This window comes from Tasmannia lanceolata, unplaced genomic scaffold (genome assembly GCF_043159265.1).
Source record: "Tasmannia lanceolata isolate RefF3 unplaced genomic scaffold, GAP_Taslan_0.1 ptg000015l, whole genome shotgun sequence".
Taxonomy (NCBI): Eukaryota; Viridiplantae; Streptophyta; class Magnoliopsida; order Canellales; family Winteraceae; genus Tasmannia; species Tasmannia lanceolata.
In genome coordinates, this window is record NW_027518692.1 from 57,491,914 (window position 1) to 57,562,847 (window position 70,934).

The 70,934-nt window shown below is 38.3% G+C and overlaps 6 protein-coding genes and 1 long non-coding RNA gene across 13 annotated transcripts; 2 read left to right on the forward strand and 5 right to left on the reverse strand.

Moving 5' to 3' along the window:
- The first annotated feature begins 1,268 nt into the window (after positions 1 to 1,268).
- LOC143892634 (uncharacterized) lies at positions 1,269 to 4,721 on the forward strand. Its single transcript, XM_077397380.1, has one exon. It carries the CDS (start codon positions 1,441 to 1,443, stop codon positions 3,592 to 3,594), a length of 2,154 nt encoding a protein of 717 aa, XP_077253495.1. The 5' UTR covers positions 1,269 to 1,440; the 3' UTR covers positions 3,595 to 4,721.
- On the reverse strand, positions 1,314 to 8,150 carry LOC143892635 (tubby-like F-box protein 5). 6 transcript variants are annotated; one of them, XR_013255563.1, is made up of 6 exons: positions 7,612 to 8,149; positions 6,763 to 7,432; positions 6,590 to 6,677; positions 4,949 to 5,081; positions 3,961 to 4,856; positions 1,314 to 3,491 (listed from the first exon to the last, which is right to left on the reverse strand). XR_013255563.1 is itself a non-coding variant. In XM_077397384.1 (6 exons), exons 3-6 carry the CDS (start codon positions 7,114 to 7,116, stop codon positions 4,184 to 4,186), a joined length of 1,248 nt encoding a protein of 415 aa, XP_077253499.1. In that variant the 5' UTR covers positions 7,117 to 7,191; positions 7,291 to 7,432; positions 7,612 to 8,150; the 3' UTR covers positions 3,807 to 4,183. The 6 variants fall into 6 exon arrangements, 5 of the variants coding, with proteins under 5 accessions (XP_077253499.1, XP_077253498.1, XP_077253497.1 ...); XM_077397384.1 differs by lacking the exon at positions 1,314 to 3,491 and having other exon boundaries at positions 3,807 to 4,856; positions 6,763 to 7,191; positions 7,291 to 7,432; positions 7,612 to 8,150; XM_077397383.1 differs by lacking the exon at positions 1,314 to 3,491 and having other exon boundaries at positions 3,807 to 4,856; positions 6,763 to 7,203; positions 7,291 to 7,432.
- Positions 8,151 to 22,654: 14,504 nt separating this feature from the next.
- On the reverse strand, positions 22,655 to 26,482 carry LOC143892636 (Tetratricopeptide repeat (TPR)-like superfamily protein). The gene has a single exon (XM_077397386.1). The coding sequence runs from the start codon at positions 25,862 to 25,864 to the stop codon at positions 24,002 to 24,004; it is 1,863 nt and encodes a 620-aa protein (XP_077253501.1). The 5' UTR covers positions 25,865 to 26,482; the 3' UTR covers positions 22,655 to 24,001.
- Positions 26,483 to 28,552: 2,070 nt separating this feature from the next.
- LOC143892637 (NmrA-like negative transcriptional regulator family protein) lies at positions 28,553 to 33,847 on the forward strand. The gene is made up of 5 exons (XM_077397387.1): positions 28,553 to 29,060; positions 29,134 to 29,268; positions 30,115 to 30,352; positions 30,557 to 30,760; positions 33,582 to 33,847. The coding sequence occupies exons 1-5, from the start codon at positions 28,887 to 28,889 to the stop codon at positions 33,743 to 33,745; spliced, it is 915 nt and encodes a 304-aa protein (XP_077253502.1). The 5' UTR covers positions 28,553 to 28,886; the 3' UTR covers positions 33,746 to 33,847.
- A 3,145-nt stretch (positions 33,848 to 36,992) lies between these two features.
- Positions 36,993 to 37,733, reverse strand: LOC143847380 (uncharacterized). Its single transcript, XR_013235031.1, has 2 exons — positions 37,409 to 37,733; positions 36,993 to 37,304 (listed from the first exon to the last, which is right to left on the reverse strand). It is a non-coding gene; the product is annotated as an uncharacterized LOC143847380 (long non-coding RNA).
- Positions 37,734 to 39,819: 2,086 nt separating this feature from the next.
- LOC143892638 (protein RER1B-like) lies at positions 39,820 to 50,927 on the reverse strand. Its single transcript, XM_077397388.1, has 3 exons — positions 50,056 to 50,927; positions 41,628 to 41,808; positions 39,820 to 40,133 (listed from the first exon to the last, which is right to left on the reverse strand). Exons 1-3 carry the CDS (start codon positions 50,409 to 50,411, stop codon positions 40,086 to 40,088), a joined length of 585 nt encoding a protein of 194 aa, XP_077253503.1. The 5' UTR covers positions 50,412 to 50,927; the 3' UTR covers positions 39,820 to 40,085.
- Positions 50,928 to 57,642: 6,715 nt separating this feature from the next.
- Positions 57,643 to 66,957, reverse strand: LOC143892639 (glucose-1-phosphate adenylyltransferase large subunit 1-like). Of its 2 annotated transcripts, XM_077397389.1 has the most exons (15): positions 66,126 to 66,945; positions 65,240 to 65,362; positions 63,908 to 64,081; positions 63,426 to 63,518; positions 63,242 to 63,325; positions 63,070 to 63,125; positions 62,663 to 62,756; positions 62,368 to 62,480; positions 62,024 to 62,096; positions 60,343 to 60,423; positions 59,995 to 60,081; positions 59,341 to 59,445; positions 58,321 to 58,427; positions 58,172 to 58,232; positions 57,643 to 58,061 (listed from the first exon to the last, which is right to left on the reverse strand). In XM_077397389.1, the coding sequence occupies exons 1-15, from the start codon at positions 66,354 to 66,356 to the stop codon at positions 57,960 to 57,962; spliced, it is 1,584 nt and encodes a 527-aa protein (XP_077253504.1). In that variant the 5' UTR covers positions 66,357 to 66,945; the 3' UTR covers positions 57,643 to 57,959. The 2 variants fall into 2 exon arrangements, with proteins under 2 accessions (XP_077253504.1, XP_077253505.1); XM_077397390.1 differs by lacking the exon at positions 60,343 to 60,423 and having other exon boundaries at positions 66,126 to 66,957.
- Between the last annotated feature and the right edge of the window lie 3,977 nt (positions 66,958 to 70,934).

The window sequence follows — 70,934 nt, forward strand, 5'->3', positions numbered from 1 at the left end:
CAAAAACGACGACCGGTTCGCTCTTCTTTTGTCTCTTAGCTACAATTTTCAAGAAATCTAAAATCCGCGTATCCAAACGGCCCCTGTCACCATGAGGGTAGTTCTTATTTAAAAACCTACACAAAGACTCGTGAGTCCAATAAAACCCCAACTCGGATCCTCAGTTTTTACATTTTTAAGGCTTTCAATTTTACTACCCAACATATCTCTAGCTCTTGATCCATCGAGTCTCTTATACGGTTGCTGCTTAGAAAAGCTAAGCTGTTAATTTTTGTAGTCCTTCAGAAGAGCTCATGGGATGTCTGTTCCAGAAGGGACCTAGATCATGTGAGTCGTATTATTATATTCTACCAGTCTTGATTTCACATACATTTCCCTCTTTGGGACCCAAACTTTGCTTGTTACCATTAATAGGCCTTTTATCTTCCTGATAGGATGTCATGAGACCCGGACTCTGTGTCTTGCCTCATGATTGGTTTATATTATCAATGGTCTTGATACGCATGCATGTTCCTGTGTGGCACTCAAAATAATGGTCTTTAGTATCGACTACACATGCGTGTTCATTTTTTCTTGTTTTTGTTCTAGCCATCTGTAAAGATGTGCTTACTATGTCTCCTTTTAGGTGGAGGTCATGGAGTTTCATAGGGACCTTGAATGTCAAAATGGGTGTGAAAGGGCCATCCTTAGGTGTACCTTACCACAAAGTCACCCTCTAAAAAGTAGACAAGAGAAAGCTCCTTCTAGCCCACGTAGATAAAGAAAGGCCTAAGAAGAAAAGCCTTCTGTAGGGTAGAAAGTGTGTATGCCTAGAGATGAATTGTTCTCTTTATCTTGGAAAATCACATCACATTGGGGCTCCTCGGCACAGGATAGCAATCACTGGATAATGTGTCTTGTTTTTGCTGTTCATTGCGTCAAGTCTCTGAGCTCAGAAAATATTACCATAACGAAATAAAGACCAAAACACTGGATGTTAAAATCTCAACTTACACTTTCCCTCACACCACAAGAACCCAAACAGATGAGCTCAGAGACTAATGCAGGTAATGCTTAAGTAGATACTTTAGAAAGCTAAGCTATAGCATGAATAGAGAGGGTCATGATGCAAGGCAACTCATTTAAGTAATTACCTGAAACTGAAACACGAAACCTATGGTCCCAGATACTAAACCTTTTAGCAAGGCAGCCCAGAAAGAATCTAGGTATTCACAACACGAAGTTTATCACCCAGAGAACAATGGTAGGAAACAGCAAAGATACCAAACTCAAAACCAACCCCAAAGTGTCAAAGAATCGGATGCAAACCTCAGTGCTAGGAAAGATGTCAATAAGAATACCAGTATATATATTACCTGCACACTAAGGCCCCCATATCTCCATTATCTACTTCTGGGGGAAAAAAAACGATCCCAACACTAAAATTTTCAAACACCAGCCATGGCAGAACAGAGGCAGCCATTCCGTTTCTGGTTCCCATCATGGACCAACCCACCACCTACTACGCAGCCCCGACCCCCAACTCAACCCACAATCCCAACTCCGAGGCCAATTTTCCTGCCTTCAGGATCAGCTGCTTTACAGCCTCCCCCTCAACCACAACCCCAGCCCAGGACTCAATCTCAGCCCACATCACCATCCAGGACAACCTCTCAGTCACAACCAGTGATTCAATCGGCCTCTCAGCCCCCATCTCCATCTCGCACAACCACTCGGTTTCAGCCACCTCGAACAGCCTCTCAGCCTTCATCACCCTCTCAGTTGCAACCCACAACTCGAACAGTGTCTCAGCCTCCATCACCATCTCGAACAGCCTCTCAGTCGCAACCCACAACACGAACAGCCTCTCAGCCTCCATCACCATCTCAGTTGCAACCCACAACTCGAACAGCATCTCAGCCACCATCTCCATCTCGCAATGCCTCCCAGTCGACTCAAACGGCATCTCAGCCTCCTTCTCCATCTCGCAATGCCTCCCAGTCGACTCGAACGGCATCTCTGCCGCCTTCTCCATCTCGCAGTGCCTCACAGTTGGCTCAAACAGCATCTCAGCCGGCCACTGCATCTCGAACAGCATCTCAGCCACCATCTCCATTAAGCACAGCCTCTCAATCAGAACAAGCAAATCAAATTGCACCTCAGCCCCAATCACCACCTCCAACAGCTTCTCTGTCACAACCAGCTAGTCAGAGAGACTCTCAACTCCCATCACCATCTAGGCCATCTGCCCCTCAACTCAAACCAGCCTCTCCTAAGGAAACTCAGCCTCAGCCTATATCATCTCAGCCAGTGTTTCAAGAACCTCAGCCTAAGGCAGAAACTTTGCCAGAGGCACAAACACGATCAGAAATGCGGGGCAATACCCCAACAGAACCAATTTCTCAGCCGGCTAAGGTGGAGACGGAGCCAATACAGTTATCAGGCTCCGAACCACTAGTTGCATCTACATCTGCCCAAGAAGCGCCGGCTATGTCAAACTCATCAGAGGCTGCCACTGTTAGTATTGATCCTATTGAGCCACAGAAATCGGAAGTAAAACCACAAATAACCAAAGATGAAAAATCCGAAACAAAACTAGAAGAAAACCAAGAAGGGAAGCCCAACATACGAGGGTATGAAGAGCCAAAGGAAAATGCGGACCCCAAGCTTCTTGCAATGGAATCAAATCCAAAAGCAAGGACCGAAGGTCAGTTGAAAATGACAACTGGATCCACGACAGAGATGCCAGTCGTAAGAACAAAAATGATGGAGAAGCAAGCAATCACCAGTGAAAACAAGTCAGCACCAACAGGTTCTTTGGGAAAAGAGAGCAAACCTACAATTTTCACCAGCCGAAAGGAAAGATATACAGACAGTGAAACGCAACCGAGAGCTTCAATGTCTCAAGAGGAAAAAGCACCCACTCTGCAGAAGGATATCAGGGAAGGTATTTCAAAGTTTGTCCACAAGGTGGGCACATGGCACCCAAAGCAGCCTCTGGACGAACAAGCAATAAGTGTTATAACTCTAACAGGTGAAAATAAAGGAGCATCCATGATTGCAGGATCTGAAGCCCTAAACAGAGAAGGCTCGGTGCATATTCATAGGGGCTACAAGCTCGACGAGGATGGAAAATCTAAGGAGACCAGCGACAAGGAGGGGAGCTCCAATAGAAGATCAAATCATCCAAAGAGTCAATCACCAGCCATTATGGCATACACTAACAGTAACATTCAGAGCATCAACAACTCAATTCTATTCAACAGTTCCTGCAGCGAAAGGAATTCTGGGGTTCACTTGGCTTTCTCCAAAAGTCCAACTGATCTCTCCAGCTCAAAAGAAAAAAAGGAATCATTTCAGGCTCACAAGGAAGAATTCAGCATAGCTCCATCTGATAAGGTTACATATAAATCCACTGTCAGAAGACGGTGCCTAAGAGGCCTTTTCATGGAATCCAGTGAGTCTGATCCAGACATCCCTCAGAAGCCTAGGCGTCATGGTTGCCGCTATAGCTGTGCGGAGACAGAAAAGAACAGAGATGATAATAGTGGGAATACTACTGCAACTAATGGCAATGGAAGGAAGCATGCCAAGGAAGGTGGAAGTAATAAATGAATAAAAATATGATGCAGCTGAGGACTGCATCAGGCATTAGATCATTATACGTATCTCTCAAATTGTGTGAATATATTATTGCATATGTAGTAGATTAAAAATAGAAAGTTGTTTTATCCTCCTATTTGGATGGTTTTTACCGGTTTTTGCTGCCACAGCTTATGTTAAAAAGGACAGAAATACTGTATATGTGGAGCTCATTCAGTCATCTGTTATTTTAATCTTTTTATTTCAATGAAACAAGTGTCAAATTAGAGAAATAAACAGCATCCCCTCAGCCTTCAGCAACTGAGATGATACTCATGTAACTCTACAAAATCAAACATCAAATAATGCGAAAATTCAAGAGAGAACATTGTAGATTACCTTTCTGACTAAATGTGAAACAAACAACACTTGTGTGCCCACCGTCAATCCAAATTACAACTAATGCCTGCACATCTAAGACACTCGGTGATGACAAATGAGCAGGGGGAGGACAAAGAGCTTCCAGTGAAGACAATATTTACAGTACCAGCTTTTGAGGAAGCAAACCATTTAAGTTGAAACCAGGGAAGTGGCTTCATTACAATTGAAGGCAATCGTGCAATCATTCACATGCCGGCTTGGTATCAAAGCTGCTCAAGCAGATAGCAAATGCCTGGAATGCTGAGAGTGGATAGCGATAGTCCATGGTGAAGATATCTTTCCCTATCTTTCCAAACTGAAGTATTACCTTTTCTTGCTCCGCAGGCGAAACCTGATGAGAAGGATCCACAGCTGCCACAAGCTGGAAGTTTTTAACAGAGGCCACGGTAACACGACCCCTGAAGTTTAAGCACCAGCACTGTAACTGCTCATGCCATCGAGGAGCTTTATTCTTTAAAATCAGTTGATCGCTTGTGCTCTGAACTGATAATGGTGGCTCAGATAGGCTCGTAGAGCTGAAATGCACAATTGGGTCCTTGGATATTGGAACAGATAAAACGGATAACTGCTCCTCAAGGGAGTTGGAGAATCCAGTAGGTGTTGGGGCTCTGCCCCCTTCTTGAATTGCAGAGACAGGGATGGAATGCATGGTGCATTGCATTCTCCTTGGGCCTCTAGTCCGGAGGACATTAAGCTCGTAAGAGATGGTAGCGATGTTGTAGTTACCAGCAGATACTCTCGGAGACACTTGCTTGGAATGGATTCTTCGACTCGATCGACTGTTAGGAAAAACAGAGCTATCAAATGGAGGCTGGCTGTCATAAAAGGTAAACTTGGTGCCCAGAAAATTTGACCTGAAAAGTTGAGCAATAGCGTCAGATATCAGGTTCAAATGTTAAGGCAAAGTACGACAGTAAGGAAACGGTGCATTATAACTAACACTTGCCTCAATTTTCCAATATATGTATTACTCGCTCGAGAGAAATCGTCTGAGACCAATGAGATCACAAAATCTGTGCTTGTAGCACGTCTGATCTTTCTGGCTGCAAACAGCAACTTGCCATTCTCCCCCAGAAGTGCTGCAATTTCATTTAAAACAACATCCATGTCAATGTCAGAAGCCCCGATGCATTTTGAGTATATTCAGTTCTTTTAGTGTGTCTTCATAGTTCATTTATATTTTATTTTTTAGATATTGAAGCTTAGTGACACGGCCATCTGTATAGGGTTTTTACATTTGGAAAAGGCCTTTAATATCCCAGGCTCCCAGTCACATGAACAAGACATGTTTTCAGCAACGATGTTTTTTTCTTCTTTTGAAATGGTATGATTTCAGCAACGATGTTAAATTATCATTTGGAACTTCTGATTTTTCAAGTGATTTTATATGATATTTTTTTTTCACTGGTTTCAGCATCTGTATAATTATATCATAGATATTTGGACAAGATACAGAATAAAAGGAAAGAAAAGGAGACGATGAAGGGTATGAAATTTTGAAAAGAAGAAAAAGTAACTAAGTCAAATCCAGGAAATCAGCAAATTTTTCTCATTGTATAAGAAGTCATTCAAAACAGGCAATTTCCACAGGGTCGTGATTTGTTAATCTGATTTCCTAAAAAAATGAATGCATTTCATCGATTAATTGAACTGGTTTTCTAAACTCAGCCAGCTATTCACTTTGGTCATCACAACAAAGATTTCGATTGCCAGGAAATATAAAATCTTCCAGGAGATTTCCATTAAAAAGGACAAAGGCCAAGAAAAGTTCAAAAAATCTTCATTGCCAGGAATCTGAAATTCATCCAACAGGTATTTTCCACTAATAGGGGGAAGTACCAAGTTTCACATGCCAAAAACTGAAAAACATCACAACATTTAAGAAATTTCAATTAATTCAGGTCTCACTAACCTGATAAATGAAAATAAGAGAAATCCAATGACATCAAGTTTCAAAATTTGAATTGCAGGAAATTGGATCATCCAACAGATTTCCACTGCCAGTAAATTGAAAATCTGCCCAAATTTTAAAAAAGTTTCCAATAAAGCCCAGTTCTTGCTGATTCATTAATCAGGTAAAAACAACTAAAGTTCAAACATTTCCATTCCCATGAAATTGAAAATCATACAAACAGAAAGAGGGGATAATTCAGTTGCAGAAACATCAGATCAGCGAGAGAATTTCACGAAATAATTTCAGTAATGCCCCTCAACTTCTTCCCTACTTTCGATCAACCAGATCAATGAACAGTCCAAGTGACCAATCTAAAATAATTCAACAACAGAAAATAGGAACATCAAACTTGAAATGGTAACCATCACTCATGGTTTTAAATTTCGACCGAAATCTGAAATTACCGACACCAAAACCACCAAAAAACCGAAACGGTCATTTATTTTTCCGAAATTTCACACAAAATACCAGTTTTTTTTTTATTAATTTAATATTATACCGAAATTTCAGCCGAAATTTAATATTGAATAAAATACCATTTTCTTTGTGGTACCGGATTTCGGTCGAAATTTCAAATTTTCAAGGTCCTAAACCGGTACCGAAACCGAAATTTTAAACCTTGCCATCACTTACCAGGACTCAGACCAAGATACAGACAGTAAGTAGAAGTCGCCCGGTCCCTTCGAATAAAGCACTGTATAGTTGAATCACGTGGCCCCGGCTACATAAGAGAACAAATTAAATCCAAATTAAATAATTAAAAAAAAATACAGCATACGAAAAACACACGGAAAATGAAAATAAACCTGCTTCAGTGAAATGGGGAAGGTGATTCTTCCACATTCTTCTGGTGTCTTGACAATCTCTTTCGTAATCTCTCGCCACGACCTGCAAACAGAGGCACAGGCAACAACATGTTTCCTTGCAGGCCATGAAATCTCACTTTCCTCAACCCGTCGGATCACATCGAAGAGCAATTCAGGTGGTAGATTCGCCCATCGGCTTTGTTGAATTGATCCAGAGAAAACTCTAGCACCATGGACAGCATTTTGTGACCGAGTTCGGCTCTGTGCAAGCTTTCCTTCTACTCCTCGCCTCGACATGCTCCCTATACCATCTCTCATCTCTCTCAACTCGCGAACAATGCCCTTAAACGACATTGAGAGGGAATGAAGTCTCCCTCTCTCAATCTAATTAAGAGGAAACGTTCTCTCCCAATTCTACCTCTATCACAACTGCAAAGCCTTCTGTAAAACTAGGTCCAAGGATAAAAAATGCAATGTTTGAACGTAATTAGGTTTTGTAAAGTCAAATGTTAGGATTTGTTCATTTACCTGAAAGATCTGTGAGTAGAATCGTTCCAGTCAGTGGGATCTGAGAGGGAATCCAACAATCTTTGAAGAAATCAGTTGCTGAATACCGTCAGATCTACAGTCCTTTGAAATGCCGGAATTTTCTGCTTTTAAGCCGGTCAATCTGGCAAAGTGATGTAAGTTAATTAATTTCTTCCAGTACCAAAGCCAAAAGGTCTCATATCCTTAGGAATCATCTCAAAAGCGCGTCCAAAAAATCACAAATTCAGAACAAAAACAACATCGACAATACAGAATCGATTCTCGAATTTGAAATCTGCACAATGTCTTAAAGAAACTTACATTAATCAACGATGGCCTGCAACGACCTAAGTGTTGGCCGGAATCTAAAAATCGAACGCCGATGTACGGAGTCCCCAAAATGCGTTCGCTTTCTTGAACAAAATACTCAGGATCCACCGGAGAAATTCAAATCACCAGAGTGTAAAACAAAAACCGACCTCTCGATACACCGATTTCCTCGAAAAAAGCTCCACAGATAGCCGGAGAACCTCGAAATGCCGGAAGGAAACAAAAAGAATCAATCTTTCTGTACCGAATGCCGAAAAGGCGCTCGATTTTTCCGAGAAAACCTCCAAAAGTCGCCGGAAAAAGTAAAAATGCCGGCAGGTAAATAAAAGATTCGATTTTTCGTGCAGCAAAGCTCTCAAAACCAGAAGATGAGATTAACAACGAAGGCCAAATGAGAAAATCCCACTCTTTTTTCTACTTTTCTCCTCTCCGGATCCCAAGCCCTCTCGTTAGACAAATTGAAATCCTTCTCTTTTATATATCGCTAAATATTAAAACCTGATTCAGAAGAAAAAGCTTAAGAATTGCCAATATTTGTTTATTTACCAAATGTATTTATTTTTCATTTTCCTATGGGACCACGCCAGCGTGGCGTTTTCCGCGAAAGATTCCCCCTCTTATTTTTCCATAAAATCCGGAGCATGACCTTAAAAGAAGTATGACCCGGATTCGACTCGGCCGACACGGAAATGTCCGTGTTCTGACTCACCTGTGATAAATCGTTGCCTTCTCCTACCTAGGTACCCTTTTTCGGGGCTACTTACCAGGGCGATACAAATCCTTGGATAAACTGTTCTAGGGATTTATTTCATGTGTAGCATTTTGATACCTGCTTAGATGGGTCCCATTTAGAATGGAATAAATTATCTTGTTATTTTAGAGAATAAGATGATCTTACTACATCTGATATATTTAGTAGCTGGATAGATTATAATTTAAGTTAGGATAATCTTTATTTAGTTATTTTTATATATTTATCATAAGATCTTTCTATGTTTATCTTGGAATGCTTTATATAAGCACATGTTACTGTAATGGAAATCAAGGAATGAAGAAACCATCTAAAAAATTGTGTCTATTTGCACGTATGAGGACTGATCATTCCCTCGAAGTGGATCAAGAGGCTGATCTTCCCTCTAAGAAGATCGAATCACGTTAAGAAGATCGAATCACATTACGAATCGATTCAGGTACGTAACACATTTTTCTTGCAAATGGGATATTAGACTTCTACTAAAGTGATTAACCATATCATTTTGCTAGGCAATTTTGCGGAAATCTGTTTTGGGACTCACTTTTGATGGAGAGAACAACCACACAGGCTCACTTTTTAGCATCTTTTGTCTTTTCCATTTAATTCATCTCAGATGGTTGCCCTCTCCTGCAAAACTGAGCCACGAAATGGCTTTCTCTAAAATTGCCCAACAAATCCCCATTTCTAAACTATTGTAACTATTATTTGCAAATTACTATATGAGAAATAATAAATGCACCCCTTTTTATCACTTGGGACACCCAGCTACAGTGTATCTATGACTGCAAAGGGGCTGATATACTTCACTTTTGATTGAATGAAGTGACCTAAATGCCACCCACAATGGAGCTGGGTGTCCCAAGTGACGAAAAGGGGCGCATTTATCATTTCCCTTATCATATGTAACTTCAAACCATTTGCATATAAGATTGTGTGTGAATTATTTTGGAGGTATCCAAATAGGCCCTTTAATTGTTCATTTGTAGGTCAATGATCGAACAACTATAATATGGCTCATTTAATTTAATTTGGGGTTCTGGGACATCCTAGTGGTGCATCATAAGATCAATGGTTGACACCATAGCACATGTGCCACATGTAAAGTGGACAATTTATTTAGGAAAATGATATAAGCACAACCATGTTTTGATATTTCCATTAACCCATCTTGTCTTTTAGTATTTAAAGTGATGTCAAAGTTATTACAGTTCCCAAAACATTCTAACAAGCCAATTAAAAAAATAAAAGACAAGCTAGGTTTGTGCAATTATTAAACATGGTCGTGCTAATATCATTTCACTTTATTTATTTATTATTTATTATTTCAACACACGTATATATTTAAATTCTATAGGTAAGCTGATTTAGGGAGACATGATTACTAAGGGTGTGTTTGGCGTACCGTTTGAAACGCTGTTTTGGTTCAAAACAACATTTTGTCAAACGGCGTTTTCATGTTTGGTTGACCAGATCAAAACGTCGTTTTAAACGGCAAACGGAGGTATTGTGTGTTTAGTTGCAAATGCCCCAAAACGGAGTTTTAGTGGTAAAATGACCAAAAATGGCATTGTTTTAGGAAAGTTGCAGAGAGAGAGAGAGGGGGGTGGTTAGGGGAAAAAAAGGTGTAAAAATGGGTTTCGTTGAGGGGCAAACACATAAAAACCCACAGCCCACAAACTTCGTTCAAAACGGCATTTTGCAAACAAACCTCCCCCTCCCCATTTGCAAACCGCCGTTTTGAGGGTTCAAAACAGTGTTTCAAACGGCGTTTCAAACGGTGGCTGCGCACCCAAACACTCCCAAACGGCCGTTTGGCCCCAAAACGGTGTTTCAAACGCCAAACGTTGTTTTAAACGGGTACGCCAAACACGCACTAAGTAAATGGGTAATGAAAGAAAAAACCAAATACTTTATCTCATCCTAAATAGTATGTTACAGTGCAAAATATTCATTTACTTCTTTCCTTCCAAATGTGATAAAAGGTGGCTGAGAATGCCGGACATCCAATTTGTTTCTTCTCGGAGATAAGATCTAAGAATTGATTATGACAATTTAGTATTATTTTAACCATGAAAACCAAATAATGTTATATTTTTCTAATGGTGACCTATGACACAAACTCTACTCATTAGGCATTAAAATTATAGACGGTTTGATCGGGATCGTTGATTTGAAATCAGCCATTACAAGGTAATTCTCATTACTTTGTAGTTACTTCATTTGGAAAAAGTTCGCCAAGCTGCTTCATTGCCTTTCGAACCCTATCTCCATGTTTTTTTTTCAATTGCTCGGAGAAGATCTCAGCAACTTGTCACAAGCCAATCTATTCTTGTCTGGGCGCATCCTCTTTTCTTTTAATTTCAGATCAAATGGGGTGGACAACTAAGTGCGTGTTGAAATAAGCCAACAATGGTGGGCCAGCGTTTCTCTGATCATAAGAAAAGGAAAATGGGGTGGAACCAAATTATGAAATTTGAGATTCCAAAAAATTTATGAATACCAACCAAATCATAGAAAACAAAAATCTAGAAAGAAAAATCCCAAAACGAAGTTTCCAAAAAAATATTATTTTCCATAATTTTCTTTTTCCCTAGGTCCAAACATGCCCGTGCATAAAATCCAGGTTTTAGCTTGTAATCCTGTATTATAAAATCCTATGTATCTAAACGGCCTCTTATTATAAATTGATCATTTAAAGTATGTGCTAAAGTGGAGGGGTTTGGGTTGACCCGAATTATATGCTGAGTCGAAGCTGGAGTTCTTTCTTACAATTTTCTTCAGTACTCGGCGAGTTTTGTCTCGTAACGCCTCTGTGCTTCCTTTCTAAACTACTTTTCTTAAAGCTGGCAGTGTTTTTTTGGGAGGACACCAGCAACCACGGACTATCAGATCAAATGAAAGTTCCAGCTCATCGACACTCGGATACGGTCCATATGGAGAAATTATATCACGAGGGACCGTATGAGCACGTACCCATCACCCATCCTTGATATTTGATCCAACAGCAGCTTACTTTTTGAGGAGCTAATGTTGGATCAAATATCAAGGGTGGTACTTCCTTCGTATTACCTTTATGTGTTTAAGGAAATTTTTACTGCCCCAAACTCGTGTCGACTTCGCCATGTACCGATGAAAATATAGTATTCGGTATTGGGATTCGCTAGCGTCCACCGCAAAAGGCATTTGGCACATGCTCTGTGCATGTCATAGAGATTTACTTTTCAGTAGATTTTGTCATCATTCATGAGGTGATTGCTCTGACATGGCTTTTGCAATGGACGCTAACAAACCCCTTCCGTACTTCTTTATATGCATATTTATTATTGGGATTTGCTATGGACCATCATAGAGGGCATTTCGTAGAACGACTGTTGCATAAGAGAGCCACCACCTAAGATGAATTAAATGTGTAATAGAAAATCCAAGCATATGCGGCTGCTCTCTTGTCCCGCACTTAAATGGGTTGGGGACACTATATATATATATATATATATATATATATATATATATATATATATATATAAAGAGAGAAAACGATTCCTACACACATGTGTAGATAAGTTATCTACACACTAGCTTAAAATACAGTAGGGGCCATATTATTTGGGTGATCCAAACCATTCATTTTTAAGGCCTTCACATAGATAGGGTGTCCACAAAAAATAAGATCCGTAGGATCATCCTAACCATTCGAACTGTGGAGGCAAAAAATGAACTAATTTGTGAAGGTCTAAAGACATCCATTTTACCTCCACAAATCGTAGGGTTGGAATAATCCTATGGATCTGATTTTTTGTAGACACTCTATCTATGTGAGGGCCTTTAAAATTGATGGCTTGGATCACCCAAACAATGTGGGCCCCCACTGTATTTTAAGCTAGTGTGTAGAGAACTCTCTACACATATGTGTAGGAACCGTTTTCTCATATATATATATATATATATATATATATATATATATATATATATATACTAGTAAAAAACCCTGTCTGATGTACAGGCCGACAAAAAACTGTACGGACCACATCATAGGTTGATCCAAACTGCCCATGTGATGGAACACAACATAAATAGGTTGTGCCCCAAAAATCATTTCCATAGGTTGATCCTAGCCCTCCAATCTATAGAGGTTTCCATAATTCCTCTTAAATCGGATGGTTAAGATCACCCTATAGATTTTTTTTATTAAAAAACCATAAAGGAGGGTGGTAAGATTGAAATTATGTGCCTTTAATGGGTGCCTCTGTTAAAAACCATATAGGAGGGGGTAAGATTGAAAATATGTGGGTTGAATGGGTGCATTTGTTAAAAAAAGTCAAAAAAAGTGATGTCTAATTCTCATAGAATTTTTAAAAAATTCAAAAAATTCTCTTCTGCTATATAGTATATAGATATATATGGCTGCTCTCTCACAACCTGTTGCATGAAATTCCTTCAATGATGGAGTATGAATATCATTAAATCCTTTAGAAAGGGAAGATGTTCTCTTCCATACGTCACTCCCTTTACCGGTTGTGAAATAGCTCACAACTTGTTACTGCTTAAAATTCCCTCTCGTACATACATCATCGAAAACCCAATTTTTCACAGATAATCTTATCTTCGTCTTCCTCCTATCCACCTTCATCGTCTTCTCAACTCTCTCCTTTCCCCTTTAAATGCAACACCGCTTCATGATCCTTCATCCCTAATGCTATCGTCACATCTCTCTACCTCCATCTTCTTAATCAACGAGCTAACCTAGATTCATATGGGATCCACCTATGTTCTAGTTATCATCCACTCTGATCTTAATTGGATTAGATTCTAGTTAACGAATTCTTTGCATTATACAGTCCATGTTTGAATCCAATTCTATTCAGATTTGGATCATACAACAAAATGGAAGACTATTTTACGACCATTAGAGAACTTATCTGATGTATGTTATTACCTGGTACTATTAGTTAATATTTACATATTTACTATGCAAAGTTTGCCTTTGTTTATCATTCCGATTGTGAGGTCAAAGGCGGTCAAAGGCGGCAAAAGTAAGGAGAAAAGGGGTTGAATCTATCTTTCTCCTTGTTACAATATATAGCCTTAGAGATACAACAAAATTTTGAGTGTGGGATTGGCAATTCCATAGATTTTTTTTTCAATTCCGCCATTTCATAGACCTTTTTTCAAATCCACCATTTCTTAGACTTATTTGTGTAGGATGAGAGATTTGTGTCTAATTTGACACAAATACCAGCTAGCGTAATGGTAAAAAATAACAAGGATACCACTATCTATAGAAAATGACTATGTATGTATCCCTATTTCCTTAAAAACTATAAAACATCCCCTCTAATAGAAAATAACCAAAATGCCCTTCTCATTCAAAATAACCAAAACACCCCTATCAGGCGGAAAATATAAAAATACCCATATCTTATTGGAAAATGAAAAATACCTATATCTCATTAAAAATAATAGAATCCTTCAATATTATGAGAAATGATAAAAATAGGGAGATGTTTTTTTTTTTTTTTTTCTCTCCCCATGGATAATGTGCCCCCATTTACCGTGAATTGTGGGCAGACTTTAACGCTTTTTGACGTAAAATCACATTAAAAGTGGGGCGCCTTATCCTGAGGGGGGGTTGAAAAAATCATCTCCCTGAAAATATCCATATCACATGAAAAATGAGCAAAGAAAAGGATGAAAATAATCATATCTCAAATACCAAAACATCCCTTCTCATAAAATGATAAAAATACCCTCTATCTAATAAAAAATGATAAAATATCCTAATCTCAAAGAAAACAACAGAAAGTATCCCCTATCTCATAGAAAATGACGAGGAGATTCTCGTATCCTAGAAAAATGACCAAAGTGCCCACCTCTCATGCATCGAAAATAAACAAAATATCTTTATCACCTGGAAAATGACAAAGGATCTATATCAGAGAAAATGATAAAATATCCTTATCTCATTGAAAATGACAAAAATACTCTTATCTCATGGAAAATGTGAAGGGTCGGTCGGTCATTTTCTATGAGATATGGGTGCTTTTTGTTATTTTCCATTAGATACGATTCTTGTTGTCACTATTCATGAGAAAGTTGTATTTTTAAAAATTTTCAAGAGATGAGGGTATTTCATTATTTTCTATGAAATATAGGTATTTTGGTTTTCTTCATGAGATATGTTTTTGAATGGTCTATCAAACAAAGGAAATATTCATTTAGCCCCATTATTTGAACTTCGTTCCGTTCAATTTCTAATTGATTGGCAATTTCATAGAATTGAACTTTCTAGTTAACTTGTTATGGTTTTGAGCTCACAACCGGTAGAAGGGGCCTGAAATGTATATGCAAGTGATTTATTTATCTTCATTCTTTCAAGAAAGGGAATTGTATTCGAACTCTGTCTTCTATTAATGCTTCTCCTCTATTTATTTTGAGAGAACGGTTTCTACACACTAGCTTAAAATACAGTGGAGGCCCACATTGTTTGGGTGATCCAAACCATTCATTTGATTGGCCCTCATATGGATAGGGTGTCCACAAAAAACCAGCTCCATAGGATCATCCTAATCCTTCGAACCGTGGAGGCAAAAAATGGACAGATTTGTGAAGGTTTATACACGTTCATTTTACCTCCACAAATCGTAGAGTTGGGATGATCCTATGGGGCTGATTTTTTGTGGACACCCTATCTATGTGAGGGCCATTCACATGAATAGTTTGGATCACCCAAACAATATGCCCTCCACTGTCTTTTAAGCTAGTGTGTAGAGAACTTATCTACACTTGTGTGTAGAAACCGTTTTCCCATTTATTGTATGCACTTCTCTAATTTGTTATTAAAACTCATTATAATTCCTCAAAACTATTGATAGATAATTTAAAAAGTATATTTAATAAGGTGAAAAGTAGGGCTTGAGGCGTTATTTTATTGAAAGGTACCTTCCAATATAAGATGGGACGTAGGGTTTGTGGGTTCAGACCAACATACCAACCTAAGCTAAAAAAATAAAGAATGAAATGAGGAGTGTGAGTATCAAAACGAGAGAGTGGGACATCATTTCCCTTTCAGAAAAAATCAGTTTATCTCGCATATAATCTTATTTTTTCTTATTATTATTGGTCCACATAGTAAGGTCCATAGCCGCTCCTCTTCCATGCGAATGGATTGACTGCATTTTTACTTATTGGATCCAGCAAGTGTCCACACATGCGCACGTGTTGTCTCCTCATTGGATATATGGAAATATTTTTCTAAGAATTTTTGAATTTTTCAAGCAATCAATAAACTCATTTTTTATGGAATTTTTCCAAAATCAAAATTTTCTACGTTTTTCAAGGAAAATTGCAAAGGTACTGGATCTAGGTTTTTTTTCTAATCATAAAATGTTCCTTTTATTGAATTTCTTTTCATAACTTTTCTCTAAACCCAAACACCTTATTATTGTGATACAAGATCTTTGAAACTATAGAGTTGATGTTATTTAATCATTTACACTTCAATAAGGTCATGCATAATTTGATTGAGAAAATTGCACAAAAGCGTCGGTTCTGGATCTTCAGAACTGATTTTACGTTTAATTTTGAGTCCAATAATCAGTTCTCGAACCAGAATTGGTTCTCGAAATACAAAATCAAAAGGGACTAAGCAGTTGTTAGTGTGTTGGTGAGAAATCAATGTCACCAAAGAAAAGGTGCTTGATTCCTTTCCCTTTCGATTGAAAACAAGCAACTCTTATATGTAGCAAAATCTAAAACGAAAGGGAAAGGAATCAAGTACTAGTGAAATTAGGTAAGAGCTTTTGTAGCTTCTTTGGTCTTATCACTTTATGACGACGGAACACTTGGGCATGGGAACAAGGAGATAATAATAAGATTACTTGAACGTTAAGAGTTATGGATTTTGTTCTTACTTCTTTGGTTCTTACATGTGGAGCCCACATCTGTTCTTGCTTTTTTTCTGGCTCTTGTTGTTGGTTCTATTTCTAGTGTTCTTGTGAGGTCGAGATGTGACCCATAATTCGAATGGCATCCCGAAATAGGTAAATTTCCTTCAGAGCTCTCATGTCTTCAAAACTTCCAATCATAAAACTTCGATGCTATCCGTGTATATTGGATAAAGCCAGCTGCTACTGCTACTGTCCTGTCCTACCCAATAATGTTGATGAAATGATATATTCACCCCTCTTCACCCCCTTCAATTGTAAATAGAAGAGTCATAAATACACTAAAGGGGGTGGCCCAGGGATGAAAAGCGGGTGAATAAATCACTTCACATAATGTGATCACAATTCAATTCCAACCCTTTGCTGCTAGTCCAAATAGATTACCCATGTACCTGCAAAAACTCAGGATGCCTAGATCAATGTGGATTGATGCACATAAGGAATGAAGGGAAAGAGTTTAGGGTATGGTAATCTAGAGGACACGTTGATGCTTATGAAGGTATGGGCTTGTCAATTCTTTTCAGCGCGAATGACTTTTCTTGATTTGTCGAGAGATATTTATACTCCCTAACGGCAGTGATTGCTTATTTTCCAACAACTTTCCTAGAGAGACTTTTCCATCTCCGGCATAGCCTGTCATTTAGGTCCATTCACAATCAGATCAATAGGCTAGATTAACACCCTTGGAAGACTTTTCATCTCCAAACCTAGAGAGACTTTTCATTCCCACAATGACCCCACCACCACCAATCAAACACACACCAAAGACAACTACACTCTCACTAGGTGGGATATTGTCAATCACCTGATAAGCCACCCACACCAAGCTGGTTCACTAACTGATGTGACAGGCTAATCCTCTTACAATGTCCCAAAGTATATATGCCATGAGATTGATAAAGACACTCAGTTGGAAATCAGTTTTCACTACAAAATAGTAAAAATAAGACCACGTTTGGATACCCACAAGATTTAGATTTAGATTTCTCATATTTGCAGTTGAGATTTGGAGCTGGATCAGATCCTTAGATTTCCAAATAAGCTACAACAGTGAAAAAAAAATTGATTTTCAAATATGTTCTACAAGACATTAATTGGAAATCAATATTTGTGGTAATTACCTTCACCCTCACTGCTCCTCGACCTTGATGCAGGAGCAGCCAGACATCCCTCCCTCTCTCTCTCTCAACAAAAGCATTAGGATGATTGATGCATTTTGTATCCAAAACTCAAATCCAAATCCAAACACAAACCATGAGGTATCCAAATGTGGCTTAGTATAATTTATAAATCAATGCATGTATGCGTGCAATACATGTATGAGGATTGTCATGTGATGATCATCACCATCACAGATCTCCAGTCAAGGGCTGATGGCCCACACGATCCAACATGATAAGCACGATTCAAAAGATGCCCTTAAGATGTATTTAAGCTATTGATTTTTGCACTCGTCAATCTTGGAAATCAAAGATGTGTGTGTTGTTCATTCGGAATCATACTTCGATCCTCTGGATAGTCCTCAGATATCACATCAAACCGACGGTCCTAATCACCAAGCACACATACTGTGTCACCGTCATTTTCGGTTCATCAAGACGAGATTGTCTTGCTAGTCGTTCTCATAATCTTATACGCACAGTTGCACACAGCCTTGGATAAATTATTGTTGCACCACGTTGTCTAGAATTTTCACCTCTGTAAACGACTTTATTTAGCGGACAAGTGAGAGGAAAGGGTATAAATAAATATAGTCATTTTCAAGCAAAGACAAACAAAAGGGAGTGGAAATGTCATTTCCCATAGTCTTATTTGCATAAACTTATATGAAATACGTTTAGATCTAGATTTAACGGTTATCAAAGACACATTAATGTCACATTTGCGAATAAGATTAATATAACACAACATTGATAAAAATAAAATAAAAAAGGACCCATTTTGGTGGTATCCAAAAGTTAGATTTTAGAGATCTATTAAAAGCATAATAGATAGCATAATGCAACACTAATAAAGGTGTGATTCAAAATCAGACAATGAGATCTAAGGTGTGATTCAAAATCAGACAATGAGATCTAAGGTACCATGATCTTGCCTACTACCTTTCTCCTAAATTTCACTACTTCTGGCCCAACCCCACTCTCCTGGAACTGAAACTTTGGCACATTGTGAACATGAAACGTCTGATCTTAGAATAAAAAAATAGTACAAAATTGATCGAGTTTCGATCATGTTAAACCTTCATTACTAATAATTCGAAAAGACTCTAAACTGCTCCAAATACTGCAACCAAGTTTTCCAGGGCTACATGACATTCACTATGGAACATGATCTTTGGGCCAAGAGCGCGACACATTGACCGGAAAAAAAAAAATTATTAGAAGAAGGTTTACACCCTTCGAATCAATCAATCTTAAATTGATACGATCAAGATTGGACGTTTTCAAAATATTTTATTTTATTTAAAATATAACAATGAATTTTTTCAAAGAGAAACTTCTGTTTTTTTTTGTTTTTTTTTTTTTTGTGAAATTGTATTTCCATTCAAAAGACACTTTTATTATGAAAATGCATTTTGATTATTCAAAAGGGTGCCTTCGTGTCTTTTTTATCTTCCATTAGGTCTATTTATTTTTAAAATACCTCTTTTTTCTCTAAATAAAGGAATACCGGCGGGCTTTAAACTTGGGGTGAATGAAGCCCTTATTCTTAGGATAGGCATTGTACCCTCGGGACGTATTTCCTAGTAGTCACCTACCTAGTTTGGGAAATTGAAGTCCTTATAAGATAAAGCCTTAACTTGGCTTGCCTTCCTCTATATTTCTATACCTCTTTCTATTTTCTGTATCTATTTCTTACTTTGATTGTTTGCATCTCTACCAAAAATGATTTAGGAATGTTACCTTTTTCTATATTTAGTATATTAAGGTTGTGCAGCCACCTTGCTTAGTTTATTCACATCTTTCCTAATATTAGAATTGTCACGTTTGCGGTTAAAAAGCCTTTTCTACTTTCCGTCATGTGTCTCTTCAACTTGTCAATCAAGAGTCTTTCAAGGAATTGATGTTTTTTTTTCCCGGGATTTGCTAGGCGTCCATCGCATAAGGCATTTTGCAGATGGGCTGTTGCACGTGAGAGCAGCCACATCATTAATGAAGACAAAATCTGATGAAAAGTGAGCCGGTGTGGCTGCTCTCACATGCATAACCCATCGACGAATTGCCTTCTGCGATGGATGCTAGCAAATCCCTTTTTGCCCTTTTTAAAGCTGCTTAACCTGGATCATCAAATAGGTAAAGGATCATGAATAGCAAGATCCCCTTCGGATACACCACCATGGGCCATGTTGTTGGCTTCCCCAGCCCCATGGCGGACTCGTAGGTCAGCTGAAACTGCCCTTCGATATGATCCTTAATTTCTTCTATTGCATTAGCAAATCTTCAGAGGTCTTAATGGGCGTCTACCTAACGATATGAGCAAGTTGTCCTCAACAATAAAGGTCCTCAGGGCAGCACGATCAACCAATAAGAAGCCCTCTATGAGTGTCATCAGTCATCACCTTCACCTTATTAGAGTCGGTAACTCCAACATGACAAAAAATGCCCATCTATACTATCGTAAACCTCAGTAATCCTGCCTATATTGATGGGGCCTGAATTACGCAAACCCTACGCATCAAAATTAAGCTCAAGATGACTCGGGAGTGGGGAAAAACAATGTGGGGCTGGATGGTCAGTCATAAAGGTCCTGAATCGCATCCCATCTAAGACCTCCACTTGTCATGCCGAAATGTGATCACTCAACCAGAAACTGAGTAGGTGAAAGAAAATGCACTGTACTTTCACGCTCGGGCACCATATAAAAACTGCTTTCCAAATACCTTTTTCCCTTAATCCTGTTAAAAGAATCTCACACTTGAACATGGTTGAAGACACTATGAACAGGCCGGGAGGGTCCTCCCTCAAGGGTCTATACCACGATACCACACTAACTATATATCCACCCATATATGAACACGGTCTCTGACCCCTTCATGAAATTAATCTGTACTTTCTTTCAAACTCTAGACTACGCCTTATGACGTCTCTCCAAACTGTTGTGATATGGCACTCGTCATTATCTTACACTTTTCTACTTAATTAAAAGGCTATTATTAAGTCCCACAACCATCAACAACAATGGAGTGTACAAGTGTTTAATAAAGTGAAGAGTGCCATCTGAAAAAAAAAAGAAGAGACCGGATATCATTTCCCTTTTTTACTGCCTTAATTTAAAATTTATCATAAATTATCTTTATGAAAGGATGTGAAGTTCGGTTCCGAAACGTTTGGCACCGTACAATCCAAAAGACTTTTTTGTTTTTCATTTACACCACCGCCGACGACCAGCATTGCAACTCGGAAGAGGAAACGGAAGAGGAAGATTAAGAAAAGAGAAATAAGAAAGAAAAAGAAGAATCGACGCGGGAAAAACGAAAGGCACTGGAAAATGAAAAAGGAGAGGAAGAAAAAGGAAAAAAAAGAAAAGAATTGACGTCAGAGAAAATGAAAAGAGTTAGAAAAGTTAGGGTTGTGTCGGGAAAAGTTCGAGTCATGTCAATGTTTTCATTTTTTTCGGTGTCTTTCATTTTTTCAGCTTCCATTCTTCTTTTTTCCATCTTGTTCTTCCCCTTCTTTTCCATTTTTCTGGTGCCTTATATATATTTTTTGCATCGTTTCTCCATTTTTTCCTTCTTCCTCTTTTATTTCATTTTCCAAGTGGCTTCCACTTTTTCCCACATCGATTCTTCTTCTTCCTCCTCTTCTCAGGTGCAACTATGGTCGTCGCGGTGCTGGAGATAAAAAACAGAATTAGAAAGGAAGACTAAGAAGTGGCATTTCTATGCTTTTATATGCTCTAGAGGGGAAGAGTCTTTTGGACGGTACGGCGCTATATGTTTGGGAAGGGAACTCCAACCAACATCCACCGATAATTTCAGAAATAGAGCGCAATTTTCAAAGAAATTTCCCTTTATAATTTATCATGTTTAATTTTTATGCATAACCCTAATCAGCATACATCTGATTAGCTTCATCATCTATTTAATGAACGGGAAAATGATACTTTGACCCCTTTTAATTTCCACAATTTCTACCCTTTTTTGTTTGCCTTTTCTTTCAAATGAATTTATAGAAAAGACAAATAAAAGGGGTTGAAAATGCAATCATTTGAAGGAGAAGACAAATAAAACATGGTTGTGCTCCCTTTTCAAGCTGCCTATGCGTTCGTAATTCGTAGAGATGAAGTAGGGAGGACATGGGATATGGAAGCAAAGCAATGGAGTTCACAAGAAGCCATTATATGCTAGCTCTTTCTATACTAACGAAACATGGTGTGCATATGTCGTGCACTTTGATGTAGCCATGTGCTACTTGTAAGCATAATCACAACAAGAATAATGATGTATGATCTATGCCATAAGTGATTCTGTGAGATGCATTTTCTAATTGGGCTTCCCCAATTGACATTAGCATGATCAGAACCATTGAACTGGTGATTAGATTTGAAACCTGTAATAACAGTCTGGGTTGAATCCTCAGGGTTGAGCTGATAAACTAAAAATCTTTTGTGACACTCTGAAAGTTTAAAGCAGGTAGATTTGGTGCTATTTAATCATTTATACTTCAACACTCCCCTCTCACATTTTTAGAACTTCGGCTGATAGTTTGAAGAGAGGAGCCAAAGGCATAACAATCATCTGCCAGTTTTTAAACCGTTTCTACACCCTCTTCATTTTCTTCATTTCTAGCTATTTTTAAAGAGAACTACTCCATTTTCAGATCCTTCAGTGATATTTCGCCTACTTCCGTACTTTCGATCTGAAAATACTTAATTTTCTAAACTACTCAATTTGATATGCTCCCAAGTGGGAGCATGCATGGGTATGAGACAATGTGAGAGTCTGCCTAGGTATGGACCTGTGTGGGATCCAGCCTAGGAGGTGAGAGGTTTAAAGGGCCTAGCCTAATGTGTCCCACTGCTCGTGATTTTTATTAGGGAAAAGTGTACAAGAGGCAAGTATTGAACGTAATTGGCATATACAAGCAACGAGCTATTAGAGGAAAGTGTATATGAGGCAAGCATTGGATGTAATTGGCACTTACTGAACGCGATTGATTTTATATTGTTGCATAATTTAGTTCTATATATACATGATTTGTATAGTGTAAAATTCTTTTTTATTCATTTGATCCCATTATCAATGGGATTGCCAAACCATGTAATATTTGATATACACTCTTTACATCAAAGAAAAATACAACCATTTCACATCAATTTGTTTATCAATTTTTCTGCATCTCTTATCTAAGATCTGTCTTTTAAGATCCTTCTGACTTCCTGGTCGAATGCTTTTTGTGGAACCCGGATGGGGGCCTGCTATAAGAATTTTAATAGCGATGAGAATGCAAATGTAATCTGTTTTGTGGAACTTAGGGCCCGTTTGGATGCCGAGAAGATTTTGATTTGGATTTTTCACATTTGCAGCCCTTTTTGTGTTGTGATTTGGATCCAGATCAAATCATTTGATTTCCAAATCAGCGACTGACTGAAAAAAAAAAATCAGATTTCCAAATATGCTGTGGAAATAAGTAATTGAAAATCCACAGATCTGGCAGTTTCCTTCACCCTCTTTGCTCCTCAACCTCTCTCCTCCAGTAGGAAGTACCCCCTTCCCTCTCTGTCTCCCTCAACATGAACTGGCGGATCTATTCATTTTGTATTCAAAACTCAATTCCAAATCCAAGTACAAAATATGAGATATCCAAATGGGCCCTTACTGAGGCTGTTTGTTTCTGTATCAATGCAACACACACACTTCACTGTACTTAATCATCACAAAATATGTTAGCAATGGATTTTCTTCTATAGAAGGTTGGAGAAGTCCAACTAGAGCCAGAGCAATCATGGACCGCAGAGTGGAATAAAAGCATTGCGTGAAGAAATGTTGGCATACAGCCTCCTGAGCTCATAACGATAAGTCATACTCGTGATCGGGGAACAATGGTGAAGAGTCACAGTTGATTATTGTTCCCATTAAAGTTGGTGATGGATATGTATTCAAGCTATTGTAATTTCAATACTCCCAAGCTGGTTATGTAAACAGGAAATTTCCTGTGAAGCATTGGATTTATGATTAGATTTTCACAAGCTGTTAATTTGTTTTCTCTGAATAACAAGGAAAATCTCATGCAGTGGAGTTCCTAAATGTTTTTGTAGTTATGTACATCCCATCCTTTCTCAATTGGATTAAATAGATCAATTCCTAGTTTCTTTATGAATATATACAGGAAGATTGGGTTTTTTCCCTTACAGCTTATTATACTATCTTGCTTCAAATGAGTCTGTTTCAGATTGCCGTTTTTCACATAAAATAGAGCTCCTTGTGAGTTGGTATTCAAGGACAGATATATTTTTTTCTGTTTTCTTCCATTCAGGACTTTAAGCTAATTTAACCACCCTTATGCTGTGTCTAATCCCCTTGCAAGGGGCCTCCCTCTCTCTCTCTCTCTCTCTCTCTCTCTCTCTCTCTCTCTCTCCAGATTCCACTTTGGAAAGCTTTGGTATCTGTCTTGTCATGCGTCTCATCAAAACCAACCACAATTAGAGGTGATGGAACTATTAGTAACATAAATTTCTCTTATTCTCTTCACCAATAATCTCTGCAAGAACAACACCCATCTTTGAAAAGGTGGAAACGAGTCCGGTCACGCACGACAATTTCACGAGAATAAACCTTAGAGATAAGCTTTGTCACAGAGTGGCAATCTTTGCACACTCTAAGATTCTTAACAACACGAATTGTCGACCCAGGTTTTGAACTAATAAGCCCAAACGCAATAGCCAGTTTCTCGCTGTGTTGATGGATTGCAGATTCTTTCTCCTCCTCCTCCAGATCAAGTAGCAAACTTTCAGTTTCAGCGATGTATCCTTCCTGTCTCAATCTCTCCACAATTTGATCCCACGCACGATAAATCTCTTCTGCCTGTGGATGTGATTGATCTCCAGCCAAAAACTCATGAACAGAACCATTCAAATCAATCAAACTACAACCAGGAAGCTTTGATACTCCTCTGTCTTTCATAAGTCTCCTCACCATCACAGCCTCATCCCACTTACCAGCTGCTGAAAAAACACTTGCTAAGTGAACATACCGACCGCCATGGTCAGCGTCCATTTCAATCAAGATTTTTCCTACTTTCCTACCCAACTCGTAGTTCCCATGAATACGACATGCACCAAGCAATGCCCCCCAAACTGCGGCATTTGGCTTCATGGGCATCCTTTTGATCATCTCTTCTGCTTCCTTTAACAGCCCAGCTCGGCCTAGAAGGTCCACCATGCACCCATAATGCTCAATTGATGGGCTTATGTCATAAACTCTCTCCATGTTCTTGAATAAACATTTCCCTTCCTCCACCAATCCTGCATAACTGCAAGCAGTTAAGACTCCTGTGAAAGTGATATGATTAGGCTTAATTCCTTCCTTTTCCATGTCTTTGAAAAACTCAAGAGCTTCTCTTCCGCGCCCGTGAATTGCAAAACCAGTAATCATGGCTGTCCATACAGAAACACCTCTCTTTGTAATCTTTGTAAAAACACTCAGAGCTTCTTCTACATCACCACACTTGGAATACATGTCCACAAGACTGCAACCAAGAATTTGGTCCACTTGGATTCGATTTTTGTCGATATAAGAGCGAACCCATCTCCCTTGATCCAATGCTCCAAGCTGGGCGCATGCTGAAAGTGCGCTCACCAATGCTACATTGTCTGGTTTAATCTCTGCTACCTGCATTTCATGAAAAAGGCTCAATGCTTCCTTGAATAGACCACACCCAACATAGCCACTGATTATAGATGTCCATGAAATAACGTTTCTTGCCGGCATCTGACTAAACAATTCATGTGCTATTTTGATCTCTCCACTCTTCGCATACCCATTGATCATCGAGTTCCAAGAGACAGTGTCTCTGCTTTGGATCCTGTCAAAGAGCCGACGGGCAGAGGAAATTCTTCCATATTTGGCATAAACATGGAGTAGAGAGTTGGCGGCATATACCTCATCACCCAAACCATATTTTATGATATGGCCATGTATTTGCCTAGTTTCCTCCAAGGCTGATAGATTTGTACAAGCCTTGAGCAAGAAAGGAAAGGTGTAAGCATTGATTGGAGTTGAATTATGGAGCATTTGATAGATTACTATAGATTCTTCTGGGTGTTTGCTGTTTGAGTAGCCTTTGATCATGGTATTCCACATAAAGATGTTGGGTCTTCTGATTCGATCGAAAATCGCTCGGGCATACGATAAGCTGCCAGAATTTGACATCACACATAAAGAAAGTAGCCTGCTGATTGGTATGGTATCTAACACAAGGCCTTTTTTTATCATTTGGGCATGGATTTGCTCTACTTCTTTTATGTCTGAACATCTTTCTAGTAGAGATAGTGTTCGAGCTTTTGTTTCAAGGGGGATTTGGTTTGCAGGAGGAAGCAATAGAGTTGTCATTGAATTGGCCAGAAAGAAACGATATTATAAACCTTTGGATTTGAAGAACATAATGATCAGGTACCAATTTCTTTGAGGCTTAGATTTTTTTCAAAAAGAGAAGTGCTTTCCATGCTTGATTTTTCAATTTATTTTGTGGTCCTGAGGGAGACTGGATTTATAGATGTCTTGCATCTTGGATAAGGCTCATGTTGTTTACACCTTTACCAAAGTAGCCCCAAACTGTTCAATATTGCCTGAATTGTCCTACTCCCTAAAAAATGTGATTTTTTTAGGATTTGTCAAACCCATTTTCCATCGAATTTTTTCCGACTATACATTTTCCTCAGTTTCTGGGAAAATTTGGATCAATCATGCTAGGCTGAAATTGAGAAAAAAAATATTTAGGGAAGCTAGAAAGCAAAGAGATTTTTGTGATCGGTGCGTTTTTATTGGTACATAAGCTGGAATCGAACATCCTACCTCTAGGTTGAAGAACAAAGACTTACCATTGAGCTAGAGGCTTGTTCTTGTGATTGGTGTCTTGTTTCCATGAGAGTGTAGATGCTATTCTGGGTCTGCTTGGATGTTCGGAGAGGAATCGGAAAGGGATGCTCCTCACTAAAAGGGAAGGATTGGAAATCGAAAAAGAATTCCAAAGGGTGTTTGCTTCCTCCATTAATGGGGGAGCCCTTTCACCTTACAATAAATGCTCCGTAGATTTATCATCTCGTACATCCTATTGGTAGACCACGGAGAGACATTGTTCTTATGTTGGCCTTTTAAAATCTAGTGATACAAGATATAAGAGAGTATCTTTTTAGAAAATGTTGTTCAAAGTACATATACTTTACCATAGTATATGTAGGTACACCATAGGAGAAGGAAGAGAACAAAGAAAATAGGTGATCCTAATTGCGTTTCATACCGTTAGCATTCTCAGATGATTGGAGGATTTGCGGGGTGAAAGGGGGGAGAGGGGGAGTGGGGGTGTAAAGTATGTTTTTAACCTAAGACCATCACCTCATCTCTCTCAAATGACAATAGTTGTAAGACCACTCATCTCTCTCTCTCTCTCTCTCTCTCTCTCTCTCTCTCTCTCTCTCTCTCTCTCTCTCTCTCTCTCTCTCTCTCTCTCTCAGTAATAGATGCCAAAAAAGAAAGGAAGTGTCAAGTCTTTTTTTTTTTTTATGACATAGGGTATCCCCACCCCAATTTTTAGGGCGGGACTCTTCCCTACGGATGCACGCAATCACCCATAAACCGCATGCACCTGGTAAGAATAGGGAGCATACCCATGACATTAAGCCAAAGAGGTGCACCGTACAGGTAGTGTAAAAGTCTTATGCAAAGGTAAAGAGGAAAATACGCTTTTTCACGCGAACATGAAAGTAGGTCGCTCATGTTTGATGTGTATTGAGCCAGGTTTTACTTTGGATGCCACATTCAAGGCATCCTCAAGCAAGGGTGTGTTTGGTTGCACATAAGCTCGGCAGCCCTTGGAATTTGGCTTGGATTTGGAATATGCAGTCCATATTTAGTTGTCCAAATAACATTGGACACTCATTTGACTTCCTTAGATGTCTCCTGTGCAATAATTACATTTCATTTGATGTGGATTACATTTCCATTCCTTATGACTTTTAAACCAAATTCTTCCAAAGCCAAAGAATTTTACTTGAATTTTCTAGGGCATGATGCTCTCTCTTTCTCTCTCCTCTCTCCCTATATTGGTAATGACACCCCATACTTATTCTCCTACTCTCCAAGTACATGCTGTGCAACCAAACACTACTTCCACTACTCTCCGACGTAATTCGTTACAAATCCAAATGCTTGTCTCCTCCCTTTTCACTTCCTATTCCACTACCCTACAAGCTACAAAATGCACATTTCTTCAACTTTATGGTGTTTGATTGCCAATGTAGCATTGAAATCCCTGGACACTACAAGATAAGAAACATGTGAAATAATTGCATGTCCAGTGTGATGTGGCATCACTTTGAATTCCATATGAAATAACCTAAAAAAGAAGAAATTGGATCACAGTAAGTAATTCCCCCCTCCTAACCAAGGTTTTAAATTTTAGTTTCGGTACCCATTTCAGACCCCACCGAAATCCAAAATTTCGGGCTGAAATTCGGTAATAATTAATAAATATTATTTAATTAATTTCGGAATTTCTGCCGAAATTTGGTATTTCGCGAAATCCGGAATTTCGGCAAATTTCGGTTTCGGTTTCGGTCTCCAAATAAATCCTCGGCCGAAATTAAAACCATGCTCCTAACTTGTGTCCAAATAGAGTAAAGCGCATGGCTTTACCGAGCTTTCCCCTCTTCCATGGACTTTACTTGCCCAAAGAATGCTTAAGCATTTAAAGAGTACCTCTGTTCACTTGTTTTCCTAGGAAAGGAAAAGAAAATGTTTCCCGGGAATCCGAAGTGGCATTAGGAAAAGAAATCCAGAGAATCTGTGCAGGAAAAGGTTTCCCTGGACTGTTCACTTGTACAGGAAAAGATTTCCAGGGAAACTGCTTGCCCTTTTTTTGCACTAGTTTCCCTGGGATACGAAATCTGTGTATTTTTGGTCGGAAATGAAATCCCTAAAGGGGGGGTGGGAATGGGCTTTTTCATGTCATTTTTTGACTTACTGCAGAAATTATACATGTGTAATTCTATTTTCATTGGAAAGCAAGTGATCACCAGAATTTTGTCTCGTTGAGTTCTTGTCAAGGAAAAAAGAGGCTATTTTCCAAGGATTTGCTCTCCACGGAACGCAAGTGAAGAGAGCCTAATCTCTTGTACATACATGGCAGAAGATGTTTTCTCTCCCTTGTATGAAGCATAGAAGTCGAGAATCTCCCGTTGTCCAAATTATTTAAAGCCCGTTTACCAGAGCGCTACTATCTAACACGATTTCCAACGAGTGTTCTCTGAATGCATCCAAAAGTATTGGTGAGAAAGAAAAACAGAAATCCATAGAGAGAAAAAAAAATCTATAAGGCTAATCTAAAAGACTAACGAAAAGTCTGTGCATTTGGAAGATGGAAAAGAGCAGAATCCTGGTAATCGGAGCAACAGGAAATCTAGGGCATCATCTCGTGAATGTTAGCGTGGCTTTAGGCCATCCCACCTTTGCTCTCATAAGAGAATCCACCATTCCTGATAAATCCCACCTACTTGAATCCTTCACAAATGCCGGAGTCAAACTCCTCAAGGTCTTATTTCTCTCCCCTCATTTTCTTTTCTCAGTCAAATCCTCTTAGCTCTCTGTTTTGTTTTCTTATTTAGGGTTCTTTGCAAGATCATTCGAATCTTATTGAAGCCATCAAGCAAGTAGATGTCGTGATCTGCGCCATTCCTTCCAAGCATTCCCTTGATCAGAAGCTTCTCATTCGTGCTATTAAAGAAGCTGGTTGCGTAAAGGTAAATAAAATCTCTATGTATTCTTGGGTTTGTTATATTCTTCATAGAAAACTAATGTTGGGTATGTAACCTTTTGGACATCTTAATTTCTTCTAGTAACACACTTGTTTGATACTTGGTTTATGGATTAGTTCTCATGAGGTGTTGTATAAATGAATTTTTAGCTCTTGTTTTGGTCAGAGTCAGAGTAGATTTGAGAACCAAAAGTAAACAGTCATGTTCGAAGATATATCCTAGAAATGAGCAAAAGCAAAAACAACCTTGCCAACATAATCTCTAACAATGCCTCATCCCTCACCCAGACCAGGGTTTTCTTTAGACTACCTATCAACATTTAGTTTATACCAATTAGTAGGCACCTTGCACCAGAACACTAATTATCTGTAAAGGTACATGGTGTGATGATACATGGACTGCTGACATAGGAAAAATTCAATTGCAGGAATACAGATTGCCGCCATATTTGGGTTTTTTTTTATGTGAGATGTGCATACAAATAACAGACTTCTGAAGATTTGGGGTTCTATTTTAGCAAAAATATAGACTAACGGAAAAATTGCAGTCGTTGGAGAAAATCTACTCATTTGAGAATCTATTAGCAATGTGTTTGCACCCATCTGGATTATGTATAGTGTATAATATCGATCTGCATGTTCAATTCAGCATAATGCTGGAAGGTAGGGTTATGTTTTATCATTATAAGATGATTAGGACGATACATATCTTAACTGCATATGCTTTTGGAAAACCATTTCTTCATCTCAAAAGAGGAAGCTTAGGTAGGGAAAAGAGGAATTCAAGTTGCTCAAGACTGCTTTGATCTGATGTAACTTTAAATGACTGTAGAGGTTCATTCCATCTGAATTTGGAGCAGATCCAGATAAAGTTCAGATTTCCAGCAATCAATACAAGTTCTACGCAAACAAAGCTGAAATCCGGCGTATTATAGAAGAGGAAGGAATTCCTTACACCTACATCTCTTGCAACTTTTTCACTGGGGTTTTACTTCCTTCACTTGTGCAACCTGGCCTTAAGACCCCTCCGAGGGATAAAGTCAGGATATTTGGAGATGGAAATACTAAAGGTCAGTTGATTAGCTTCACACCGAGATTTTGATTTACATATGTGAAGCATTTATTCAAATCATACTCGGCAAATTTTTTATTTACTAGTTTGAGTTTTTTTTTTGAATTTTTGCAGCAATTTTCTTATAACCTGGTAGTTTTTGACAACTTACCATTTAGCAATTTTGTTGTGGTTTTTTTATCTGTATTGTTCTTCTCTGTAGCTGTCTTTGTCAAGGAATGCGATGTTGCTGCGTTCACAATTAGTACCGTGGATGATCCCAGGACTTTGAATAAGGTTTTGTATCTGAGGCCTCCGGGCAATGTTTGCTCCCTTAATGAGCTCGTTGAGATTTGGGAGATGAAGATTGGGAAGAAGCTTGAAAAGGTTTATATAACAGAGGAGCAGGTTCTTAAGAGCTTTCAAGGTATGCAAAAATAGAGCACCAATTTAGATTTTGGATTTATAAGGCCAGCCCTTTCGATGATGGACTTGGCCAGCTTTTCCTAAAGCTGATTTGAACTTGAAAATCAAAAGACCAATTTCCTAGTTGAGCCCGTGAATTGCATGTACCTGGCTCATGTAGAATTACATGCCTTCCAGCAAGGTTTCATATGAATCTTTTGGTAACAATTGATCTTCTACAGCTACCCAAAAGATATACAGAAACTATATCCTCACTCTCTTGTTTTGATTACAGCATCTTACTCGATTAATTACTGTCTGATGGCTGTTCATTGTTTTTTGGGACTTGTAATAGCCTTTAATATCTCATTAGAGAAGTGTAAAATAAGGAGAGGTGTGCCATTATTAAAACAAGAGTGCCAGTATCATTTCCTAAAATATAGTCTATCTGTAATCTATTTTACACTGACACCCCCAAAACTCACCATGTCGTATTTATATTTCTAGTGATACAGACACTGGGGTCCACCACTTCGATCATGTGGCAAATAAGTTGGGTAATTATGCAATCATGTGTAACATGTTATATGCTGTTTTCTATTAATAGGATGTACTATATGGTGTGTGTGTGTGTGTGTGTGTGTGGGCGCGCATCTACTTATCTATATGCTATTGTAAATGCATTGTCTTCTTGAAGAAATCTATTTTCTATAGTTCTTTTACCTTCAATCAATCTTTCTTTCTTTCTTTTGTTTGTTATCCCAACCATTCATATCACATCCCTCCATTCCATCCTTTCCTAGTTTCGAAAATATAAGAAAAAAAGCTTCAAAGTTTCAGATTTACTACTATTGCATAGCGTACAATCTAATCTTATAGAGAAAAATCAACTGATCATAAGAAAAAAAGAACTAAGAATCACAAAAGTGTATACAGCACGCCATTCAAAAAAAAAAAGTGTATACAACATCTTTCTGTGTCTAATTAAGTAAGTTACCGCTTCATGTTTCCATTTGTTTCAGAAAGGAAACTAGTTTCCTTTGAGCCCATTCGTCTGGTGGGCTACTATGAGTCTAACCCATTATTGTTGGTGTCGGGTCCCTCCGCGGCTTCATGCGTTGGTTTTCTCTAGGCAAATCTAGGGTTTTGGGGGATTGACGAGAGTCGCCCCTAGGAGAGGGCCTATGACCCGACTTTGTAAGTCCAGTCTACATTTCGGTCATGTTCGTAGCTTGGTTATGGGGATCGGAATGTATTAGGCACCATCCCCGCTCGGTAAATACCGGTCTCGTGTTGAGCCTTATTTTCATTAAATATGGCTTGAATAATCAGGAAGAAGTTCATTGTTTTTTTTGTATGAAATCCAGCAACATGAAGGACTGCCCATCTTAGATTTGCGATCTCATTCGCTCGATTGTTCGATTAATAGGTAAAAGAGGCGGAAGGGGAGAGATTCTATAATTGCTTATGATTGGAATCTAGGAACTTGATCATAAACATGGCCCATATCCCTAGATTCCGCAAAAATTAAACAAAGATTTGATAGTTACGAAGAATATTAGATATCAAATAACAAAGAAAAACCTATCTAGACTAGCATGATTACATAACATGAACTAATGGAGATTCCTTTGGGGTTCAGGGTTTGCAACCAAACTCTAAATCTCATAATTTCTCCTTGCATAACCCTTGTTAAACCTAGCATGCTCTACGTGATTGTAAACCTAACTACAAATTGAAAGGAGGGGGAAGAATATACATGATCCTTTGGCAGAGCTTAGCAGCAGATCCGGGGGCGTTTCTCTGAATCCTCAGCGTCTGCTCGTCTTGATCTTGGTCCTTCAGGGAACAGGAGAAACCTTTCAGGTTTTTTCTCTTCTCTGTGACCATCGCCTTTCTCTAGTCATAAAAAATGTTTTCCTTTAATTGTTAGGGCCTAGGGCCTTTATAGGCTTCAATCTCAAGGTATTAGGGCACTCTAGGCGATGTGGAACGCCAGAGGGAGAGAGTGACGGCTCTAGAGTTGATCCTATTTTCAAAGAGTTTTGTGTTCTCAAAGCGTTTTTTGCTATCACAAACAAACTCTATTTCTTGGGTGTTTTGGCTGTTTCAAAGTGAGTTTTGATTGGGTAGGTCATAGGTTTAGGGGTTTCGCCCAAATGCCTTGGGTTTGGAGACTACAAAGTCTGTTGATCCATGCATTCCAGAGTTGCTTATCATTGGAATCGTCACAACACAACCGACCATCATCATTTGAAGCTAGGAATAATTGGGTGTCTACAGTTGGTCCCACAGTGGTTTGATGTTCCTAATCCCTTGATCAAGGTAGATAAAGGAGAAGGTGTCCTGTAGAGTTTGCTAAGAAAAGCTTACGCATTACCATTTACAACTTTTGATTTATGGATGAGATTTCTGTTCTGCGTGGGCCAAGGACCGTTTTTGTCCCCTGGTTTTTATGTTTTTATACCTTTTCATGTAGAAAGATGCTCGCACCATTGGTTGGTTTGATGCTTGGAAATGCTTTCTGTCCTTGAATGATGCACATTTGAAGTTACTGATAGATAGATTTTAAGAATGTGTAGATTAGCCCAACTGGGTCTGCATGGAATAACACTTTCAATTGCTTTTTATACGGTTCAAATTTTGCTTAGATCCATAAAGGAAAAAACACCTCATTTGCTTCCACTCATTCCCCATTTGCTCCTATATACTCTCGTTTTAAGCTTCTTTTTTACTGCTTAAATATATCACTCATTTGATTCTACTGACTCTCCGTTTGTTCCTTTAGGCTCTTGTTTTAAGCTTCTATGTGCTGTCTAAAGATCTTACTAATTCCATTGCAGAAACTCCATACCCAAGCAACATGGAATTTATATTTATCTATTCTGCCTTCATCAAGGGAGATCACACCTACTTTGACATTGAACCTTCTGGTGTGGGTGGAACAGAACTCTATCCACATGTACAGTACACTACAATAAGTGAGTATTTAGACACCCTCTTGTAACTTGTAAGAACATGTGAATACTGTTAGTAAACTACTATGGTTGATGGTTCTCTTATCTTGTTTCCTCGCATTTAACCAATGATAAGCATTTCATATTTGTGATATGTTTGGATTATACACTTGCTCCAACATACAAGGGAGAAATATACTTAATATACTCATACTATCAAATGTTTGACCTTGAATTCAGTCGAAACACATGTAAGTAACGTGAAAAATCATATCGTTCGGTTCTTGACTTCTAGGGGGGAAAGCAGATTAATCGAAACCTTCTCTAGTATGGATATTATCTACGTGTTTGAATGTGTTCAGGGTCGGTAAAATGGCAATCCAAGCCCATGATCAACATCACCATATCACTGGGCTAGATTGTATCCCTGACAATTTTGCCAAACCTTTCGCACAAATGGAATATCAAGAAGTGGCTTTCAATTGTATTTTGGACAACGAATCAAATTTCTGCCTTTCCAAACTAGTGTGATTAGTAACTTTAATGAAAAGGTTGCTTAATGCAAGGCCATAAATAAGTATGGTAAGATTCAAACATAGAAACTTCTAACATCATATTCGGGCCCAAAAAGTAGGATTCATGGATTCGGTAATTTTTAAATAAAATAAAGGGAAATTATAGCAGCGCTCCCATGTTTTGATATTTCTGCGCAAGTTTCTTGTCTTTTAGTATTTGAACGAGTTGTGAGAGCTTTTTAGGAACTGTAATAACCTTTTCCTTTAAATACTAAATGACAAGAAACTTGCGCAGAAATATAAAAACATTGCAATGCTGATATCATTTCCTAAAATATAATTTTTAAAATTTTATATATATATATATATATATATATATATATATATATATATATATATATATATATATAGAGAGAGAGAAAGAGAGAGAGAGAGAGAACGGTTCCTATACATATGTGTAAAGAGTTCTCTACTCACTAGCTTAAAATACAGTGGGGGCCCACATTATTTGGGTGATCCAAGCCATCCATTTTAAAGGCCCTCACATAGATAGGGTGTCTACAAAAAATCAGATCCATAGGATCAGCCCGATGTCTTTAAACCTTTACAAATTAGTCCATTTTTTGCCTCAACAGTTCGAATGGTTAGGATGATCCTATGGATCTGATTTTTTGTGGACACCCTATCTATGTGAGGGCCTTAAAAATGAATGGTTTGGATCACCCAAATAATGTGGCCCCCACTGTATTTTAAGCTAGTGTGTAGATAACTTATCTACACATATGTGTAGGAACCGTTTTCTCATATATATATATATATATATAGAGGAAAAGGATTGTACGCTCGAGTGCCAAATCACATGGGTCCCACATTTTTTGTGGTCATCTAAACCATTCATTTGCAAGGCCCCATCATAGATAGGGTGTGTACCAAAAATCAGCTCCATAGGATCATCCTAACCCATCCATTTGTGGAGGTAAAAATTGACAGACAGTGTTTGTCCACAAATCTGCTCATTTTACCCTCCAGTTTTGGAGGGGTTAGGATGATTCAATGGAGCTGATTTTTGGTACACACCCTATTTATGATGGGGCCTTGCAAATGAATGGTTTAGATGACCACAAAAATGTGGGACCCATATGATTTGGCACTCGAGCATACCTAAGGTTAGGTACACTCGAGCATACAATCCTTTTCCTCATATATATATATATATATATATATATATATATATATATATATATATATATATATATATATGTGTGTGTGTGTGTGTGTGTGTGTGTAAAAACTCCATGTATGTGTATGTATATGTATATATCATAAAAATTTTGAGGGCAGAGGGTCAAGGGAGTCGGAAGAAGGAGAATCGATGTTTGACCGAACGAGGGGCTAGTATGGGTTGTGCTTTCATATAAAAAAAAATGTTAAGAAGAAAACACTTTTAAAGGGAAGATATACAGGATTCTCATTTTACATGTCTTGGATCAACTTCCATCAAAGAGCACCTCTCTTCCCCAAATCTTCGTAGCCTGTTATCTAGAAGGGCTTTATTTCTTAATACCAGATCGTCAATGTCTGGGTTCCATGCAAAAGCAAAGATCCCAGGTCGGAAAAGCAAATGGATATGGATGGGGGCTTAAAAGGACTTGGGCACCCTCCCATTAATGGCTAGCTTTTAAGGGTGAGTTCTACCCAGGTCCTAACAAGTGGTATCAGAGCTGGGGCGTGATAACTCCTATGTGTCCTTGGGGATGTAAAAAATCCCTCGGTGAAGATCTCGGTAACCCGGTTTACCCTCGAGGACGGATAAAACCCTTCGGGAAAGATCTCGTAGTTCCCACGTTGCTACTGCGTGGAGGGGTGAGATCGACCAAGTTGCTTCCGAATGGAGGAGATTGTTGGTGGTTCCACGCAAAAGCAAATATCCCACATCGAAAAAGCGAATGGATGTGGATGGGCTTATAAGGACTTGGCCATTCTCCCCTTAACGGCTAGCTTTTAAGGGTGAGTTCTACCGGAACAATCCTTACCCAAGCCTCTCCTCATTGGCTCATAATAAACCACACCCCACTTTACTAATGACTCAATATGCTTTTCAATTATTTCCCATTACTCAACTCTCATATTGACCATGTCCGTTCTCTAACCTTCTTGTAGCAGGTATTGAGCCTTATTTGCTACAGAACCGTGTTTCTCCTCTCTAAGCAGCATTTAAGATTTGAGACTTACCAGCCTTGTCACCCAACCGACGGATACGATAATTGAATTAGTATTAAAAAGACACCAACCACCATAGCAACAACCTAATAAGAAGAATATCAGTAAGAAAATGTATGGTTGATCGGTTGATAGGCTCTTTCCTAACAGTCATTTTTGGGGCCTGCATGTGCCATGTGGCTATGATCAGATTCGTTGATCTGATTGGCGACCAAAAGTCCTGCCTAATTCATTCAACATCATCTTGATCGGATTAGCCTAGGTCTTATCCACCAGGCTCCATTAAGGGTTCCATCAAGAAAAGCAATACCATCACCTTTTGTAGTCCTTTATCTTACACATGGGATGTCTTTTTGACACGGACGCAAGACCATGTGGGTTGCCTCAGGATGCTCTAAAAGATCAATGGTCTCGATTGCAGATGCATGTCCCATGTGAAGGCGCAAAGTTTCTTCATCAACATTGATCCCTAGTATGCCATTTCTCTAATAAGGATATTACCCAAAGTAATATGGAAAATTAAAAGCAAAGGAACTACTACAGCACTAAAAACAAGGCACTTCCAATAAGTCTTGGCATTCCCTTGTAATTCATCCATCTAGTGAAGTTTTCAAATACAAAACTATACATAAATAAACTATACATGTAAAAATACAATACAATTCTTCCCATTCCCTTGTATTCATCCCTTAATAATCCTTCTTTTGTATCAAATACGTATGAACTCATTGCCCTGACTCTGGTGCTGGTGCTGGTGCTGGTGTGGGTGCTGGATTTGGTGCTAATGAAGGCGCCACTAATGCTCTTCTTAAGCTGACTTTCTCTAAAGAACCCATCATTCTCCTTGCCTTAATTTCGTCATTTTGCCCGTCTGCTAGAAAAATTAAGAAATTTCGGATCGAAAACCATTTGAATCATCAACTCTAATATGAAGAAACACAAGAAAGAAATAGTCAGAGACAGAAGTTTTCCCCTTACCTATGGAACCCAAATTGGGTTTTGCAGATGCAGACCAGCTAACCAAGGTTGGGGTGATGATTGTGAGCAGAGCCCAAAAGAAGAAGATCAAAACAAAGGCTCTCCCACGCATTTCTGTGAGAAATTTGAGAGTTTTAGAACTTGTTCCAAGGTTATAGAGAACAAGACAGGAAGGGCTATCACACGATCCACACCTAGCTGGCCATGATTGGAACCTAATGATTTAAAAACTGCTGCTTTTTAAAATATACCCCTCATGGAAAGTCAAAAATTCAATAACAATTTTTTTGAGATTTGCTAAGCAGTAGTTGAAGAGTTGTTTTACGACTGTGATATAGGTGGGCCGTGGGCTTATCATGAAAATTTCTATTGGATTGCAATTAATTGCGTGTGAAAGACTTTTTTTTTTTTAGAGTTGAAAAAGGTTTGGAGTCTTTGGTGTGAAGCATCTTTCACATTTCCTTAAGAAAAGAGAAAAATATTAGAGATAAATTATGATTACAACTTGGATAATCTATTAGTTTTGGTAAGAGATGTATTAACAAGCAATGGAAAAACTTGGGCTGTTTGGTTGCATTCTTCAACTCTTCTTATCCTTTTTTATTTGGAGGGGAATGGAATCACTTTCTTCGGAGGGGAATGGAACCACGTAGAGTGGTTCTGCTTCGTTTTAAAAAAAAATCGTGCCAGGAGCAGCATTTCAAGGGCAATTGGGAGTGTGAAACAACCAATTACTCCAAAAGCTTAAGCCTTTGGAGATAGGGGTGCAACTTGGGTCGGGTTGAGGCCAACCCGACCCGAGCAAGCATTTACTCAACCCGAACCCGACCTGACCCGAGTTCCAACCCGACAAGGTTCAACCCAACCCGAGATTTTAAGCTTAAAAAGTAAAAAAATTATTAAAAGTGTCGCGCTGAACTCGGGTTGGGTTGCCCAAGCCCTCTACTCGAACCCGACCTGAACTCAACCCGGGTTGAGAAAACTCAACCAGAACCCGACCTGAACTCAACGCAACCCGACTTTTTCCCAGGTTGAACCCCACAGGTTAGGGTTGAGCCCGCCCAAGTTGCACCCTTATTCGGAGATGACGTTATTTAATCTTTTATACTTTAACACTTCCATCACGTGTGGCCTCTCTTTTGGGTTGGCCATTACATGCGGGCTTTTAATATCAAGGAGTCTTGAACCCCGGTAATTTGCTCTGATACCATGAGAAACAACCAATTACTCCAAAAGCTTAAGCCGTTGAGATGGCGTTATTTAATCTTTTACACTTTAACAGAGAGAAACGGGGGAAATAAGCTGGGGTTATGGAATGCCATTCTCGGCATATTTTTGTGCTTTTCAATTATCAGCAGAGAAATAAGTGCAAAAGTGATTGGAAGAAGGGTTAAAGACACGCTGTTCTCTTTTTTAAAACTAAAGAGATGGAGACCCTAAAGCATGGCAGTTCGAATTAAATAAAATATTGAAGTGTCACAGTTCATCATCAGAGTTCGTCATTTGAAAGAAACCTTGGAAGTGTAACACCATATTACGTGAAATAATGTAGTCCAAAATTCCAAATCCAACCAAGACCGTACTCCCTTTAAAAGTAGGGATGACACCCATTTCATTTCAGTTTGTCCTCCATGTAGAGATTGTAAAAGCATATCAAAATAAAACAACTGCCTACGGGTGTCAATATCAATCTGTTATGTTAACATAAAGAAAGGTGATATCCCCCACCCACTTTCTTGCACATCACCTACCCCTGTCCTTAAATGATGTAGTAATTCCATTAATTTTAGGTAATTTATTCTGGGAAATGATATCAGCACAGCCATGTTTTAATAATTGCACAGTCAGCATGTCTTTTCCTTTTTTATTGGCCTGTGAGAGTCTTTTGCAATCTCTTTAAATAATAAAAGACAAGATGGGTTACTACGCACGGTTGTTCTGATATCACTCCCCTTAATTTTTACCCTGCCTTTTAACCCCTTCTTACTCTCTCCAGTCTCTCCTCACTCACCACCCTCTCACCACTTGATATGCTCTCCTCACTCACCACGCTCTCCCGAGCCCTCTCTACCTCTCTCACCTTATTCAAACAGATTTTCCATGATTTTTTTTTTCCATGGACGCCAAACATGCTCCTAGCGAAAAAATTCAAAATAGCAGTGCCCTTCGCCAATCCCGCTACTGCCTACATGGCTGGCTCTGACTGATATAACAAAACACAACTTTGTTGGCTCTCATTGATAAAACAAACCCACTTCTTTTTACCGTATGAGAGCACCCTTTAGTTTCTCAGCTCTAGAGAGAAAATGGCTTGTCCTTGGTCTTTCCATCTTCAATAAAAAACAAGTGTCGGTAATCAAAACAAGGGGATGCAAATATCAGCTCCAACAAGAAATGACAGTCGAACTGTATCATAGCTTACGAGTCATGTAAATTGCATTGAAACTTGAAAAGAAAAGGAAATGTGAGGGATCATCATATATGCACAAAACTTTTCAGTAGCATATGCAATAATAGCCCAGAAATGGCAGGGCAGAGTAAATTTTGCATCTGAGTACATTTTAGTTTCCAACGACATGAAATGTGTCCATTTTACAATCTAAATGCCTGAAATCTTAGAGACCAGTGTTGTTTTTTCTTTCTCCATTTGTTCCAGTGTGTGAGCTTGGTGCAAAAATCAGTCCTCGATTGAACTGCTACTCGGGATGACTTCTTCCGTGTACTTCTGTCACAACATAAAACATGAACAAAAGACATGAGTTACAGCTAATAATAACAGCAGCAGTAACAGCAGCAACAACAGACACAGTTATAACAAAAAGATGGAGACCATCAGGATGCCAATGGTGCTATGAAGAAGGTGATGGGATCATTATCATAGCATTAAAATCTCATCTGATATTGCAACAACATAAGAGTTTTTTAGGCCACAATTCAGAATAGTAAGGGCAATGTAAGCAATATTCATGGTCATACTTTTTATTATTATTATTATTATTTAATAGCATAGATGACACAAGTTTCCCCACTTTTCATTAACATTAGTTCCTTTATACTTTCTTTGCCTCAAGCAGAAACTATCATCAATTTTTGTTGTGTATCTAGATTTTTTAATGACAATTTCATAATTTTTTTTGGTGTTTTTTTTTTGTTTTATTACACGAAAAGGTAACACATTGGCTTACTTTCAATGGAGGACGTGTTCGGGATCGGATATGAGGAGGATTTTGGGGCCACCAAAGAAATGTTCCTGGCTATGGCGGCACGGGATCTGGAAGAAAAAAAAAGAAAGAGAGAGAGAGGATGAAAAGAAGTTTGGGGAAGGGGTCCTTTTTGTATCCTTACACAGTAAACTTTTTTCCAATTCTTCGGTGTCTTAATTTCTGGGGATCTAGAAGTATCGATATATTAGGGAAGATTACCTCAGACGCCATGGTATAGGTAGATTGCAATCCCTTGAAAGAAGTCATGTTTTGGAATTGATTGTGTGCCCGAGGAATCGTCGGGAAAGGCAGGTGAATTTTAGGACGGAGAAGAGGATCCTTTCAGAGTCCTCAGTTTCCACTATTTTATTTTCAAAATTTGCGTCGATCTTTAGCATGAGTGTTTTATCGGGTTGGTATCCAGATGAACTATATTATATATTTAAGGCTGGAGAGACTGTGGTCTTTCGCCTTGAATGGCCTCTGATCTGGACCTTACCACTCTCCTATAGTAGGCTTTGGGGCGAATATTTCAATAGGGTTGATGTTCTTTGATAGGCTATGGAGGGGAGTTCAGCCAGTAAAGGTTGAACTCCCTTAATGGGTATGATGTATGGAGGGAAGTTCAATCAGTAAAGATAGGTATGGTGTATGTGGAAAGTTTCATGGAATATGGGTTGCACGTGGTACTCTTATTGCCTTTGGTAGAATGGAGACCATAAGGTTCTGGGTGTTACACTTAACTTTTGATCTTTAGCCTCCTGGTCCAGGTATGTCCTAACCAGTCTTTCTAATACTTTGTCGTACAGGATGGGACTCCTGGTCCCCAATGTAACTCTAGTATTAATGAAAATCAATGAAAATTTGTCATCTTTCAAAAAATAAACATTGCTTACTTTCTAATACATTCAAATATAACATACCACAGCCTACGTCAAATTCAACCAATGCTTTTAACTATCATTACTTTCATATGGTGGGGCTGGCAAAGAGGGTTAAAATGATTTCAGTCTGACCTGCTTTCCAATGCTGAAAGGGATGTATCTGTATTTGATCATGTGTAGAATTTGACGCTTCATTGTCAGGACAAAGAGAACGATCCAGTAGAAAAGCAATATAGGCCAGAAGACAGGAACATCAAACACAGAAAAGAATGTCATGACAAAAGCTACACAGAAGGCCTTTGTGAAGGAATACCTGAAAACCACAAGAGCCAAAAATTTGGGAGCAGCAAATCAGTTATTATTCTAACCAGAACATCTAGACGAACTTCTGCTGATTAAGGAAATTTAGGAAAAAGATTAGAGGAAGACCCGAAAAACATGTCACTCCACTCTAAACTTACATAAATATGCAGGCAACCCTCTTTGAAATATAAAAATAAAATTTGCATAAGAAAAAATAATGAGAATTTTAGAACCCCATTGTTTGCCTATAATAAATCATTTGCGTATGATAAATCAATCAGTCACCACACTGCATGCTTTTTATCCCTCCTTACATGCACAGCAATAGAAAACAATTACTTCTTTTTTTTTAATGGCAGCAATAGAAAACAATTACTATGAGCCATTCAAAAAAAAAGGAAAAAAAGAAAACAATTACTATGATTACAACAAAGGAATCTAGGCATTGCAAGGCATTTATAAGCAAAATACAACCTAGAACTATCGAATCAACTAAATTAATTCCTCAAAAAACTTGGAAGTAAGCTGTGATCAATCAAGACTCATATGCAAGGTTTTAAATTTCGGCCGAAATCCAAGAGGACCGAAACCGAAATTTCGGAAATTTTGGCGAAATTCTTGATAAAATATTAATTTTTTATTCCTTTACAAAATTTCAGCCGCGTAATTTCGGCCCAAGAAAACAACATTTCGAGCGCTTGTACCAAATTTCAGCTGAAATTTTGGGATTTCGGCCAAAATTTCAGTTTCAGTGAGGAACGAAATTCAAAACCTTGCTCATATGGCACTAAGGGGTAGCTTGATACTTGTAAGCATGCGTTTTAATTTTTTCAGTTTTCCACTCTTTTAAAAAGTCAAACAAAGCCCTCATTTCCTCCCATTAATAATCTCAACCACCCTCTCTTTTAAGAATTAAAATTTTAAAACACCCATTAAACCTTCCGAATTTACAAAGGCATGCCATTTAGCCCTAAAAATGAAAATCTCCTCTTTCCAATTGCGTTTTTTTTCTTAAAATGATCCAAAATCTCATTTTCCCCCTTAAAATCTTTTATCCAAACCTTCCATCCTCGCAAATAGTCCCAATCAATTCCGCTTTTCAATTTACAACCAATTTTTCTGCCATAAGACTCGCCCAAATCTGAAATCTCCTTCATTGATTCACCAAAATAGCTACTTTTCGCCCTATTTCTCCTATATTTACCCATACCAAGCATCCTCCCAAAGCACGCAAAAATTCTCACAAGAGAAAACGCCTACAAGCCTCCTCTTTCATCTCCTCTTTTCTTCTTTTTTAAATTGCATTCTTCGCCATTTTGATGCCGGGCAGCAACTTGGGTCGTCGTCTGCATTCAGTCTTCAAACAGGGTCCCCACCTCCACCATCTTCTCCCCGCAGCTTCACTGATTCACTTCCAACTTGGGAATCTGCAAAGGGGAAGGCCTAAACTTATTTGATTTATTAAATATTATTCTTATATTTATTTGGTATAATCTCTGTCGTTGTATGGTCATTTCATCAATATATATTAGATTTCCTACTAGAATATTGACATTGATCTCACAAGACGACACAGGGTTCTTTATCAGGAGATTCCCATATGAAATACACCCTGCTAAAATGAGTTTTCCACATTCAAGTCATCTGATTCCCATTAAGCTCTGATTATTACGAATTTTAGGAGTAATATATCATCTACTTGAGTTTGGATTTGGTTTTTCTGTGGCTGTTCATCCCTCTTGATTGTTTTACAAATTTCATTAGAGTAGTTGTTCACCTTTAATTAATTGCCTTGCAAATTTTATTACAAACCCTGTCACCCAAATTATATTTTCTGCCCAATTATCTGCTTGCATTTTATTTTCAAACACTTAATCTATTGATTAGAGTTTTGACTTCCAACCAAGAATTCTTAAGATCCCTCGTATTTATCTAATTCAAAAATCACTATTATTGCACATTCCCTGTTTTATGCCTCCTCTTTTGAAACGCGTTGTTTTACTTGAAACATAATTCATTAAAATATATTCTATATTTTCAGTCTATGTTGTTTTGCTTTGCTTATATAGACCTAATCTTCTGAATTTCAGTTTGTTATAGAGATTTAGTTTTCCTTATTGCATTAAATTTGGCATAGTTATTTACTCTCCAAACCTAATTGCAACTTGTGCAATACAAGCAGAAAAATCTCAGAATCTAATTGCAACTTGTGCTATAGAAGCAGACTTTCATATTACTTATTAGTTGTATTACTTACTGAGAAAGCCAACAAGTCTCTTGTGAAGTTGTGATTTGACCTCGTCACTTGTCGGACATTTCAGAACGCGAACTTCAGATTGCATCATTTGCTTTAAATATAAGCTCTAGTTGCGCATTGCAAAACTTTCTAAGACAGCCAATAAACCTCTTTGCTGCTATATATATCAGCCTCGCCATTTGCAAGTCAGGCCAAGCTCGTCATAACAGGTTTCTAACTTGAATTTTGAAACTTACTCACATTAAGCAGTATAATTTGTTCATAAACAACCACTCTCACATATCTACCTTGAAATCTAAATCTTAAACCTTGAATGGAATTTTAGCACCTTGGGTAGGATCACATTCACCTATTTTATGTGCACTCAGAATAGAGAAACTTAACAAGTCCCATTAAAGTTAGTTACTTCAGCTGACAATTTTAGATTGCATCCCCCAACACATTGGCTCCAACTCATTCATTGCATAAGTCACTGATCCAGATAAACTCAACATATCACATCCCAAATCCATTAGGGATTGAAATCTGAATCATAATATTGAAGTCTCTCCTGTCCCAATCGACACTTTAGACTTAAATTTAAACTCTTGAATATACTCATAGACTGCCATTTCCTCTTAAGCCTTGTCATTCTAGAGTCATTCATAGCCTAACTTCAATAATTAAGCTCAAAATTTTGAAATTCCCCCTAAACCATTACATTGGAATTCAAACTTTTGAACGTTTAAACTCTCCCCACCTATTACTAATCTCAAATTCGCCACGTTTATATGCTTAAAGGCCTCGAGAGCAAAGGATTAACTTCAAATAGAAACTAAAGGTATCAATCTGGTTACATCAACCTTATGATCATTGAGATTAAATTTTTGAGTTGACTCGAACTCAAGCAATGATCTTTGAGTAGAGACAAGTTTTGAATATCTAAAGCTCAAATCTATGTTACCAGGTTAACTTGACGAATTTATTGCATTGTGAACCAGAACAAGCCTACCAATTCACAACAAGGTTTGCAATAATTCGCTAAAATTAACAAATTACGAACTGACATGAGAATTTCAACTTTCAACTTTCAACATTCTAATTTCCAACTCCTATTCGAATTCTTGATTTCCCACTTTTTGAGTCTCAACTTGCATCTCAAGTATATAATAGGAATTGAGGAGTTGAATGGTTTTCCCCATCATTTCACCCCCTCTTGAAGAAAGTCAAACCAAAAATCTTCAGGTCACAAAAATCTCTCCACAAGTACTTGCCCTTGACTTTTTGTTGTGGCCCAAGCAATACCTGAGGGGAGTACATGAGCAATTCAATTTGCCCAAGTGTAGCCTTCAATGTCAGATCTCCCTAGTTGAGCTCTTGCTATAGGAGCAAGTTACTGAGTCTTGGGCATTTCAAGGAACGAAATATAACCCAATATTGTCTTCAGCCGGTCCACATGAGTGAATTGCCTTTGGCCATATTTATTATCTTGCAACTCGAGCAACTTGGACAAATTTTGACATGATCCTGACCCCTTCACACACTTTTGCACAATCACAATTAGACAAGCCTTGAATAGTAGCCCATATGTCTCCTGACCTATGTCAAGGTATCCTCGCCAAATTTAATTCACATTTTGGTTATGTTAAAGGAGAGGGTGAGCCTTGGCACAACGGTAAGGTTGCTCCATTGTGACCTGGTGGTCACGGGTTCGAGTCACGGAAACAGCCTCTCTGCAAAGCAGGGGTAAGGCTACGTACATCTAGCCCTTCCCAGACCCCGCAATGGCGGGAGCCTCGTGCACTGGGCCACCCTTTTTTTTGGTTGTGGTAAAGGACATAACATGGTTCTCCAATCTTCATCACATCCATTGGAATTGTTTAGTAATTCCAATTTTCACAGAAAATGTTGCCTAATTTGAAAGTTGGGAGCTGGGACCTGCGATCAACTTGAGCTTCCTTCAAATCTTGGATTTGTACTTCAAGACAGACCATATGACTATACATCTTGATCAATAGTCGATCTCTCTGTCTCTGTCAATCCTCCCATGGATGTCCAACCCTCGTATGAAGGCATTCTAGCCTCTCTCTTCTTTTCTGAACCGATGAAGGCATTCTAGCCTTGTGACAACAATTGATGTACTGCGGGGTCAGTGAAACAAGAATGGGAAGTGCTTTGGAGAAAAGGTAAATAAAATGGTGAACTAGATGGAATAAAAGGAGATTGGTAGAGAAATTTGAAAATAGCATTGGTCTAAGCTGTTAGGGGTTAATATCAAACGTTATGATAACAAGATCCAATGGTCAAATCTGTTATTTTATTTTAAATCAGTACTATTAGCCAAATGAAAGTGAAAGACTCAGGATGAAGAGCAGAGATCTAACTAGACCTGGTCATAGGATTGGAGATAAGGTTGACCACACGAAATAGAAAATATAACTCAATATTGTCTTTAGTCGATTCACATGACTGAAATGCCTTCAGTCATATCCGTTATCTTGCAACTTGACCAATCCAGACAATTTTTTCTATGATATGAAACCCTTTCCACACTTTTGTATAAGCAATAGTGGACAAGTATGATTTAAAGTTTAAACAGCCCATAGATCTCCTGACCTATGTCAAAGTATCCTCGCCAAATTGGATTCACCATTGGCTGTACTGACAGACCAGGCATACTTCTCCAATCTTCACCATGTGTTATGGAATTGTCACAGATTCAAGCTCTTGTAGAAAATATTGACTGATTCGAAAGTTTGGACCTCAATCAGCTTAAGCTTCCTTCAAATTCTTGATTTCTACTTCAAGGCTACGCATCCTTGATTTCTAATATCAATTTGATGTAGTATGGAGTCGATGGAAGGGACATTTTGTAAACAAAAATGGGGACTGATTTAGGGAAATGGCAATTAAAATGCTGAACTGGATAGAATCCAAAGAGATTGGTCGAGAATTTTGAAAACAGCAACAGTTTAGGACTGTTAAGGGTGAATACCAACCGTTATGAAACCAAGATCAAAAGAAGGATATCACAACCCATTTGCACACTCGCAAACTTTAAATTCTTATTTATATTTCACGCATAAAGAATGACCAAAGGCCTACATATATGATCTCCGACTTTATTCTAGAGACTTCTCTAGGCTTGCATAGGGAATTTTCTTCCTGATTTGGAAACAAAACTCCATGCCAAATCTTGAGTTGCCAACCTTCCCTATACTTCTAATTAAGACTGCACAATTGAAACAGAGACCCTTTCTTAACTTAGCCTTAACGAATCTAAGCTTCTGACCCAATTAAATATCAGCTTAGCCCTCTGCAGAAGAAAATACCCACCATTCCATCATATGATCCCTCAAATTTGGTTCTGCAAGCCAAGCAAGCTCAAATTTAAAAGAAGGTCCCCAACATGGATACTGGGGGTCTAAAAGAATTGGTCGATGGTCCGATACAGATCTTGGAAACACAATCTCCATGGCTTCTGGGCATAGATCACACCAATGAGGACTAATCAGAAACCTATCCAATCCGATACAGGTCTTGGAAGCACAATCTCCATGGCTTCTGGGCATAGATCACACCAATAAGGAATAATCAGAAACCTATCCAATTATCCCTCGAATTAAATCTCTCTCCCAAGTATAGCAAGCACCCATTAGAGGCAAACCTATCAAGGCACTTCTAGTGACAAAATCTGAGAATGATCTCATACAAACCGTTATCCGTGGCTACAAGATCGTTTGAACATAAATCTAATGACATTAAAACCCCGCCATTTTTTTTTTTTGAAACAGTGAAATATATAATAATAAGAGAGGGAAACCGAAGACCAATGAAGTCAATGGGAAAAATACAAGACAAGGAGGAAGATACAAAGCGAAAAGGCAAAAAAGAAATAGAAGATGGAGGAAGGAAATCAAATATCTCAGAGGACGCCCAATTCACCACATCCATGCCTAAACGATCCACCTCATTATTTGCCGACCGACGGACATGCTGAAATCGGACAGGTTGACTTTCCACACAGCCGTGGATCTAACCAATCAAATCCGCGAGTCTCCACAGATACAGTTAGATGTCATCCATCCATCTAATGGTATTCAGAGAGTCCCCCTTGACTATCAACCTGCTCAACAAGCTATTATCAACAATCATCAATCCTTGGAGCACCGCTCTTGCTTCTGCCTCATTGGAATCCTTGATCCCAATGGGTCATGGAAATGTCCATCTAGTCTCGCCATCCTCATCTCTAAGCAGACCTCCCACCCCGGACAGCCCTGGGTTTCCAATACTATACATATCAAAATTTAGCTTAAGCCAACCAGGGTCAGGAGGCACCCAACTAGGAGGTAAAGGACTCTCTTTCCGACACATAGCAGATCTCCTTCCAACATCGATTAAGGTCAGAGCGAGAGTAAAATTTGAAGGTAGAGAGAATTCTCACCCAAGAAATAACAATGGAGATATCTTATTGAATGTAGAAACTAGAAAGAGGGCTTTTAGATCGATTCTTAAAGAGCTTCACATTCCTCTCCTTCCAAAGAATCTGTTTCAATGCTAACATTGTCACTAACCATAGGATTCTTCCTTTATGTGCCTACGGCACCGAGAACCAAAAATCCAAAAAATCTGCCATCCGACGAGGGAAGAACCAGGACATCATGACCTTATCTAGGATGTGGTACCAAACTTCCCTAGCAAATGAGCAATAAAGAAACACGTGGCCGACTACTTCTCCATTTCTTAAACATAAGGAGCAATGGTCAATAATCCACATCTGGCGGTAGCGAAGATGATCCACCATAAGGATCTTATCCTCGAAGGCTATCCACCCAAACATGCAAACTCTATGGGGGACCGGAATAATCCGTATGTTTGATAGGTGTGAGGGATGCGAGGAAGATGCAAGATGGGTGTAGAAACATTTTGCCATGAAAGTGCTAGATGTGCTCCAGATCCAAACCCTTTTGTTGACAAAGAGGTTGATAGAGTCGCAAACATAATCCCCACAAATAAATAACAAGTTTTGCCATCTGTTACGAAATTGTACTATTCCAAGCATGCCCAGCGAAATTGTACGAAACAAACGAAACATTTCATGTAGGTGGCTGTCGAAACCGATATGCCTCAAACGAAACCGAAGTGTTTCAACCGAAATTCAAAATCGTGACCTAAAGTTGGTTCAAACCTCAATTCCATTTCATCACCTTTCAATACATAAGCATTACAACAATTACCAATGTGACACCACACCCACCCTAAATCATTCCATTTAGTTCATCGTAACTCCGCCTGTGTTTTTCACAGCCTGTCCCGAGCCAGGATAAAGGAGGAGGGTTGGTGTCAGGTTGGCAGCCGGCCGTAAAATTTGTCACTCTTCTATGAAATGAATCCTATAGAAAATCCTTTCACCTTCTTCATGAAATTTTTCTAAAGGATTCATTTAGCCGACCCCAAGTAGTTTGGGACAAAGGCTTTGTTGAGTTGAATTGAGTTGAGACTATCCATGCATAATTTTGTTAAATAGGATTCAACAGGATTCCTCGACCATTTTCCAGGGATTCAAATTAACTAAAAAACATCTCATATAACCAACAAGATTATTTTTTTTAATGGCACCAGCACGAAATTCATAATGGAAATAACAAATAAGAAGGGAAAAGGGCAACATAAAGCAAGGTAATGCAGTTCATGTTCAGCCTCAAAACCCAACGGTCAACGCCTCTCATCCAGAGATTATAAACTTGACATCAATTGTCTAAGTCCAGCTTACCCACAAAAAGAGAAAATGCATCCTATATGTAAGATAAAATAATAAAACGAGAAAAAAAGATACAAAATCAGATCCCATTAACTCTGAAGTGAGAAAAAAGATACAAAATCAAAACCCATTAACTCGGAAGTAAAAGCAAAGAATCAAGCTCAAATTGCTTAAAGCAAGAGAAATCAATGCTATTAGATGAAAACACTCTCTGATAATAAACCCCCCAAAAAAAATGAAGATAACAGCAATGAAATTACCAGAACTTGAACTCAGGGAGACGTCGAATGAAAGGTCTGAACTCGTCCGAACCCCTCGTGGGGAGGGATGCTCCATCCATAACTTCCAGCTCGGGATCGACCTTCGGTGACAGAAATCCAATCAAGAGATTCAATACATAGATCCCAAGCCCATACGAAATGATGTAAAACCCTTGAAGGTAATAAACGCGCAAAACATAAATCAATGCTACGCCCAAAGTTCCCATCCATCTCCCAACCGAATGTGGCGTAGACCTATCCAGATAGTGTTGAAAGGCCCTCGAGAAATCGTTTTTCCATTTCGCCAACGGCAACCAAGCGGCAGCACTATCACCATCACCAGGAACTCCCTCCATGAAAGTTAGGGTTTAAAGAGATCGCTAGAAAGCTAGGGCTTAAAGAGATCGCTAGATCTAAGACAAAACAACGAGAATTCCAGCAGAAACTACTAAATAAATCAAACGATGAAAATTAGGGTTTCGAAAAAGATAAATGCCGAAACAGGTTGTTCTCCAGAGAAATGGGGATTTCACTGGAATCTAAACCTCCTTCAAAATTAGGGTTCTGAAAATAAGGAGATCTATAAAGCTTAAAAGGAGCAGATCAGAGATGGAGAAAATCTTGATCGTTCAGATAAACTCTACACAACAAAAAAAAAAAAAAAGGTTAGGATCGATGAAACTATGTTATGAACATCAAAACGATCTGGAAATGTAGATAAAACGAACGAGATCGAGCAGAACCCAGAACGTAAAAGGAATTAGGGTTTTGCTAGGAGAAACAGGTCGAAATTCAGCAAAAGAGTGCCAGAAATATAAAGATAAAAAAGAAAGGTAGAGTTAGGGTTAGGGTTAGGGTTAGGGTTTCAGGGCCGTCCCGATTTAAACTGAATTAAATTGAACTATGTGTACATGGCCCCACATGGCATTCCCCTCTATTGGTGCATCATCTCACGGATCCAACTCGTCCAATTCACATGCCACCGTGAAAGTGGGGTCCTAACCCAACAAAATCCTGTTTCATATGATCTTAACCATCAATTAGTTGCTGTTAACCATCTAGAAAAAAATGTGATTTGACCCAGTATAGTCTAAGGAACTTAATTTTCAAGCTTTGACCCATCTAAGATGGGGTCGGAATGGATCGGATGCTTCAGGCAGATTGTAGATGCCACGGGCCACTTGATGGATGTCAGATGGGCAAAGTATGAAGATTACATATTAAGGTTTAAGGGACCATATCTCTATCATTTTGGACCACAAAATATGAATACGGGTCTGATATCTCTTTCCCATTAGTAGAAAAATGTAGAGTTTTGATGTGGGTCGGGTCTACCTGACATCTTATCCCGAACCCAATCCGAACTCACCTCAGGGTTCAACTTCCTCAACCTGAACATGAATCCGACCCGACTCAAACACAACCCGGCCAGTGATTTTTTTTTTCTCCCGAGGAGCACCCATTATGCTTGTTTAGTTTGAGTTAGAAACTGTAGTATGAAAGGAAAATGGTGCTTCATTAATTCTAATTAATTCCTCCTTGGAATAACTCGTCCTCAAATTCAAGACTTCAAATGCCTACAGTGTCTTGGGTGCAATGTATTGTAACTCTTCCATCAAAGTTGGAGTTTTTCTGATCAAATAGAGATAAACATGCATGCGAGGCACGAAACAATGATAAAAATCACACTATCGAAACTCTAACCCTAAGACTGAGTTTAAATAACATTCACCATGGTGAACATAAGACTCCACCTTCCTCTACCAAATATAAAATTCTATAAAATCACCAATTTGCAATGGATTCCCCAAATAGTCACGAAAATTTATGAAATGGGAAGAAGGTTTAAATTTTTTCAACAAATCTCCAAAACTTCCCTAAATACTATATCAAACTTGGTGTTTATCACAACAAAAGCAATTGGATTTTTTATATGAATGTCCAAACAAAAAACTTTGGACAAAAAATGTAGTGTTTTTAGAGATACTCAAAGACCATTTTAAAAAAAATAGGTTCTAACATATTTTCTTAGCATTTAGGGACTAATTGGAAATATTTTTCAAAACATTGAACTTTTTGGTCTTTTCAATCATAATTTCAAGGGAGTTGTCCACCGATAAGGGTAAGAAATCATAAAAAATTCCATAAATTCATTATATTAAAATTTGCATGAATAAAATGTTTTTTGTAGATTAGCAAAAACATAATGAATTAAGATTAATAAAATTATTTTAGTTCAAGTTTAGATACTAACCCAGCCAATCATCTTGGTTCTTCGGCAGAATTCGACGTCGCTAAACCAGGTTTCATCATATTTCGACTGAGGGTGTTCTTGGATATCGACGGTTCCTGCAGAAGATGTGAAGATGATTCTCTTAAAGGTCTTAGACTTTTTGCATGATGTTACGAACCCGATCCGGTTCGCAACGGATTTGATCTTCTCGGAGGGAAGATCGGCCTCTTGACCCACTTCGAGGGAAGGGTCGTCCTCCTTTGTGCACAAGACACTATTTTGAAACAATTTTCTTCATTCCATTCCCTTCAATGCCTTTTACAAGCTTAAATAAATGTTTACAAATGTAATACTCCCAAGAAAGTAGTCGCAATCCCTCCCAACGAAATAGGTTAGTCACCTATTAAAGAGGTAACTTCCTTATCAATTCCCTATCAAATAGCAATGTCTCCTATAGCTACCATAACAACTAATTATTATCCTATCATAATAAGAAAAGATAAACACAAAGAAAATCACTTAACACATGATCTCAAAATCACATTACACATGATCTCATGATGTTCAGAACTTGTGGGCTTTATCACTTCATTCTGCCTCAATAACATAATTTAAACACCCTTCCTATACACTTACCATTCCTAGTTGGTTGGTCAATCTGAAGAAAAATAGTTAAATCTCCCAGAAGTGATTGTTCTCTGCCTTTTGGATTGGTGGGAATGTTTAGAATAAAGATAGGAGACAAAAATCAAATTAAGGCTGTGTGAGAAATGAGTAATTCCGGGTTTTTGTAAAAGAAGTCTTCTACTTTGCTTTATTTGCAAAAACAGTTTCTAGTTTGACAATTTGCAAATAGATTCATCATATTTGGGTGAATTTTGCAAATCGGGTCATGCTATAATTTTGTGACCAAAAATGCTAAGTGATATGTTTTTTTGATGAGTAAAGAAGACCAATATGTCCTTATATGTGAAAAGGCGAAAAATGCTTTGTAAAAAGACCAAAATACGTGATGACACTCAATGATATGTTTTGATAGGGTGGGTCCCATCAACTCAACTCAAACCATGCATAGAGTGGGGCCAGCATTTTACACTTCATGTTTTGATGGGTCCAGGTCTTTTAATGTTTTAGTAGGGTGGGTTCCACCAAGGAACCAACTCAACTCAAACACATGCATCGGGTGGGCCATTTTACCTCATGTTTTAATGGGATGAGTCCCATGATATCCACCATAGCCAATGCATGGGTGAGGCCCACTATTTTATATCTCATGTTTTGATGTGAGCATCACAGGTACTTCAATCTTTTTACAACGTAATTTTAATCTTTTCACATATATTTATATGGACGTTTTGGTCTTTTTACCAGTAAAAAATCTACCATGGTAATTTGGTTTCAAATTTTTGGCATAACCTGAGAATGTGACTACTCTATTTGAAAATTGTTAAGCAAGAAGACTCTTTTTGCAAATAAAGTGAAGTTGGAAAAACCCTAATTTAAAAAGAGTGAGTGCTAAGGTTTCGGCCCACAACTGGCTGAGCCTAAGGAGATGAAATATTGAAACATATCAGTGGAAGGCAATTGGCTTTTCCCCACTTGATAACATCGACGCCCTCGTAATAATTTAAGAGAGAGAGAGAAGAATGAGGGTAATGACTGTGACTAGAGGTGTCTTAATAGAGAGAGAGAGAAACAGATGTATATACCTGATAGCAGTCCATTCTGGTCACGTGTTAGAGAGAGACATATATATATATACCTGACGTAGAGGTGTCGTAGGCATTACTAACTATTTTTCATGACAAAGATGATGCACTCTTTGTCTATTTTAAAAGAGGCAAGACGTGCCCCCATTAGGCAGCTTCCCAAAAGCCCTCGGTACGATAATTTCCCCATTTATATATTAATTATTTTCAAAGAGTGATTTTTTTAGGGAGATGATAATTTCCCATTTACGTGATTTGACGTGAAAAGTGGGCAACTTCAACGGTTTTTGACGACGAATCACGTTAAGAGGGGGGTGCATGCGTACTTCGGGGGGTTGAAAATATCATCGCCCTTTTTTTATGCTATTATTTTCAAGAGTAATGTGAATGAAATAATTAAAAAAATGGTTTTTGATTCCGAACATTCAGGCAGATTCTTTTGTTCACTTAAAGCCGTATTCGTTTCAGATTGTGACAACCGATGGTGAATTTGTTGATTGGGTACCGATTAAAACCCAAAATGGGTGTAAACAAAAAGTATTATCATTTCCTTCATTTCTATCTTATTCTTGAATGTGATTGCTCACAACGGGGCCCTCTTCCCTTCACATCCGTATATAGAGATAAATACCCCAACAGGATGCTCGTTCCTAGCCGCTACTTTTTGGGCCCTACTTGTCATATGGATGTGATCTAGCCGTCGATCTCATTGATGACCACAAGTTTGGCAATTCCTTGATTGGATAATCCTAGGCCTCTTGATAAATCCACTCTCATTAGGGTTCTGCCAAGAAAATATAAACCATTGATAGAGTTTGGACAAGACATATTCAAGTTGATCAACAAGATCAACGGTCTCCATTACACATAAAATGATCTTGGGACCAAAAATAAAAATGATAGTTAAGATTGATCCCGACAGCGACGGTCTTTCTAGTCGGAATCATAGAACTGACAACGAAAGGGAGTTATCGGAGGGCCCACAGGCGTACCTTAGATTTGGTTCAGCCCATTATGGGGCCCACGGAATAGAGTACAAAAAAAAGGCAGAGAGGGACATAAAGGAAGTCGCTCTCCACGCTGTCCACTCGCGAACCTTCTTGCACTAACCTTCTCACGTTGAACCTAATACTTAAATAGGTGGAAATGTGACCACTTATAAATGTGGGCCTACCGGAGGGCTAGGATCATCCTACGGTGGAGATTTTCATGGCAAGACCTATATATGTGGGGCCCAACAAGTGAATGTTTTAGATCAACCAAAAATGTGGGCCCGATTTTAATCTTCGTTTTGCTCACTTTGGGGCCCACAGAATAATTAATCTTCTTTTGAAGGTGGAGTGTCGTGGATTCCAGTAGAGCTCTTCTGACTATTCATTTTCACATTGTCACCAATAAAAAATACTCTTTCTGCTCATCTATTTTGAGGGATTTGCTAGCGTCCATTGCACAAGGCATTTCGCAGATGGACTGTTTATGTGAGAACAGCCACACGGGCTCAGTTTTCAGCAGATTTTGTCTTATTCATTAATTCATCTGAGGTGGCTTCTCTCACACGCAACAGTCATCCGCGAAATGCCTTCTGGTATGGGCTCTAGCAAATCCCCTATTTTGATGGTATTATTATACATGAAAATGATCGGAACGATATTGCACACCGAAAATCCTCTCTGCAGTCCTCTTTTCAAATAAAAGGGGTCTTGCTACCCATTTTTAGGGACTTGAAGTCAAATTTTCCGAAGGAGAAACTATATATTATCAATCAGACCAAGTACAACAATTGCTTTGATTGTTCTTGCACATTTGACAGATGAAAAAGTAGTTGATACACAACTCAAGTTCAATGTGAAGTATTGTGCATCGGATGGTGAGTCTCTTGATGATTCAACAACTAACAAAAACTTGTGAGGAGTTCGGTCTACTTGACAACGATATTGTTGAGAAAAACTGCAGGGGAAATCCGATCCGATCGTTCACAAATTAACAGAAAAGTAAAAACTACAAGCAAACCACAAGATGAACACCATGATTTTACATGGTACGGCATAAAGGCCTACGTCCACGGGCAAGAACATGATCTTCCACTATGAGTAAAACAATATATAAGGATTACAATGGATAAACACAAAACCCACAAACTCGCAACCATTTCCCTTGTTCTCTCAATCCCCGAGAAGAATCCCAAGAGAAAACTCAAGACCCGAGAAGAAACCCCAAAGAAGATCTCTCTCTCTCTCTCTCTCTCTCTCTCTCTCTCTCTCTCTCTCTCTCTCTCTCTCTCTCTCTCTCGCGCGCGCGCGCCCGCCCAAGAAGAGAAACACTCTCTTGCAGCCGTCTACACCCTCTTGCCACAACCCTATTCATGCAAGAAATTGGGACTTTTATATCTAGGTTTTACCAAAACCTAAAAACGTCTTTCCTACTTCGGTTTCCCACCGTAAAAGGAAGCAACACAACTTTCCCAACAGATATTGCATATTTTGATCAGATAGTGAACCAATTTGTATCTTCTCCTCACATTGCTCATCTCACAAATGTGAATGGGATTATCAGATACTATTACGGTCATTAGTGGGGGCTTGTCTAGGTATGGGACTGGGTGGGAACCAGTATGGTATGAGACATGTCTAAGGGCCTTGCCTAACGCGTCCCATCAGCTCTCCGGAGCTTTTGGCGCATTGGTAAGGTACCTAACATTTGGTGTCATAGTAGCCACCACGTCCCATGTTCGAGTCACGAAAGGGGCGACATGTAGAAAGAGCTATCTGGAAAAAAGGCCATAGTGAAAGTAGTGGCAGAGTGGGCCACTGAGGACAACGGATGCGGAAGCGTGGTGGAATGTTACGGTCCTGAGTGGGGGCTCGCCTAGGTATGGGACTAGTATGGGACAGGTTTAAAGGGCCTTGCCTAACGCGTCCCATTGGCTTTGGAGCTTTTGGCGTATTGGTAAGGTACCTAATAGATGCTTACAAGGAATAATGGGTCTGGTCTTTTCTTTCAGTCATCCTCTTCTCTAGAGCTAACTATTTATGTTGGTGTTGATGGAGCAAGATGTCCCGCAAACTTTGTATGTTCTTGGGAGATTCTCTCGTCTCATGGAAATGCAAAAAACAAGATGTTTCCAAATCATCAGCTGAAAGGGAATACTACTCTATGTCGATAGATCTAATGTCGAACTTTGGTATCTTACTATCTCTATTGACACCTCTACATGTTGAAAATAAGAGTGCAATCAAATTGCTATCATTCCTATTTTTCATGATTGGAAAAAGCATATTAAGGTGGATTGCCATTATATCTGTTAGTGTTACGAAAGAGGGTGGATTGCATTGCCACGCACACACATATACTCACAACACACACAGATTGATGCTTTATGACCTAGTGCATCAATTTGAGGGGAGGAGTATATAATATAGTCTTCTTATTGTGCATTAGATTTATACATTCACGTTAAAAAATAGGAGTTTACTTTCATTCCTCAAGAACAAGTGCTGTAGTCGTCAATGTTACAGTGTGGAATAAGTTGTAGAACTTTGATTTTCAATGATCCAGTTGCTTGAAATTATTGCTACAAGAACACTTATTACTAATCAAAGCCAAGTGTTTCAACATGGTCTTTGAAGCATTGTCACTGAACTTAAGTACAGAATGAAGAAGCATACATGCATTCCTTCAATTTATTTAGAAACATCCTTGATCTATCATACAGGAAAGCAAGAACTAATTTACATACAAAATTCACCTGCTACATACAAAACTCCCCAACCTCTACATACAAAATTCATCAATTTATTTAGCTACATGATGACCCATTGTATGATAATATTTTCATATGACTAGACATTACTTTCAAACTGAATAGCACCTTTTTGTTCCTGATTAATACATCATATGCTCGTCGCCTTGACCATCACAAGCTCATCTTAAATAAGAGAATCCATGTAAGATACCAAACAGTTCTATATGACAGTCCCATCCTTGATTGTTGAGTTCTTCAGTATAACAGTGATCCCGGATCGAATATAGAACCCTTCTTCCGGCCTATCTGCTTCTTGAACATCCTAAGAAGTTAAGCATACAAATCAGTAAAGGAGTACATAAAGTATAAACCCAATATTCTTTCAAGAACCTTCTAAACAAGTTTCAAAAGACAAAAAATAACTGTACTTACGTCTTTGTTTGCTATTATAACATTTCCCCCTATCTTAGCATTCATGTCAATGATGCAATTCCTGGAAAAAATGGGAAGTATTGTCAAGAACTTTTGACATTATGATCCATTCATGTATTTTTCTTGAAATAATTTGATCAAAATCTCACCTGATTTTGGTATTTTGCCCTACGCCAATGGGAACCTTCCCCTCTGCCAGTAGAGATGCTATCTCAGCTTCAGTTTGATAGTAGTCTGCTCCCATCATCATTGTATCCTGGAAAGCAGACAAGCATATTCCCATAAACCGAAAATCATTTCAAATGGATCAGCTATATGTGTCTGAGAAAGTGTTATCTCTATCTGTGCGTGTGTGCGCACGTGTTCATTGTTAATCTATTTTCTACGAATATAATTTTTAATATAGCGTCTACCGATATATCTAGTATCTGCCTATCAAAATATGTTTGATGGCATTTTACACACATTATTTTGTTGCTAAGTGGGTTGAAGCTAGAAAATCTAGCAAGGTGCTTGCATCTCTCCTTAGATTCAACATCTCATCCAACACTCTATTGGGCTTCCTTAGAATATCGTGTATCCTAATCACTCAAGATTTACTTCTTAATTACAATTTTAGATTAGAAGAAAGAACCTACCAAGCTTGACAATAAAATGAGAAACTATGAGAAGCTATATATACCATAAATCTCAAGAGGATCTTCAAAGAGAGGAAAGTATTTCCATTAAGGCCCTATTTGGATTGTAAGAAAAACATTTCATATGCAAATTTTTTTTCTTGAAATTTTTTCCCCACAATTTAGAGGGAAATGATAAAATTATGCTTAAATTGAAGGATATTATCATAAATTTAAGTTCCTTCTAAGTAAAAGTTGAATAGGGTTGGTTCAAGTTATTTTTTTCATGTGAAAGAAGTAGAAAATTTTTATAATATTTTTCCTTTCCAGACTTTTCCAGAAAATTCCTGCAATACAAACAGGGCTTAAATGAGAGCTTTAACTCCTCTTTTCACATTACTTATGTAAATGATTTGCCTTATATTTGCTTATCTTTCATTTGAATGTGTATGTTGTTTGTAATTTTATTCATGTACATGTTGGACTTGGCCGAGACCCTACCGGGATAAAAAAGAAAGAGCTGGATTATCACCAACTGGAAAAGTGACTAACCTTGAGCTCTGCACCATATTCTAAACGGGAGCGCACACCTACAATAGAATGTTCAACACTACATTCCCGTAAGAAGCATCCATGTGAGATTATTGCATTCTGTATCTGCATGATTTGATTGAACATCATGAGTGAAAAATAAAATGGAAGCAACAAACTCACCCGAAAAATATCAGCAGTGTTGAAGTATAAATGATTAAATTACACAAACTCTAACTGCATAAGCTTTTGGAGTAATTGGCTATTTCACATGATATCAGAGCAATTGGCTTGGGTTCAAAACTCCTTGATATTGGAAATCCACGTGTAAGGCCAACCCAAAAGTGGGGCCACATGTGCCACGTGTCGGCCAACCCTAAAGGGAGGGGCCACAAGTGAGGGGGAGTGTTAAAGTATAAAAAGATAAATAACACCTTCTCCAACAGCTTAAGCTTTTGGAGTATTTGGTTGTTTCACATGGTATCAGAGCTATTGCCTCATGGCAGGTCCTGAGTTCAAAACCCGGCAACTCCTTGATAGTAAAAATCAACATGTAAGGCCAACCCAAAAGAGGGGCCACACGTGAGAGGGAGTGTTGAAGTATAAATAATTAAATTACACAAACTCTAACAGCTTAAGCTTTTGGAGTAATTGGTTGTTTCACAAGCAGCATACCCGGCATTTTTCCACTTTGCTCGGTGGCAGGAATCGAGGAGACGTGAAGAAAGGTGTCATTGGGTCATAAAACTGAAATTTTGGAGGCTGCATAAAAAGAAACAGTCATTAGTTTGAAAAGGTCAGTCCTGTATTCCAGAAGGAAATCCAACCTCGCCTCATATGAGACATACCAATGAGAAACAAATAACTGCATTTATTTCATTGACATGGATATTCAAATATCTGTGATGGATGTCGAGGTTTTTTAAAAAAGTACCCCTAATTTAAACTACAAATTAGCAACACGATTTTCATATACAGTGATAGTAGACATTATATCTAATACTCTAATACAATAACACCAACCTCATCTGTGAGGGCCAAGTTGGCATCAAAGAATGATTTTATTGTTCCAATGTCCTCCCAGTAGTCGTTAAATAAATATGCCTGTCAAAATATGAGATTGAACTATTTTATCAGTCTCACTATCCCCACCCTAATGTACAATTACACATACTAGTAGCTAGCATGTGTAATGGATGTCAACAGAGAAGAGTTGGATATGGCATGTATTAAGGGGTGACTTCTCTCTTTGTAAGGGAAGATATAGACTGTCTAGAACACAGAATCACAAAACCAATCCTTGTTATATATATATATATATATATATATATATATATATATATATATATAGAGAGAGAGAGAGAGAGAGAGAGAGAGAACGGTTTCTACACACGTGCTTAAAATACAGTGGGGCCTACATTGTTTGGGTGATCCAAACCATTCATTTGATGGGCCCTCACATAGATAGGGTGTCCATAAAAAATCAGCTCCATAGGATCATCCCAACCCTATGATTTGTGGAGGTAAAATGGACGTGTATAACCCTTCAATAATCTGTCCATTTTTTGACTCCACGGTTCGAAGGGGTTAGGATGACCCTATGGAGCTGATTTTTTGTAGACACCCTATCAATGTGAGGGCCAATCAAATGAATGGTTTGGATCACCCAAACAATGATGGCCTCCACTGTATTTTATGCTAGTGTAGATAACTTATCTACACATGTGTGTAGATAACTTATCTACACATGTGTGTAGATAACTTATCTACACATGTGTGTAGAAACCGTTTTCTCATATATATATATATATATATATATATATATATATATATATATATATATATGATAATAGAGTTCCTAAGGTGTCACCTCATATAGCTTATATGAGGTGGCGCTTAAAAACATAAGGGGCCCACTTTGTTTGGATGATCCAAAGCATTCATTTGATACGCCCTCACATAGATAGAGTGTGCCCAAAAAATCAACTTCATAAGATCATCCTAACCCTTCCATTTGCGGAGGTTGAAATGGATGGGTATAAACCTCCATAAATCTGCCCATTTTTAACCTCCATAAATGAAAGGGTTAGGATGATCTTATGGACCTGATTTTTTTTAGGCACCATATCCATCTAAGAGCCTTTCAAATGAGTGGTTTGGATCACCCAAAAAATGTGGGCCTTTTATGTTTTGTGAGCGTCACCTCATATAAGCTATATGAGGTGACACCTTAGGAACTCTATTCTCATATATATATATATATATATATGAGGAAAAGGAGTGTGCGGTCGACCCCACCAAGCTTAGGTGCGGTTGAGGGCCCCAAACTCATGTGAGCCCACTTTGTTAGGATGATCCAAAGCAATCATTTGAAAGGCCCTTACATAGATGGGGTATGCACAAAAAATCAGCTCCATAGGATCATCCTAACCCATCCAAAAGTGGAGGGCAAAATGGACAGACACCGTTTGCCACAAATATGCCCATTTTTGCCCTCCACTTTTGGAGGGGTTAGGATGATCCTATGGACTTGATTTTTTGTACACACCCTATCTATGATGAGGCCTTGCAAATGATGGTTTTGATCAGCACAAAAAATGTGGGACCCATGTGTTTGGGCCCTCGACCGCACAATCTTATTCCTCTATATATATATATATATATATATAGTCTTAGTGGGAAGCAGAAGAACATATTCTGTCACCTGGACATTGTGCTCCTTCACAGCTGAAGGAATGATTTCTGATCCAAAGTCATTGGATGTTGGATACCTCCACCTGGAAATATAATGAGGGGGGGGGCGGCGTATGCCATTTTCAATTAAAAAAAACCTAAATAAACTGTTGCACTATCAAGTGGGAATGAAATTTCAGTTTCGGAACCTACCAAAATCAAATTTTTAAAAAAAAATTTGGTCATTTCGGCCGAAATAAAACCCAAAATCAGAAATTATTAAATTTCGGTCCAAACAACAATATGAAATTTTGGCCGAAATTTAAAACCTTGATTGAAACTATGCGTAGTTCTGTGCCAAGAAAAGCTACCTACCTCAAAAGCTTCAGTAGAATATCTGTTCGAAAGACATACACTCCCATAGATGCTATGTAGGGGGATTTTGTGGCTTCTAGCCGAGACAATCCTAGAAGAGTGGTGTTAACTTTCTGCAAAGCACAAATCAAGATTTCTCATTCGTTAAAAGCAATTCAACTGCAGCTAGGACTAACCCAGTAGGGATGTTATCATCCACCAATGCTAGGAAACATGAGTCGGATTCTTCGGATAAAATGGAGTAAAATACGAAAGCAAACAAAGGAAAATGTGGCAGGGCACAAAATCTGCATACCATGGCCTGAAGGTCGGGACCCTTGGGTTTCTCAGAGAAGTGTATGATGCGACCCTTGTCATCTATCTTCATCAATCCATAATCAGACGCACGACTGCCATGTAAAAGAACAATTAAGAATGAATTTCCAAGAAGCCATAAGAGAAAGAAGTGCATTGCAGTTCATATAAATCAAATATAGACATATTTGAAAGGTAGATTAAAGAGAGGCTTTTGCCTGAGCTGGATGAGCAAAGACTAGAGCCAAACAATGGAGATGCGCCAGTTCATCCACTCAGTTTGCCTACTGAAAAATAAAGAACCACAATTTTGACTCTATAGTCTTTCTAGGGGGTTCCAATAGCACAGCTAATCATAGTCCTAGAATGAGTAGAGTTGTGACCACACTCTAAACATCATTTTTTTACCTGTCATCCATGGGTACGCATGAAACTGTAATGTCAGCATTCTTGTCAATGTGCTTCTGCAAACACATCAATACCAACAAGAAAATTTCCCAAATATAATTGATATATCAGCTAGAATTTTAGTGAAGGATGAGAGAATCAGAGAATAACCAATTAAGTAGCTCGTAAATACCTGCAAAAAGTCCATGTAATCCATTCGATAGAGATGATCTCCAGACAAGATCATTATATGCTCGATATTCTTATTCCTGGCATCCTACATAAAACAGTGGACAAACTGCATTAGACATCATTTTAAGACAAATTAAGGAAAGACAACTGCAAGAAATCCATCTCATCCAATTGGATATTCCCACCTCAAAGACCCAGATGAATTGTCTCACTGCATCTGCTGTGCCTTGGAACCACTTCATTCCAGCTTCGCCAGGTGTCTGAGTGGCAGCCAAAACCTGATTGTATAATGAAATCAACTTCACAAGAACAAGAACAAAAGGAACTTGTCCTAGAAACTGTTTAATAAATGTAATGATCAAATGAAAAGTATGCTGTCTATGTTCATAAGGACCCATGTAACAAGGACACACTTTTTGATGGAAAAAATTACCATGCCAAAAATGTGTCGATGCATGCACTGAACGCGCATTGACATGGCTTCCTGAGTACAAAACCTTAATGTATTTTTATAAATTTATTTGTATATTTTGCTTATAATTACCTAAATACATTTTTATATATTTAAAAGTAACCGTACTCCAATGCGCATGGAACTTATTAGTGGATGAGCTTATAGATATATGAGTTGACTGTCTTAATTGAATATCTTAACCTGCGTTCATACCTCTACAAATCCATCCCCAAAGTTGACACCATTCCCAAAATTATATGTGCGTGCAATGTGGCGATTGAGGGAAGCTGAGTTGAACTGGGTCATTATGAATATCTTGTTTATGCCACTGTTGATGCAATTGCTCATTGGAATATCGATAAGCCTATAGCATCCACCAATGGGAACCTAAATGTGACACCTTATCATGTCAGAATGCAATACAAATCATTAGATATAGGAGTTGGTAATAAAAAAATTTCTTCAGCAGAGTCAACCATGGTGTTTTTCAAGTCATAATCTTCACCCATAAAGGCTTTGTCGGATTCCTTGTATGATGGGCAATCCTTGCCCTCTGACTTCCACCTGTAATCTTTTCTTGCTTTTAATATAGTTATGTTTCACTCAAAAATTAAAGGCATAAACATGCTTAAGCATATAAGCAAAACCTTTAACATCTTATTTCAACCCCACTATGCAAACCAACCATTGTAATAAATCTGATGTTGCTTTCATCATTATGATCAGGAGGCCGTAAGCCATCACCACCTAGAACTCAAGTGTTTTATATTTATTAAGATGGCATTATCATTAATATTTAAGAAGCCAAAAAATGAATCAGGAATCTAGTGAAAAAATAAAGTACCAAGAGGAATCTGGAGAAGGCAAAAAGTTACACCTCCTAGGAGAGGTAAGGCCAAGTTTGCAAACAGACCCTGTATTTTCAAACCACTCTCATCTATATTGTTCTCTTCTTTGTATGTGAGTGAGTTTCATGCATCAGCTTTCTGTAGTAATTACAAGTGTTTCAAGAACATGATTGCAAACACCTAGGAATTAGTACTACAGTACAACCAAAAGACAGGTTTTCTGAATTTCCTTCAATGAAAAGATTAACTCACATCGAAAGTTACTAATATGTATTTAATGAAGGATAGTTATTTCAAGGTTTCTAAGTTTCTAACCGCCCACTTTGGTGTGAAAATCATAGCTGTATCATGTAACGAACTTTTCAACTATTCAAGCTCAAGATATCCTCCTAGATCAGGACCCAACCTATTATACAAACAAAAAGTTAAAACATTGGAGTAGTATTTGTATTTTCTAACAAAATTTCAGAAAGAAATTTCCATTTCCATTTCCATTTACTAATTCCAATGGAAATGCTAAAGATCCAGAGCTGAGAGGACACACAAATTTTCTAATATAGTATAGGAATATAAATTCAAACAAAAGGGTAAATATTTGACTTCTTTGAGGGCATGTTCCTGCAACAAGCCACCACAACCAAAACATGTAGAAGCTAAGTAAGGAACATATATGAATTGGATTATATGTTTTTCTTACAGCAGGCTTGGCCCTTGTGCTGGTGAGAGGAAAAAGTCGAGTCCCAGCGCCTCCACCCAATATGATCGAAGCCACACTTTTTGGGTCTGCTTGCCGCCTCTCAAACATGGGTGTCTGAAATATCTGAAATATAAAAAAGACCGAGGTGAAAGAGGGCAGATATAGGAAAAAATCCAGTATCAGAATACAGAAAAACGAAAACAAGAAGCACAGCACAGCAGAAGTGAACTATGAAGAAATTGAATCCACTATATATTTTTACATTTCAAGCTAACAGAGTACCCACATCCTAGTTGCCTTTGAGATGTGTAGGTGACAAATCAAATTAAGACAAATTCAACACCATTGTCTAATACTGTATGTATACCAGAGGAAAGGCGAAACTAAAATTTGAATATAAGGTCTTAAAAAAGATTGGTAAGAAACAAATATAGGCAGCGAAGATCATTGAAGGCTCCAACTGATAAGTGTGGTTGAATTTGAATAGAAGGTGTTAAACAAGACTTGCAAGAAAGAAATAATGGCAGTGAAGATCATTGAAGGCTATAACTGATAGTGTGATTTTCAACCAAATTGAGACAAATTCAACACAGTTGTCTCATACTGTGTACCAAAAACAGAGCAGGAAACTAAAATTTGAATAGAAGGCCTTAGCCAAGACTTGCAAGAAACAAATACAGGCAGTGAAGTTCTTTTGAAGGCTGCAACCGATAGTGTGATTTTCAACCAAAATAAGTCAAATTCAAATCAATTTTCTCATACTCTATACCCCAAAAAAACAGGAAACTAAAATTTGAATAGAAGGCCTTAACCAAGATTTGTGAGAAACAAATAGAGGCGGTGAAGATCATTGAAGGCTGCAAGTGCAACTGGGAAAATTGCTTACCTGCGCCTCTTTGTTAATGTCTGAGGTAAGAACACATGAAGTAACACTGGCTTTACCAGTTCCAACCCTAGTTATACTTATCAAATTCTTCCCCAACTTGGTAATCCAGACCTTGTTTTTCAAACTCCCTCTTATCCTATCCCCCCAAAATCCATTACCTCCATTAATAGCTCCTCTCCTAATTTGCACAAGATGAGGATTGGCCTCAAAGGTTAAGTTGCAAGAGTCCATTACAGTTCTAATTTTGAGTTCCCTTTTACTACAAGCCCAAAAATCTATAACCCAAAATCCCAAATGATGGAAGCTCACAAAGACACTCAACACATAGAAGCACAAGCTTCACAATGAGAAGCTCTGAACCCAAAATTTAGAAAAGAACCTCAACACTAAGAAGCACAAACTTCACAATGAGAAGCTTTGAACTCAAATTATAGAAAAGAAACTCAACACTTATAAGGTCGAAGAACAAAGTTCACAATGAGAAGCTTTGAAACTAAACCCAAATTACTGACTATCATGTTGAATAAGTCCAAAACACTTATCACAAAAGGAAAAAAAAACTTCCCACCCAAGGAAAAAACTTCCCAGCCAAATTACTTAAATGTCACCAAGAAATTACTAATTCTCAGAAACAGAGTAGGAAGAAAATTATAGAATCCAAATTTACAGGACCCTTTAGAATGATCTGATTGGAATGATGAAAATGTGAGGGACCCAGATCTTGAAAAAACAAAAATCTAGAAAACAAACGTCATGGTTAACCCAGATACGCAGAAATGTCATAGCACCCCAAATGAGCACTTGAACTATGAATTTATTTGATTCACAAAACAGGGAAGATTGAAAGGGTAAAAATGCATGAATGATTTGGTGGTTGGTTTATTGGCATGTGAGCCATCACGATAAATCCTGAAATATTCTTTTAATTTATAAATATATCCTTCCAACTGTGATTGAAATCCTGCAATATTCTTCTTATTTATAAATACATCCTTTCAATTGTTATATTCCCACCGCTTCTTCATTTCTGCACTCAAGAGTCAAGACTCCTGTGACATTTTGGAAACCCGTAAAATGGCAAACACATGTACATGAAGACAAAATAGAAAATATAAGAAAGTATGATCATTTCTTTCTTTCTTTCTTTCTTTATGAAATGTAGAAGAAGAGGTTAGAACCTCTCCGTCAATTCATCCAATCATATAACGCCACTCTAAGGTCTCTATTTATATGAAATTATCTCCCGCCACCCTAAGCCTCTCTTCTTTTTTGCATTTTGGGAATTGATTCTGAGTCCAAAACTGATTATTAGACTCAAAATGTCGTTTCTTTTTGGCTGAAAATCAATTCTTAAAATCCAAAACTAGTAGTTCCACGTCAGATGGTGACATCTCTCGACATTTCACATTGATTCTGATGGTGAGACCGACAGCTGAGGTCGTCTCTCCCATAGCGCATTGGATTGAGATCACGTGGGTCCACGTGTCCCGTCCTAAACGGATCTATAATTGTCGTGATTCCTAGGTGGCCCCCACAGAAATCGCATTAGATTGACCTGGACTACCACGTGAACTGGCTACCAGGTGGCATGATTCTAGACCTTTGATTTAGCAACGTGGAAAAGAATATATTTTTTTTTCATTCATCAATCTAATAATTGAGATCTCCGTTGGACCCACTGGGTTGCCTTGTGATGACTCATCATATCAACGGTCCCGATTGCACCTTTGCCTTGTGTGTGCTGGACCATATTCATTTTCGTTCATCTACACAATAATACAATATTGCATAACTAGTCTATCTCTGCGTGACAGTGACTCCGTTTCGCTTTGCAAAACTCTGCTCAAAACTAGGCAGCAGAACCCATTTTGCACCATGTGGTGACCCTGCCTAATAGGCATGGCACGGCACATAGCCCAATCCCATATGCAGCATGGTACAACCATGGATTTAAATTTCGGTGGAGACCGACACCGAAATCATCCAAAACCGAAACGGTCATTTATTTCGGCCGAAATTTTGATTTTGCCCGGAAATTTAAACCAAAAAAACCTTTTTTTATTATTATTTTAATATTTTACCGAAATTTCGGTAATTTCGGCCGAAATTTAATATTGAATAAAATACCATTTTCTTCGTGGTACCGGATTTCGACCGAAATTTTGAAATTTTGGTCAAAAATTTGAAATTTCAAGGTCCGAAACCGGTACCGAAACCGAAATTCTAAACCATGGGTAAAACCATAACGGGACGTGTGTCTGTGCCAAATAATTAATACTGATAATCGTTTTGCCACTATGGCTAATACGCCACATGACAACACGGACTTCATTTAAGCTATACATGACAAGGCAATGACATGTGCTAACATAGAGTGGTGTTTGTTTGAGCTACATGATCCAACCTTCATCATTAATTAAGTATTAAAGTCGCTCTGTGATTCTAACATAGAGTGGTTTTTGTTCGAGCTATCACCCTACTTCCTTCAGTGGCAAACCAATCGTGACGGGTGCTGCAGTGCGGCTAGTGTGATGTGTGTTGTATTTAATGTGTTTAGAAGAGGACTGATAGAATGAAGGGCGCCCTTGCAAAAATCAGCCCCAAGGGCACCCACTATTGGTTGATATTTGCAAAGTCAACATGTTTTCCACTTTTTTAGGTGCATTTTCACTTTTTTCCGCGCTTCACTTTGCAAAAATCCATCAATAGGGGCTCCCTTGGAGCTGATTTTTGCATTGGCGTCCTTCTTTTCTATCATTCCTCTATTTAGAATAGGTTTTTTTTTATTTTCCTCATTTCCAGTCCCATCACATGCTCTCCTCACTCACCATCCCCCTCAAATGTCTCTCTCTCCCACCTCTTTGCCCATCTCCCACTAGGTAAATTAGGATTTCATGATTTTTTTAATGGATGCAAAGCATGCTGTTAATATTTGGTGATTGCTAGGCTACAAAGTAAAACAAAACATCAATCTTGTTTTTTGCTTGTGCTGATTTGGACCGATCTATGAGCTTCACCCACACGAACAGACACCACTATAAAAAAAATTTTTGGCAAGCAACTATTCTAAAAACTAACGACTTTTTTGGATACATCTAAAAATTATTTGGATATAATTTTATGTCCAAATTATTTGCAAATTTCTTTACAGCTACTGAGTACCTTACATTTTTAAGATTCGCCCTTATTTTTACCCCAGGAAAAATTAGTAATAAAAGCCCGCATTATTTGCATGAAGGTTCATGTGCAAAGCGCATTTGCACCCGTTTTTATTGACTTTTTATTCAATTTAAATTGAATAAAAAGTCATTTAGAAATTCAAAATTTGTGTATTTATTTTTATAAAATTAAAGGTCCCATTTATTTTAAAAGGGAAGAGAAGTGTCTCTTCAAGTGTTTTTCTTCACATATGTTTTAAAAAGGAAGAGAAGTGTCTCTTCGTGTATCTCTTCAAAATTCCTCTTCAATTCTTATAAATAGATACATGTATTCATAGGAAGTTGCTTTTTCTTTCTTTCAATTTGCTCCTCTCCTTCCCACTGGTCAAGGCTGCATAAAGCATGTTCGTTAGGCATCTGGGTAGCGTGAGTGCACACCTCCTGGATCGGAGTTATTGTATCCTGGAGACATATGCCGAAGTTCCCATGTTGCACCACGATTCGTCGTATGTGGGGGCGAAACTTGTCTCAAGGACAGCGGATTTAGATCCGTGCCTCAACTCAACAGATAAGTTTATTCTTCTTTTCTTTTTACAAGTTGATTCACTATGCAGATTGGATTTCTTTTTACTTTTAGCAGTTCGATTGGGATGATTTGGTATGATCTGATTACTTGCAATTTATACGTTATCTCCTGATTAATAATTGTTGCATATTGGTATAATCCTAAATTCTCTTATGCAAATAATATAACAGTTTTCCTGCAAGATTATAAGCAAATAAGATTACATACAGATTTGTTATGAAAAAACCCTCTAAAATAGCAATCTGCGATTTCAACGGCGAACCAAAAATGAAGCATACGAACAGAAGCTATCACAAAGACACAAAGATTTACATTGTTCCGCAGAGCCTATGTCCCAAGACAGAGGCGGCAAGAAAATACACTATATCAACAAGAGATTACAAGAGGATCATAATCTCTCACCAAACCCACATAAAACCCTAGCACACCCTTTTTCACTCTTTTGAGCTCTCAACCCTTATTTTGGGAAGCGGATTGGTATGACACCTCCGGCCCGGATTGAGGGGACTGACTGGTTCCCATTTGCGGTGACATTCATTCCATTTTGCTTTCCCTCGTTACTTGATTGAGCGTAGCGACGGTTAGTCACATAAGATTGATAGCTGGTGAATTCAAGCTATGCAGTGATGAGATAAAGCATTCCCCATACTGCCTTTATGTGGAAAACAGCATACTAAAATAGCCCTAAAAATCCTTTTATATATGGCGGGCCCAAAGTTACTCTTATTGGGGCGGAATCACTTAAAATGGGCCACACATTGCCGAATAAACAGGCCGCATCCGAGTGGCACAAAATATTTCAGACCCCAATAGGTTGAATTCAAGACACCCAACTGAACAGGATTTTTGAAGTATAAATGATTAAATAAAACCAACTATAACAGCTAAGCTTTTGCAGTCATTGGTTGCTTCACATATTGCCTCACGGCAGGTCATGGGTTCAAAACCCAACAACTCCTTGATATTAAAAAACATCAAGTTGTGTACAACTAACTCACAAGAGGGGCCACATGTGCCACTTGTATGGACAACACAAAAAGGGGGTCCACACGTGAGGGGTTGAAG

Excerpts from the sequence above, each read along its gene's own strand:
- LOC143892638 (XM_077397388.1), bottom strand. The coding sequence starts at position 50,411 with ATGGAGGGAGTTCCTGGTGATGGTGATAGTGCTGCCGCTTGGTTGCCG. Across the intron at positions 41,809-50,055 it reads CTCCCTGAGTTCAAGTTCTG|GTATTCCTTCACAAAGGCCT; the intron begins GTAATTTCATTG and ends TGTGGTTTTCAG. Across the intron at positions 40,134-41,627 it reads CTTTCAGCATTGGAAAGCAG|AAGTACACGGAAGAAGTCAT; the intron begins GTCAGACTGAAA and ends ATGTTGTGACAG.
- LOC143892634 (XM_077397380.1), top strand. The coding sequence starts at position 1,441 with ATGGCAGAACAGAGGCAGCCATTCCGTTTCTGGTTCCCATCATGGACC.
- LOC143892639 (XM_077397389.1), bottom strand. The coding sequence starts at position 66,356 with ATGGACTCTTGCAACTTAACCTTTGAGGCCAATCCTCATCTTGTGCAA. Across the intron at positions 62,097-62,367 it reads ATTCTACTGAAGCTTTTGAG|GTGGAGGTATCCAACATCCA; the intron begins GTAGGTAGCTTT and ends TTATATTTCCAG. Across the intron at positions 58,062-58,171 it reads TTATAATAGCAAACAAAGAC|GATGTTCAAGAAGCAGATAG; the intron begins GTAAGTACAGTT and ends TTAACTTCTTAG.
- LOC143892636 (XM_077397386.1), bottom strand. The coding sequence starts at position 25,864 with ATGACAACTCTATTGCTTCCTCCTGCAAACCAAATCCCCCTTGAAACA.
- LOC143892637 (XM_077397387.1), top strand. The coding sequence starts at position 28,887 with ATGGAAAAGAGCAGAATCCTGGTAATCGGAGCAACAGGAAATCTAGGG. Across the intron at positions 29,269-30,114 it reads AAGAAGCTGGTTGCGTAAAG|AGGTTCATTCCATCTGAATT; the intron begins GTAAATAAAATC and ends AAATGACTGTAG. Across the intron at positions 30,761-33,581 it reads GGTTCTTAAGAGCTTTCAAG|AAACTCCATACCCAAGCAAC; the intron begins GTATGCAAAAAT and ends ATTCCATTGCAG.
- LOC143892635 (XM_077397384.1), bottom strand. The coding sequence starts at position 7,116 with ATGTCGTTTAAGGGCATTGTTCGCGAGTTGAGAGAGATGAGAGATGGT. Across the intron at positions 5,082-6,589 it reads GTATCTTGGTCTGAGTCCTG|CACTTCTGGGGGAGAATGGC; the intron begins GTAAGTGATGGC and ends ATGAAATTGCAG. Across the intron at positions 4,857-4,948 it reads ACATATATTGGAAAATTGAG|GTCAAATTTTCTGGGCACCA; the intron begins GCAAGTGTTAGT and ends TCAACTTTTCAG.